Source organism: Capsicum annuum, chromosome 5, assembly GCF_002878395.1.
Source record: "Capsicum annuum cultivar UCD-10X-F1 chromosome 5, UCD10Xv1.1, whole genome shotgun sequence".
NCBI lineage: Eukaryota > Viridiplantae > Streptophyta > Magnoliopsida > Solanales > Solanaceae > Capsicum > Capsicum annuum.
Genome location: NC_061115.1, coordinates 88,643,956 through 88,716,044, shown reverse-complemented (window position 1 = coordinate 88,716,044; position 72,089 = coordinate 88,643,956). Strand labels below are relative to the sequence as shown.

The window sequence follows — 72,089 nt, the reverse complement described above, 5'->3', positions numbered from 1 at the left end:
ATGTACTCTTACATAAATATAGATAACTTTACTTATATTTTTTCAATCAAAATTGCAAATACTAAAAAGGTAACTGTAATGTGTTTTAATATATGAAACATAATTGTCATTGAAGAATTATTCAAATCACGACAAATATTTTGAAATATATTATTTACAATATTTCCTACATGAATGTCTATTATTACCCTTAAACCCACATGGACTACATGAATTGCTAATTTTATTTTCGAACATATTTTTATACAAATATAAAATATTTGTTGAAAAATACAAGTGTATCAATGAAAAAAATAAAAATAAAAATACTAACAAAAAAATCACAAAATAAAAATACAATATACAGTCCATAATAAAATACAAATATAAAATAATGCTTTCAAATACAAGTGTGAATTATATAAAATATAAATGATAGTCCGAACTATAAAATACAATTACAAGCGTGACCTATAAAATATAAGTACAAGTGCAAACTATAAAATATAAGTGCAGACTATAAATACAAGTATGAACTATAAAATACGAATACAATTGTATCAACGAATATAGAATATATATATAATGGTGCGTATATAAATATAACAAATGATTGTGGTGTTTTCATTATCATCCATAATTTGTGCTCAACGTAGCCATATTTTTAAAATCTTAAAGAAAATATAAAATAGAACCCAAAAGAAAAGGAGAAAGAAGAAAATTCAAAAAAAATATAAAAAAGAAAGAAAAATAAAATCTAGAGGTGGAAGAGTAAAAAATTAGAAAAAACAAAAATAGAAAAAGTAAAAAATGAAAGAACAAAAATCTAAAAAAAGCAGTGAAAAAAGAAATAAAAAGAAGAACGAAAAATAAAAGAGTCAAAATAAAAGCAAAAAAAAAAGAAACAAAAAAATAAAAAGAGAAAAAGAGAAGAAGAAAATAAAAATAGGAAAAGAAAAAGAAAAATATGAGAAAGGAAAAAAGAAGAAAACAGAAAAGCAAAAAACAATAAAGAAAATGGAAAAAAAAAGAGAAAAAAAAAAGAGAGAGAAAAGGTGAAAAGAAATTAATACAGACAAAATAAAACGATAAAAAAAAAGATGAAAAAATTAATAAGAAAAAAAAACTTAAAGATATAAGAGAGAGAAAGAGAGAAAAAAAAATGAGGCTTTATTTTGAAATTTTGAAGATCATGAAGATGATAATCTTCAGACTTGAGTTTGATTTGAAAAAAGAATCTACTACTTTAAACAAGAGTAATTTATGAAAAATGAATCTACTACTTTAAATGAAAGTAATTGATGGAAAAAAATTTACTGCATGAAATACATAGGGTAATTATTCCTTATTTAACTTAACTGATTTGAGTTAAAGGACAGTAAATCTCGTTAGATATGTATTTTAGTAGGAAAAAGTGTCTAAAATACAAAATACAAGTTACTATATCAGGTAATTATGAAACAGTTGCTATGAAGCTCCTAATTATGTGCTTAAGTTTGCTACTTATGAAATTTTTCCATTTCAGTATCCCAAGTTTGTGTTCCAATCTATCAGGTAGGACTCTCAAAATGGCCTAGCCCAACCCCATTCAATCCTAGCGGGCGAGAGTTAAGCAGGTTAGAATGGGCAAGCCCTTTTCGTTAAAGAGCCTTTAAAATAGTAGTTCAATTCAGCCCTAAGCAACCACGGTTGAGATGAATTGACCCTTCAAGAAAATAAAAATAAGTGTCCACGATTGGGATGAATTGACCCTTCAAAAAAATAAAAATAACGTGAAACAAGATAAATGAAAATATTGTAACTATCGACAATCACCAGCTTTTATGTTTTCATTTTGATATGTCACCTACTAGTTTTCATCATGTTATAGACATCTTACTAATACCTTTAGTTGTAATTAGCTTGTGGAAGTTAATGTAATAAGCAAAGAAGAATGATTAGCTACAAATTTCATGGGAAAATTCTAATATGATTAAGATAATAAATAGAGGTATACACAAAGTATCTACATAAAAGCAATATGATCATAACAGAACAAAGCCTAAATTTAAAGAACAAAATGTTGAATTAAGTAAAGGCAACAAATATTAAAACATCATGAATAAAAGGAACTTTTTCAAGTTCACAACTAAAAGAAACTTACCAGCCATATCAAATGTACACTAAGAACTTTCGAAAAGTTAGTATGAACCAAAGAAAGGATAAAAAACAAGTAACTACTTAGAAAAGGTAGACAAAATTCTAATTCCTAACAATAAATGACCTTAAAATATTTAATAATTATTTTTAATGTCCCAACCCACATGCTGACTTTTGAGGTTGGCGGGTTAGGCTTTTGAGATTGATGGGTCAAGTGAGGCTAGGCTTATAAACCTTGTTCCTAAATGAGCTGAAAAAACTTAGTCCAACCCTTCTTAACAAAAGGGTTAGGTTGGACCTGCTTCATATACCAAGTCTATTTTAACAACTCTAACAAAGGGTAGGCAGGTAAAGCAATGTAACCGAACAATACAAATCAATGACTCCATAAAGAAGAATTTACAAATAATTTACATTAGAAGATTATTTGGTATATGTATGTATGTATGTATAAATATATGTATGTATATATTTGTATGTATGTCTATATCTATATGTATGTATGTATATATGTATATATATATATGTATGTATGTATGTATGTATGTATGTATGTATATATGTATGTGTGTGTGTGTATTGAGGTGCCCGTGCTATATGTTATTACTTTTTTGTCTCAATTTATGTGACGCAAATAGAATTAAAATAACCAATCATATTTTTATATATATAGTTTTAGATATTTTAAGTTGTTAACTATTGTTATTTATAATACCTTTTATGTAATTTTTAAATAATATATGTTACCATCCTTGTACAAATTTTTGTGACATTGATAGTAATTACATTTTTTAAATAAATTAAGTTTTTAATTACTGTGATTTCTAATACTTTTTTTCTATTCCAATTTAAGTGACACTGATATAATTTTGAGCCAACTATTTTATATTTTTTAAATTTTTAGTAGTTAATTATTGTTATTTATAGTACTTTTTACGTATTTTTTTTTTGAAATATATAACAAATTAAAAAAAGTAAGACAAAAAATTTAAAATGGAGAAAAAATAAAATTGAGGCAAGGAAAAGGACCAATAAAATTTTGATTACTCTCCTTGTCCAGACATTTGTGGCAGTGAAAGTCAATTATATATTTTGACGCCCCCTTCAGAGCAATGCAATGGTGCCCACAGTGCCCCCTCTACTCCCGAGCTCAATTTTAACTTTAAATCCAACTCCTATACAGATAAGGCTTGGATAACTAGATATACACATGTTGTGTCACATTTTTTCACACTTTTGGATGTCATTGGACAATTGGAGGCTGCTCTACAAATTCTTTAGGGTTTTATTATCTTAATTTTAGTTTCTTTCATGTTTTGTATCATCAATCCAAGAAATTGGATGATGAATATTTCTATTAAAGGCTAAACTCCCTTTCTAGGGGTTAAGTTCGATAACATGAATACTTTCTTTTTGAATTAAGTTTGTTTAATTTTGCTTATCATTATTGGTTATGGGTTTATCTTTGATTTAACTATTTGATGGATTGATCACCCGAAAAAATATCAATTGTCGACCTTTTAAACTTGGGAGAGGGAATAGAGAGATAGAACATGGGGACAAAAAAAGTATGGTTCATATTCTTTTATGAAATGAGGAATTCGAATTAGCATCTAGGACAGGCATGTACTTAGAAACATTACTTGATTCACACGTAGGATGATAGCTTAATACACTTAATTAGATTATTATATCCCCGCTCAATGATATAGTTGTAATGTCCAAGTTAGGTAAACGGTTAAAGGTCGGGAGACCACGATCATGCGATTAACCCTATGAATCAACAACCAAGATAAGCAATCTAACGAATGAAGTTCAATAACACAGTATGATTGTTCATAAGCCTTAACCCTGGGCTTCTACCCGTTGATTATCCCAAGTCAATACTTTTCTGCATTAGCTTAGTTTCTTTTTAGTTTACAATTCTAAAACCTTCTTGTTTACTTTTTCTTAATCGTTAAACTAAAATTGGATAATTGTTTAATACAAGTCCCTGTGGGGTAAAGATTTGGCTTTCTTGAAGGCCACTTTACTATTTGGTAGACCACATAAACTTGTGTGTCCACTTGGTCACAATCAGTTGCCTTGTTGGTACTACCTTGGCTATGACTCATTGTGACAAGTCTTAAGGAGTGGTTACGAGTCAAGGGTTTACTTGTAGTCAAGGACGACCCTTTTTCAACTTTTAAGTTAAGGGCATTCTTAACATTTCCCCTCTTACCCAACTTGAAACCCACATCTTATAACCCCTTTAGGGTATCATTAGCCCTAAAAAATACATCAAAGTAACTTCATAACACTCTCAAATTCCTCAAGGTCAAGAAAACTTAAGGTTTTCAAGAGGTTGATCAATTAGGACTATCAAGGGTGATTATCTTACTATTTCAGGCATGTGACTTTTCTCTCATTGTTAATTTGTTAAAAAGAATATGTACACATAAAATTGTTTTGGTTTTTAAAACAAGGGTTATGGGTTTTGAATGCTTATTGTTGAATAATGTTTTTCCATAATTTAATTATGATTGTTTATGCTTTAAATATGGATTTGAACTTATGGGTGCATGGGTATAGTGGATGAATTAGGAAATTGTAATTTTTTAAAACTTTCAAATTTTGAAATGATTGGGACCTTAACCCATTATGTGAAATTGGTTTTGAGTAATGATAAAGGTGGAAATTTGTAAAATTGAACTATTCTTGAACTATAACATGATATAAAGATGTATTGGAAACACAATTGTCTGATTTAATGAATAAAAAGAGTTGGTGTAATACCCCAAAAGTTAAGACATTTTAGGATCATGCTTCAAACTCATAATTAATAAATTTTTAGTGCTTTGGTAGTTTTTTGATCAATATTGATTCATATTAAGGCCTCAAAAGTGTCCTAGCTAATAGACGAATCAAAACATTTCCTTACCGATTGAATTCTTAAGAAGGATATTGGTATAGTCAACTTCAAACTAACATATCTCTCATTATGCTATGAATTTCTGAGATCATAACCCACCAAAATATAGATAATTGAATTATCTTTCAAACGATACTAATTTTGATTAAATTTGATATCGGAGCAATAAGTTATGCCCATTTTACTCCAGCATGTCAAGCTGGGAAACTAAGTGACGACATTCGTGATAAGCTGTCACAAGCGTGATGACTTATCACCAATGTCGTCAGCGCTGGTTAGATTTCCATCCGCAGTGATGATATTTTGTGATAATTCATCACGCCCGTGATGGCCTATCACCAATGTCGTCAACCTTAACCAGAAAATCAAGATTTCATCTTTTTGTGACGACATTTCGTAACGACTTATCACCAGCTTGACGACTTGTCACGAATGTCAGCAGCTATTTTTACCAGCAATTGAGGGACATTTTTGGAAGGGTATTTTGATCTTTTTCTTCACTTTTCATGACTTATAACCCTCAAGGAGCATATTATCTTCCATTCTGTTTAGTTAAACATCTCAAAAAGCTCTCTCATACACTCTTAACCACAAGATTAGGGTTTCCTCTCAAGATCATCTCTTCAAGAACAAGAACATTCTCTCTCCCAAAGGGGTTAAACCCTAGTCAAGAAAAACAATCAAGAGCAAGCCTAAGGATTTCTTCAAGAACCTTCAGAAACATTAGATCTCTTTTAAGATTCAATCACTAAGGTATGCGTAGTGTTCATCCATGGGTCCCTTTCATCCATGGAGCTCAAGAATCATGTTTTAAATTATAAATTACGATTTCCTTGTGGTGTTATAACTATAATCATGTTGATAATTGTTGTTTGGATTCAAAGTTGTATGTTGATGTGTTTTTTCAGGAAGAATGTGAGTAGGTTAGTTGAAACCCATGAATTTTAGATGGATTAAGATTATCAAATTGATAAGTACACCTATGCCCAAAGTTGTGCATGTAAGGTGTTTGATAAAATGCCAAGAATGATAGAATCTATGTTTTTATAACTTAATAGTGCTTAAATGGCAATCCCATATTCTATTCTTTATGACTCCACATGAACTCCACGTTATTATTGTGTGTTATTATTGTGATACGGAATGAGCATGATATTAAAGAAACACAAGTATATACATGTTGTACACATCCCCTTCCATGTATAAGATATTGAGAACCAAGTGTAGTATGAAATCCCCTACTTATGATATTGTGAATTGTGGACTCTATTCTTATGATAAATTTAGTCATATGTGTCAGTTTCCTTCCATCGAGTCTTATGGGGTACTTGTACCCAAAAAATATAGCTGTGTTCCTAGAGCCATGTCATGTTATCACGACACTCTCAGTTAAGCCATGATCTATAGAACTCTGACAGTTATGTAACTCAGAAAATCTCAGAAATTTTATGATCTCAGTTAATTCTCAGATAATAGTACTATTTTGTCAGTCAACAGAAGTCAGTTAATCAGTCCATATACAGTTAGTTAATCATGTTCAATCTCTTCAGATGAGAGTAGAAGTTAGCATCGAGTGAACCCAAGGATGAGAACTAACCTACCATATAAGAGTGTGATTCTTAGCAGTCATCCTTTTATTCCAGAACTACGTATCCACCGTAGGTTGAGACATCTTAACCTGTCAGATTAGGGATGATGAGGTGATTTGAACTGTCAGACCAGGGTCACATCATTCTTATTAAAGTAACCTTCAAGATAAGGGTCACTCACAGCTTGTCCTTACCAGTGGCACGGTATTGGCATCCTTCCAATCAGGGTATAGATTGGACCCCGCTCAGATATTATAGTGCATTTGGGGCATGTAGGTTAAACAACTACCTCCGACAGTTTTAGTCTTAGTCTTGGTAAAAGAACTTAGATAGTTCTTCAGATTTTAATATACTGGGACTGTCAGATATAGTCAATTCAATTATAGTATGGACCTCAGGTAGTTCCATCAGATTCAGGACTGTCAGACATAGTCATCCATGTTATCAGAAATAATAGTATTATTCATATTAGATATCAATAAACCATGTATTAGGGTACAAATCTAGATATCACGTATTCACAATCTCAGTTACTATGTATGCATGTTTGCACACTCATGTTCATATTAGTCATTCAGTTAGCGCTGCTCATGCATGTAAGCCCTTTTGCATATAGCCTACCTCACTCGTATACTTAGTACTTTCAGTTGTACTAGTACTTTCAGTTGTACTGACGTATTTTCTCTATGGTGCATTATTTTATGTTACACCGTAGGTTCAGAGCCATGAGTTCCAAATCTGCAGTAGCAGTTGTATTTTAGTATACAGAGTTTCAGTGAGTCCTTTTTATTTGGGGATGATATAATTTGACTTCATTTATTTTCTTCAGTTACTTTTCAGTTTACGGAGTTAGTTGGAGACATGTTCCTTCAACTCCTTACTCAGACAATTTTTGGAGGCTTTTATATTTAGTTCAGATTTGTTTCAAACTTCAATTGTTTTGGGTATTTGTTACCCCATATGGATGTTATGATTTTTCAGATATTTTATTCAGTTGAACCTTGTATATTATGTAGTGTACAGGTACAAATATCATTCATGGGTTAACTTGTGGTCGTTCGGGGTCATAAGCACCGTGTAGAATTATGGTTCAAAAAATCGGGGTGTTACAAACTTGGTTTCAGAGACTAAGGTTCAATAGAGTCCTAGGAAGTTTGAAAGCCGCATCTAGTAGAGTCTTATACATGGGTGTATTACACACCACATTTATGTACAAGAGCCTATGAGATGTTTTAAGAATAGTTTCCTTCCTTTCAGTATTCATGTCGTGCTAGTGAGCATAATCATAAGTTAGTCTCTCAGTCTAATCTGCTTCTTCTCTTTATTATAGAACATGCCTCCTAAGAGAAGAAATCAGTCAGCCCCTCAACCCCTAAGAAACTTTGGGTGATCATGTTTCTCGTGTAGAGTTTAGGACCGCATTTACCACTCTTGTTCAGTCTGTGGCTGCTCAAAATGAATGGCCACCTGCTATTTTGGCCAATCCAGTGGCCAACTCAGCCGCAGATAGTATTCGGGACTACACCCGAATGAACCCTCTATCTTTCTTCGGGTGTAAGTCTGATGAAGACCACCAGGAATTCATTGACCAAGTCCAGAAGGTCATGGACTTCATGGGAGTTAATTGTTGTTAGAGTTTTGAGTTATCCATATACCAATTATAGGATGTTACTCATACTTGGTACAAATAGTGAAAGTCTGAAGGTTAGAGGATGCAGGTCCTATAAAGTGAGAGGAATTTGTCACGACTTTCTTAGACAGATTCTTTCCCTAAGAGCTGAGGGAGGAAAAAGTTCTAGAGTTCATCAACCTCAAGCAGGGAATATGATGGTTAAAGAGTACTCTCTCAGATTTACTTAGTTAGCCAGATATGCCCTTCATGTGGTTGCAAACAACAAGGCTAAGATGAGCAAGTTCATGTCAGGGGTGAATGATAGCGTAGTAAATGAGTGTAGGTCTACGATGCTGAATAATGATATGACTTTAGCCAAGCTCATAACCCATGATCAGCAAATAGAGGAGTAGAAGATTAGGACTAGAGAAAGGCAGAACAAGAGAGCAAGGTCAGGCAGTTTTAGTTTTGCTCAACATAAATTAGAAGGAGCAAATAGTTCACAGTTTCATCCTAAGCCAGCAGTTCTAGATCCTTCTTTTGCCAGTGCCCTGGTGCCAAAATTCAAAGACGGAAACCAAGATTGAGCGCCAGGCTCTAAGTCTCATGGCAGTGTCAGCAGTGCCCGAATGTTCCCCTTGTGTCAGACTTGTGGTAAGAACCACAAGGGTACCTGTAGAGCTGGTAGCGATGTTTGTTTCAGTTATGGCAAGCCAGGCCACATGGTTAGAGAGTGTCTGCAGTCAGGTCTTCAGGGTCAGCAAAATTATTCCACAGCCCAGTCTGGTCGCCCAAATCAGCAGGGTGCCACTCCCAGTGCTACTAGTGGGCAATGCCCAAACAGACTTTATGCTCTTCAAACCTAACAGGACCAGGAGAATTCTCTTGATGTCATTACTGGTACATTGCAGATTTTCCATATTCATGTTTATTCTTTAATAGATCCAGTACATCCTTGTCTTTTGTTACTCCTTATATAGCAGGCGATTTCAGAATCAGTCCTGAAATTTTAGCAGAGCCCTTTTCAGTCTCAACCCCAGTAGGTAAAACAATCATAGCTCAGCGGATATACATGAACTTCCTGATTATGATATTTAAGAAATCCATATCAGCAGATTTAGTCAAGTTAGAGATGACTGATTTTGATGTCATTCTCAGCATGGATTGGCTTCATTCCTGTTATGCCACAGTCGACTACAAAAATAGGATAGTTCAGTTTTAGTTCCCAAATGAGTCTACCCTAGAGTGGAAGGGTAATACTTCATCTTTCATAGGTCAGCGTGTTTCCTACCTTCAGGCAAGGAAATTGATATCTAAGGGATGTGTTTATCATCTCGTTCATGTTAAAGACTCTGGTTTCAAATCTCCCAGTCTCGAATCAGTCCCAATTGTAAATGAGCATTCCAATATTTTTCCCGAAGAACTTCCAGGCATTCCTCCCAAAAAGAAAATGGACTTTGACATTGACCTTATTTTAGATACTCAACCTATTTCTATTCTGCCATACAGAATGGCACCATCAGAACTCAGAAAACTAAAAGAATAGTTGAAGAATCTCTTAGATAAGGGATTCATTAGACCCATCATTTCCCCATGGGGCGAACCAGTCTTATTCGTGCGTAAGAAAGACGGTTCTCTCAAGATGTGCATTGATTACCGCTAGCTTAATAAAGTCACGGTCAAGAACAAGTATCCTCTTTCTAGGATAGATGAATTATTTGACCAACTTCAGGGTGCCAGTTATTTCTCTAAGATAGACCTCAGATCAGGCTATCATCAGCTTAGAGTTAAAGAATATGACATCCCAAAGACAACTTTCCATACTTAGTATGGTCACTTTGAGTTTCTAGTCATGTATTTTGGTCTTACCAATGCCCCAGCAACTTTTATGGACTTGATGAACCGTGTGTTCAAGCAGTACTTGGATATGTTCATCATAGTCTTTATAGATGATATGCTGGTCTATTCCTGCACAGAGCACGATTATGCAGACCATCTCAGAATTGTTCTTCAGACCCTCAGAGATCACCAGCTATTCACCAAATTCAATAAGAGAAAGTTTTAGCTAAGGTCAGTAGCATTCCTTGTCCATATTATTTCTGGCAATGGCATTAGAGTATATCCTCAAAAGATTGAAGTGGTAAAAAATTAGCCTCGCCCTCTCTCTCCATCAGAAATAAAAATTTTCTTTGGTTTGGCTGGCTATTACAGATGGTTTGTTGAGGGATTTTCTTCTATTGTATCCCCTATGTCCATATTGACTCAAAAAAAGGTCAAGTTTCAGTGGTTAGATTCTTACGAGAAGAGTTTTAAGGATTTGAAGACTCGACTCATCTCAACTTCAGTTCTAGCTCTTTCAGATGGTTCAGATGGGTTCATAGCGTATTGTGATGCATCCAGAGTGGGTCTAGGTTGTGTCCTCATGCAGCATGGTAAGGTCATAGCCTATGCATCCAGACAGTTAAAACCTCATGAGAAGAATTACCCTAGTCATGATCTTGAGCTAGTAGCCGTATTATTTTCCTTACAAATTTGGAGGCATTATCTATATGAAGTTCATGTAGATGTCTTCACAGATCATAAGAGTCTTCAGTATGTCCTTTCCTAGAAAGATCTCAATCTTCATTAGAGAAGGTGGTTATAAATCTTGAAGGATTATGATATGAGTGTTATTTACCATCCAAACAAGGCCAACATTATGGCCGACACTCTCAGTAGACTCTCCATGGGTAGTTTTTCTCATATTGAGGATGGCAAAAAGAAGATAGGTCTGGAAATCCATCATCATACCAGACTAGGTATTTGGTTAGTCGGTTCTTCAAAGGGTGGTGTATGTGTTCAAAGTAGTTTAGAATTATCTCTAGTTTTCAAGGTGAAAGGAAAGCAAGACAGGGATCCTAGCCTTGTCAAGCCAAAAGAGTCAATCAGAGATTAGTATGTTGAGGTTTTCTACCCAGGGGGAGATGGTGTCCTTCGTTGTCAGGGTCGTCTCTGTATTCCAGATGTGGATGACTTGAGGTAGCGGGTTCTTGCAGAGGCACATAGTGCATGATACTATATTCATCCATGGGCCACTAAGATGTATCGTAACTTGTGGGAGATCTATTGGTGGATTGGGATGAAGAGAGATATTGCAGCTTTTGTGGCTAAGTGCTCTATATGTCAGTAGGATAAGATAGAGCATTAGAAGCCTAGCGGTTCTATGCAAAAGTTCACTATTCCTACTTTGAAGTGGGAAGAAGTGAACATGGACTTTGTGATGGGTTTTCCTTAAACTCATTATCATCACGATTTAGTTTGGGTCATTGTAGATAGGATGACCAAGTCAGCTCATTTCCTTCCAGTCCATATCTCTTATTCAGTCGAGGATTACGTCAAACTTTACATCAGGGAGTTAGTCAAATTATACGGTGTTCCACTATCTATTATCTCATACAGAGGTACCCAGTTTATCTCAGTACAACTTTTCATCCTCAGATAGATGGTCAAGCAGAAAGGACCATTTAGACTCTAGAAGATATGATAAGGGCGTGTTCTATTGATTTCAAGGGAAGTTGGGATAATCACTTGCCTTTGATTGCGTTTGCATACAATAATAGCTATCATTCTAGTATTCAGATGGCTCCATTCAAAGCACTCTTTGGTAGGAGGTGCAGATCTCTAATCATTTGGTTTGAAGTTAGTGAGGCCTCAGTCATAGGGCCTGACTTAGTGTTTGATGCCTCAAAGAAGGTTCAGCTAATCAGAGAAAGACTATAGGCTGCTCAGAGCCGACAGAATTCTTATGTAGATATTCTTAGAAGGTATATAGAAATTGAGGTTGATGATTTTGTCTATTTCAAGATCTCTTCTATGAAGGGGTGAAGAGATTTGGCAAAAAGAGAAAGCTCAGTCCCTGATATATCGGTCTTTTAAAAATTCTCAATCGCTTGGGCAAGGTAGCTTATGAGCTAGAATTGCCTCTAGATCTAGCTTCTGTTCATCCAGTCTTCCATGTCTCTTTGCTCAAGAAGTACATAGGTGACCCTTCAGTTGTAGTCCCTACTCAGAGCATGGATATCCAGAAAAGCCTCTCTTATGAAGAGATTCTGGTCAAAATTCTAGACTATTAGACTCATAGACTGAGGAATAAAGAAGTCCCTCTAGTCAAAGTTTTTTGGCAAAACCAGTCCGTTGAGGGAGCTACTTGGAAAGCAAAAATAGATATGCGTACCAAGTATCCTCACCTCTTCTTCGCCAATTTAGATAAAGTTCAAGGTAATAGTTCTCCTTAAGCTTATTTACTTTCATGTTTAGAATTCCATTTATGAAATTGGTACTAAATATCATTGTATTCGGTCATGCATACATGTAACAGTTCCGTCATGTAATCATGCATCAGATATACATGAGTTTAGCTTGTCAGTTATGCATCAGATATACATGTTCAGTATGTTTAGATATATTCAACTTATCATTCAGGTGATTCATATCATCATGTTTCAGATGTTGCATCCCTTAAGTAAGGCCAGTACATTAGTAATCTTAGCTTAGTCAGTCCCATTCGAGGACGAATGTTCCTAAGGGGGAGATGTCATAATACCCCAAAAGTTCTGACATTTTAGGATCATTCTTCGAACTCATGAGTAACAAATTTTTAGTTATTTGGTAGTGTTATGGTCAAGGTTGATTCATATTAAGTCCTCAACAGTGTCCTAGCTAATAGACGAATCAAAACATTTCCTTACCGATTGAATTCTTGAGAAACATATTGGTATAGTCAACTTCCAACGAGCATATCTTTTATTATAATATGAATTTCTAAGCTCATTACCACCAAAATATATATATAATTGAATTATCTTTCCAACGATACCAATTTCTCCTAAATCCGATATCGGAGCAAGGAGTTATGCCCATTTTACTCCAGCATGTCAGGCTGGGAAACTGAGTGATGATATTCATGATAAGTTGTCATAAGTGTGATGACTTATCACCAATGTAGTCAGCCCTGGGCAGATTTTCATCCCCAGTGATGATATTTTGTGATAATTTGTCACGCTCATAATGGCCTATCACCAATGTCGTCAACCTTAACCAGAAAATCAAAATTGTACCTTTTTGTGATGACATTTTGTGATGACTTATCACCAGCTTGATGACTTGTCACGAATTTCATCAGCTATTTTTTTCAGCAATTGAGGTACTTTTTTGCAAAGGTATTTTGGTCTTTTCCTTGACTTCCCATAACTATAACCCTCAACGAGCATATTATCTTCCATTCTCTTTAGTTAAACATCTCAAAAGCTCTCTTATACACTTTCAACCACAAGATTAGGGTTTTCTCTCTAGATCATCTCCTCAAGAACAAGAACATTCTCTCCCAAAAGGGTTAAACCCTAGTCAAGAAAAAAAATCAAGAGCAATCCTAAGGATTTCTTCAAGAACATTCAGAAACATTAGATCTCTTTCAAGATTCAATCACTAAGGTATGCGTAGTGTTCATCCATGGGTCCCTTTCATCCATGGAGCTCAAGAATTATGTTTTAAATTATAAATTGTGATTTCCTTGTTGTGTTATGACTATAATCATGTTGATGATTGTTTTTTGGATTCAAGGTTGTTTCTTGATGTATTTTTCATGAAGCATGCGAGTAAGTTAGTTGAAACCCATGAATTTTGGATGGATTAAGATTATCAAATTGATAAGTACACCTATGCCCAAAGTTGTGCATGTAAGATATTTGATAAAATGCCAAGAATGATAGAATCCATATATTTATAACTTAATAGTGCTTAAATGACAAGCCCATAATCTATTCTTTATGACTCCATATGAACTCCACGTTATTATTGTATGTTATTATTGTGATATGGAATGAGCATGATATTGAAGCAACACGAGTATATACATGTTGTACGCATCCCCTTCCATGTATAAGATGTTGAGAACCAAGTGTAGTATGAAATCCCCTACTTATGATATTGTGAATTGTGGACTCTATTTTTATGATCAAGTTAGTCATGTGTGTTAGTTTTCTTCCATTGAGTCATGATCTATAAAACATCTTCTTCCATGTATAAGATGTTGAGATCCATGTCATGTTATCACGATACTCTCGTAGCAGTCATCCTTATGTTCCAAAACTACGTAGCCAATGTAGGTTAAGACATCTTAACTTGTTAGATTAGGGTTGATGAGGTGATTCGACCTATCAGTCCAGGGTCCCACTATTCTCATTAGAGTAACCTGCCAGATAAGGGTCACTCACAACTTATCCTTACCAGTGGTGCGGTATTGACACCCTTCTAATTAGGGCATAGATTGGACCCCAGCTCAGCTATTATTGTGCATTTGGGGTATGTCAGTTAAACAACTACCTCCCACAGTTTCAGTAAACGAACTTAGATAGTTCTTCAGATTTTAGTATACTAGGACAGTCAGATATAGTCAATTCAATTACAGTACGGAACTCAGGTAGTTCTATCAAATTCAGGACTGTCAGACACAGTCATCCATGTTATTAGAAATCCCATTATTAGTCATGTTAGATATCAACAAACCATGTATTAGCGTACAAATCTAGAAATTACGTATTCATGATCTCAGTTACTATGTATACATATTTGCACTCTCTCATTCATTTTAGCCATTCAGTTAGCACTGCTCATGCTTGTAATCCCTTTTGCATGTAGCCTACCTCACTCACATACTCAGTACTTTTAATTGTACTGACATATTTGCGCTATGGTGCTTTTTTTTATGTTACACCATAGGTCAGAGCCACGAGTTCCAGATCAGCAGTAGCAGTCGCATTTTAGTAAACAGTGTTACAGTGAATCCTCTTCATTCGAAGACGATATGATTTGACTTCATTTATTTTCTTCGGTTATCTTTCAGTTTACGGTGTTAGTTGGAGACATATTCCTTCAACTCCTTACTCAAAAAGTATTTAGAGGCTTTCAGATTTAGTTTAGATTTATTCAAGACTTTAGTTGTTTTGGGTATTTGTTACCCCATATGGATGTTATGATTTGTCAGATATTTTATTCAGTTGAACCTTATGGCATATTGTTTATGTTTGCCGCATTTTACATGTATATTATGCAGTGTACAGATATCAGTCATGGGTTAGCTTATGGTCCTTTACGGTCATAAGCACCGTGTAGCATTTCGGTTTAGAAAATTAGGGTATTACAGTTGGTGTCCCTTACTATGTATTAATGAACAACGGGAGCTATCTTCTCCAAGTTAATGGAAATTATTTTTACATATTGTTGTTACTTTGCAAGTGTAGTTGGTATGACGATACCAAAAATGTATACCTTAATGTGGAATGTGGTTCATGAATGGGAATATATAATAAATGTTTTAACTGGGCTATAAATAGGGTTGTGTAGCTGAGTTGTAATAGTAGATGTTCGGGTGACCAATACTGGAAATCACATTTGCCAACACAGAGGTCAAAGTGATCAGGGAGGTTTGAGTCCTCCTTATTATTATTTTATTAATAGGGAGGTTTGAGTTCTCTGTAAATTATTATATGATCAGGTGCTTAAGTCACCTTAGTATATGTTGGGAAGTGTGCATATATATGAGATTATTCTCTGGTTAGTGTGGCCACACAAACTGGGGCCTGACTAGAGGGTAAGAGCTGGGTCCCATATACCCATGGGTACTATTATATGATGGTTGAACTATACAATTCAGGTTAAGGTTTTAAAGTGCATATCAAACCTTATTTCCTATCCCAGTATGATATGTATTTTTATATGGTTATGGTGCATTGGTTGGCTTGATTTGAATTGATGGTATTATTTTATCTTTATCTCAGAGTTACATGCTAGATTTCACCCCACTATCCATCTTTTGATGTTGTATCCCTATGCGATACAAGAATTATCCATATGTCTACTTCTCCTGCTCATTGATTGTGGATTGATCGAGAGCTGACTTGAAGTGGTGAACTTTCATGCTTTGAAAGGCTCCATTTCTGTCTTATGTTTCTAATTTTGTGTTATAGACTATCGGATACTATTTTTGACTATAGTCAAGGGCATGTACCGACACTTTTATCGATATTTAGTTTGGTTCACTATTTAGAAGTCTTTGTCTGTTCTACTATGGTTATTTAGCAATGTCCGTTGGTCGTTTGTCCGTTGGTGGTGGTCTTCGCACCTTGTTGGGCTTGAGATACCAGTCACAACAAAGCCCTAGTTCAGGTTGTGTCAAGGTGGTATCAGATCCTAGGTTTAGTGTTATTGGGGTTCCAATTAAGCCATGTCAAGTAGAGTCTTATTTATGGGTATATAGCGTGCCACACTTATAAGGGAGAGGCTATGAGTCATTTAAGAATGTTTTCCTTTCTTGCTGTCTTATTTTAGGCTGTAGAGTCTAAGGTCTTCAAATTTCCTCTAACTTCTATTTGTTTGCTTTTTGGATCATTCCTCATAGATGATCTGAAGCTCATGCAAACTTCCTTATCCCACTTGGGGACACGCTAATGGGACATGCCCTGCTTATAGGGTACAGACCCAGTCTAGGGATTTAGTTCTTGATTTCCCTTTTAGAGTTTCATTGGTCCCCTTTAGTCCTCCCCGATCTTCTCAAGCTGATGTTTCAAATATAGAATTTCTTCAGTCTATTCATATATTGTATTGGCTGGTAGATTCTCACTCTGAGCATGTAGCTTCTGTTACTCTATCTTATAAGGCTACAAGGGTTGGCCATTTTATGAGGTAAAGTTCTCTGGTGTTCAATGGTTCTAAAGTTGAGGAAGATCCTCTCAACTTTATCGATGGGATAAAGAAGATCTTTTATGTGATGCATGCTTCTAATATAGAGGGTGTTGAATTCACTTTCTACCAACTAAAAGATATAACATATCAATGGTATGAGGAATGAGAATAATTTAGGAGAGACAATATTGAATCCGTACTGCGGGATGATTTCTCTAGCCTTTTCTAGTCCTCTTCTTTACTCAAGAGTTGAGAGAGGAAAAAGCGAAAGAGTTTGTTAATTTAAAGCAAAGTAGGATGAAGGTTAAGGAGTATTTTTTAAAATTCCATGAGTTTTCCCAGTATGCTCCCATATTAGTGACTAGCATGAGGGCCAGAATGAGGAAATTTTCTTCTTGATTGTCCTATGATTTGATTTTAGAGAGTAAGGCTACTTTGTTGAACAAAGATATAGATATCTCCAGGTTGGTTGTGTATATACAGTAGGTTAAGAAGAAAAAGAAGAAGCAGGAAGAGATAGGGGAAAAGTAGAGTAAGAAGTTTAGATTTTTTAATTTGGGTAGAGGTCAAAAGAAGAGTATTAGAGAGGGTGGAAAGTGGTCTAAGAAGAAGTGAGAGAGTTTTGGTTCCTACTTAACAGCTAGTGCTCCCTATCCAAAGCCGTTGGGTTATTGTCGTTCTCAACATAATAGTGGGTTTGGGCATAGGGTGTCTAATCTTAATCTTGCGAGGCTTTGTTCGCTCTATCATATCCTCCTTGTAGATTCTGCGGGAAAGTGCGCCATGAGTTTTTATGAAGAGGGAAGGAACAAGTGTTTTAAATATGGTCAAATAGGTTACTTTCAGAGGGATTGTCCTTCTAGAGTTGCTTCAGGGGTAATAAGATTTCTGTTGCCACCTTATCAGCTCCTGCACCAAAGGTTGATGCTTCTAATTTTGGCAGTAGCACTAGCCGAAATCGTTTGTATGATCTTGCTACCTAGAAAGACTCTAAAGCATCTCCCGATGGCGTCACTGGTATGTTATGAATCTTTTCTTGCTTTGTGTATTGCTTGCATTATGTAGGGTCTAATCTTTCTTATGTGACCCCATTTTTGGATGCATATTTTGGTTTTGTTCTCGAGTGTATCCCTGATCCCTTTTTCTATTTATATCCAGGTGGGTGACTCTGTGGTTACTAGAAAAGTCTATAGGGGTTGTGTGGTATCTGTTAGTGGCAGAGAAATGTTGGTAGATTAGATAGAGTTAGACATGGTTGATTTCGATGTCATATTTGGGATGGATTGGTTGCACTCGTGCTATACCTCCTCAAATTGTCCAATCCATGAGGTCATATTTAAATTCCCTAATGTGTTGCTTACTAAGTGGGAAGGGGGTTCTTTAGTTCCTTAAGGAAGATTCATATTGTATCTTAGAGCCCAGAAGTTAATTTCTAAGGAATGCCTTATTATTTGATCCGGGTTAAAGACTTAAACTTGGAGGGTCCTTCTTTATAATCTATTCCCATGGTTAATGAATTCCCTAAGGTTTCTCCTGATGATCTTCCTAATATCTCTCCGATAGGGAGATTGATTTTGGGATTGACCTTGTTGTGGACACTTATCCTATTTTCATCCTTTCTTATAGAATGGCTCCGACTGAGTTGAAAGAGCGTAAAGAACAGTTTAAAGACCTCCTTAACAAGGGGTTTATCCATCCTAGTATGTCTCTATGGGGTGCTCCTATTTTGCTTGTGCGTAAGAAGGATGGTTTCCTTCAGATGCACATCGATTATAACCAGTTGAATAAGGTTATGGTAAGAAATAAGTATCCTCTTTCTCAGATTGATGATTTATTCGACCAACTTCAGGGTGATAGACATTTCTTTAAAATTGATCTTAGGTCTGGTTATCATCGTTTAAAGATTAGAGAGATGGATATCCCTAAGACTACCTTCGAAACCCTGTATGGTCACTATAAGTTCTTAGCCATTTGTTTTTGTTTGACAAATGCCCTGGCAACATTGATGGACTTGATAAATAGGGTTTTTCATAAGTTTCTAGTTTTGTTTGTCATCATGTTTAAAGATGATATTCTGGTGTACTCTAAGAGTGAGGTAGATCATGCCTACCATCTTTGTACTGTGTTGCAAACCTTGAAAGATCCACATTTGTATGCTAAGTTTTTGAAGTAAGAGTCCTGGTTTAAAGTTGTTACTTATTTGGGTCATGTCATTACTAGTGAAGGGATCATAGTGGATCTGAGTTAGAGTGATTAAGAAGTATCCTGAGCCTATGACTCTGAAATACCCTAGATTTTGGCCCTTGAAAATTTCTAGAGCTTTGAGCTCACTGCCTTGGTTATGACTTGACCCCACGATTTGTAAGGTGTCTTTATAAGTCAGGTGACCCTACTCTTAAGTTGACCAGTGAGGGGTGTTGAAGTTTACTTCTTGGGTATGACTTAAGGGCACGAGTATTAAAGATGTGTGATGAGTTGTTAGGATGAGTCATAACCAAATCATGTAAGTTTGTAGCATGATTCTAATCTAAGTGCGAGTGGCTCACTAAGAGCGGTTAGGATATGTTATGAGTTATTAGTTCAATCATTGGGTGTCCAGTGTATAACCCAATTTGGTTTCTGTGTTGATTACAATTGGGCCCTACGAGTCATAGAGTCTCATTATAAAATGATTGGTCGAGTCGTAAGGTCGAATGTGTATGGGGTCCTAGTCACTGTATTGCTTACGACCTAAGAAGATGAGTCATAAGGTGTGGTAATAAGTCACTGGTTGACTTGTAGTCAAGAAGACACTTTTTTAGTTTTTAAGTTGAGGGCACTCTGTATATTTCCCACTTTAACCCTTTGGACCCCACAACTTAAAGCATTTCTTAGGACTTCATTATTACACCATTCCCAATAAAATACTCCCAAATTCTCTCTCAAACTCACTATACAAGTTTAGGCCTTTATAGAAAAAGCTCATCTAGGTTCCAAGGGTGCTATCTCTTCTAAATTTCTTAGTATTTCAGGCATGTTACTCTTCCCTCATTGTTAATTTTGTAAAAGCATGTTATTTAAAGTATTGTTCATGAGATATTGATGTTGGGTTTTGAACTATGGGTTGAGGGTTTTTAATATAAATTGCATAAATATTTTTTCCATGATAATTATGAAACTATTGTGCTGAAATTGATGGTTATTAAATGCATTAAGGGTGTATGGGAATGGTGGATGGAAATAGGGGTATAAAGAAATCCCCAAATTAATTGGTTTGGTATGGAAATTGGTAATAATATCAACCCACTAGCATAATTGATTTTTGTTTATACCTTATCACTTAGCCTGACTTGTTTGTTGAAACTAAGGCATGGTATAATTGGTTAAATGGGTAAGGATGGTTTTAAAAATCTTATAGGGTACATGGGAATCCCCCAACTGACTTTAATAATATAGTCTGCGGGGTACATAGGAATTATCTAAGTGTTGGATAATTTAATTGCTTGCCAGCTATGGTTGATATGACGATACCACTTAATAATGCCTTAATATTTTCCTTCTGAAATTGGTGGTTTGATTATGTGTTAAATGTTTTAATTGGTCAATAATGGGAGTTGTATTGGCTAGCCGTGAAGGTGTGAGTCCGAAGGACTGATACTGGAAACTTATGTTTGTCGATATAAGAGTTGGTTTTTATAACCATGTACTTGTGGGGTATAAGGGAATCTGGAAAGTGTATATTCGTATATATGTATTACGAAGGGCGAAGGGTAGAAGGTAATCCCCGGCCATCTATGATATCTCCGGTTCATGCAGCTAATATGTGCTGGGGCATGTTCAGGGGGCAATACTGGGATCATAGCCCGTGGGTGGATTTGTGATGTTAAAGCTACACAAACATAGGTTAAGGTTTTAAAGTTCATGTTAAACCCATTCCCTATCCCAATATTATATATATATATATATATATGTATATATATAGATATGCATGGATGTGTATATGTGCTTTGGTTTGACTTGGTTTTGAATCAATGGCATTATTTTATACTTCTCCCTAAGTTATATTCTAGTGTAAACCAATGACATTATTTTATACTTCTCCCTAAGTTATATTCTAGTGTTCACCCTACTAACCATCTTCAAATGCTATATCCCCATGCGATACAGGAACTATCCATACTTCTACTTCTCCTACACATTGATTAGGATTCAAGATCAGCTTGTGAGTCAGACTGAAGTGGTGAGCTTCTATACTTTGAAAGGCCCCATTTCATGCTTTGGTTCATTTTATGTTTTGATTGTTTCTTTGGACTTTGTTTTGGCTATGGTCATGGGCATATCCCAATGGGATATTCTTCAATTTTGGTTAGAGGCTTTGTTGCACATTATTGTTGATTTAGGCGCGGATATTTGTAGTTGTTTAAATTCTTGTATTAGAATCCTTGAGTTTTATTCTCTTATCTTGTTATATGTTTGAAATTCATACAATATAGGATATAAGGTGCTTGGTGTGGTCTCTAGTCCTCAGTGGACTTGAGAGACCCGTCATGGCCAAGCCCTAGTTTGGGTCATGGAAAAGATGGTATCAGAGCCTAGGTTCATGGTCAGTTGAGTGTCCATAAAGTCATGTCAAGTAGAGTCACTTTTATGGGTGTGTAGCATGCCATACTTAAAAGGGAGAGGCTTTGAGGAATTTAGGAATGTTTTTCTTTTTGTTGATCTAATTTGAGATGTAGAGTCTAAGGTCTTAAATTCTTCCGATTATCAATTGTTCTCCTTATAGATCATGCCTCCAAGAGGATTCAATGTTCATGGGAACTCTTCTGTCTAGTCTGAGGATAATATAGACGAAGCTCGTCGTACTCTAGGAGTTCAAACCCAGTCTAAGATCACTACTTTTGATTGCCCTTATAGAGCTCCACCAGTTCCTCATTAGGAACCTCGAGCGAATCTGTCTAATACATAGTTTTACCAGTCAATTCACTTGCTTACCTACTTGGTAGCTTCCTAGATTGAGCGGGTTACTTCAGTTACTCCTACCTCCAAGGCCACTAGAGTTGGCCAATTTATAAGATTAAGTTCTCCTACTTTTAATGGTCATAAAGTTGAGGAATATACTTAATACTTCATTGATGAGATGGAAAAGATCTTTGATGTGATGCATGCCACTAATGTGGAAGGCGTGGGGTTCACTACTTACAAACTGAAAGATATGGTATACCAATGGTATGAGGAATGGGACTAGTCTAGGGGGGATGATTCTGAGTCCACTTTATGGGATGATTTATCTAGTGCTTTTCTAGACCACTCTTTTCTCAAGAGTGCAGGGAGGTGACGGTAAAAAAGTTCATTAACCTGAAGCAAGGCGAGATGTCAGTCAAAGAGCATGCCTTGAAGTTTCATCAATTATCTTGGTATGCTTTGAATTTGGTGTCCCGTGTGAGGGATAGAATGAGAAAGTTTTCTTTGGGTGGTCCTAAGACTTTATTCTAGAGAGTAAGGCTACTTTACTAAACAAGAATATAAATATTTCTTGGCTGGTGGTTTATATGCAGCAAGTTGAAGAAGAGGAAAAGAAGCAGGCTAAATTTGGGGAGAAGTAGAGTATAATGTTTCGCTATATGGATTAGGGTGAAGGTCAGCAACAAAGTAGTAGAGAAGGTGGAAAGTGGTCTTTAAGAAGAAGTCAGGCAATTCTGCGTCTAATTTGACAACTAATGCTCCTTATCCAAAGCGTTTGATGATCGATGATTGCAGGGTGGCAATGGTTCTAGGGCATAGGTTGCCTAATCTTAGGCTAGTAGGGCTCAGTCAGCTCTATCTTATCCTCTCTGAGGGTTTTATGGTCGGTTGCATCATGGATTTTGTGATGAGGGGAGGGATCAATGTTTCCTCTTCTTCTCTATCAGCTCTATCATCAGCTCCTACACCATAGGGTGCCCCTTCTAGCTTCGACACTGGTCAAAACCATCTCTATTCTCTCATCACCCATTAGGAGTCCAAGGTATCTCTAGATGTCATTACCGGTATGTTTAAATTCTTTTCCCATGATGTGTACTGTTACTTGATCTGGGATCCACTCTTTCTTATGTGACCCCATTTGTGGCTGTACATTTTAGTTTCGATCCCAAATATATTTCAAACCCCTTTTCTATTTCTACCCTGGTAGGCAACTCTGTGGTGATTAAAAAAGTCTATAAGGGTTGTATGGTGTCTATTGGTGGTAGAGAAACTCTAGTAGATATGATAGAGTTTGACATGGTTGATTTTGTTAACATATTAGGGATGGATTAGTTGAACTTACGCTATGGTTCTTTGGACAGTCAGACCCGTAAGGTCATTTTAAAATTCCCTAATGACTCTATAATCGAATGGAATGGGATTTCCCTGGTAACTAAGGGAAGGTTCATATCATATCTTAGAGTTTGTAAATTAATTTTAAAAGGTGTCTGTATTATTTGGTCTGGGTTAAAGATTCTAACTCAGAGGGTCCTTCTTTATATTCCATCCTCGTGGTAAATGAATTCTCTGAGGTCTTTCTTGATGTTCTTCTTGGTGTCTCCCCGATAGGAAGGTTGATTTTTGAATTGATCTTGTTTTGCACACTCGTCCGATCTTTATTCCCTTGATAGAATAGCTCCAATGAAGTTATCGGAGCTTAAGAAGCAGTTAAAGGACCTTTTACCCAAGGGATTCATATTTCCTAGCGTGTCCCCATGAGGAAAACTGATATTGTTCATACGTAAAAAGGATGGTTCCCTTAGGATGTGTATTGACTACCGGTAATTAAATAAGGTGACGAGAAAGAATAAGTATCGTCTTCCAAGGATAGATGATTGGTTTCACAATTTGCAGGGTGATAATTTTTTTTCCAAAATTGATCTTTGGTTTGGGTGTCATCAGTTAAATATTAGGGAGGTGGATATCCCTAAGACCGCCTTTAGAACCTGTTATGGTTATTTTGTATTTTTTGTGATGCCATTTGGCTTGACCAATGCCCCATCGGCATTTATGGGCTTGATGAATAGGGTCTTCTATCAGTTTTTGGATTTGTTCTTTATTATATTCTTAGATTATATTTTAGTTTACTCTAAGAGTGAGGCGACTAATGCCAATCACCTTCATATTGTGTTGTAGACCTTAAAAGATCAGCAGTTGTATGCTAAGTTCTCTAAGTATAAGTTCTGCTTGAATACTGTGATTTATTTGGGTCATGTTGTATCTAGTGAAGGGGATCATGGTGGATCCGCAAAAAGTTTTGATGGTTAATAAGTGGCCTAGACCAACAACTCCAATCGATGTTCAGAGCTTCTTGGGTTTAGCCGATTACTATAGGAGGTTTTTTGAAAGCTTCTCTTCTATCACTGCTCCATTGACTAAGTTTACTTAAAAGAAGGTAAAGTTCTTATGGTCTGATTCTTGTGAAGGTAGTTTCAAAAAGCTGAAGGATAAGTTGACCTCAGCTCTGGTCTTGACTTTGCCTGAAGGCATTGATGGTTTCATGGTCTATTGTAATGCATCCTGGGTGGGACTGGGTTTTATTTTGATGCAACATGGTAAGGTGGTTGATATGCTTCTAGGCAGTTAAAGATTCATGAGAAGAATTATCCAACTCATGATTTAGAATTGCTAGCTGTGGTATTTGTATTAAAGATCTGGCGTCACTATTTATATGGGGTTCATATGGATATATTTTCTGATCACATAAGCCTGCAATGTATGTTCACCCAGAAAGAGCTTAATCTCAGGCTAATGAGGTGGCTTGAGTTGCTAAAAGACTATGCATAAGTCTTCACTACCACCCAGGTAGAACTTATATAGTTGCCGATGTTATTAGCAGGTATCCATGGGGAGTCTAGCTTATGTGGATGAGGAAAGTCCAAAATTAGTTAAAGATATTCACCATTTGGCTAAGCTTAGGGTTCGTCTCTTTGACTCAGAGGATGTTTGTATATTTGTGCAAAAAGTGGCACAGTCATCTCTTGGTACTGAAATAAAAGAGAAGCAAGTATTAGATCCTATCTTGATGAAGATTAAGGGAGATGTAGGATAACAAAAGGTAGTACCTTTTGAGCTTAGTGGCGGTGGTATCTTGATGTACTAAGGTAGATTATGTGTTCCCGACATAGATGGATTGCGAGAGAGGATCTTGGCTGAGGCTCATGAGTCACATTATACTATTTATCCTAGTTCGATGAAAATTCATCATGATCTTAAGAAAATATATTGATGGAATAACATGAAGTGGGATGTAGCCAACTTTATAGCTAAGTGTATGGTGTGTCAACAAGTGAAAGTGGAGAACATAAGGCCTGGTGGGTTGTTTCAAGAAATCGAGTTGCCGTTGTGGAAATAAGAAGTGAGAAATATGGATTTCATTTTCAGTCTTCCATGATTGTGGAACCAGTTTGATTCGATCTTTGTCATTGTGGATAGGATGACCAAGTCAGCTCTTTTCTTGCCGGTGAGGACCAATTATTTTATCGAGGATTATGCGATATTGTTCCTTCAGGAGGCCATAAAGTTGCATGGGTTCCTGTGTCTATCATGTTAGGTTATGGTACTTAGTTCTTATAACACTTTTGGCATTCGCTTAGAGAGATTTGGGAACTAAGGTGAGCCTTAGTACTGCTTTCCACCCACAGTCGGATGGGCAAGCAAAAAGGACCATGACATTGGAAGACATGCTCTGAGCTTGTGTGATTGATTTTGGTGTTAGATGGGTTGACCATTTGCATCTTATTGAATTTTCTTATTACAACCGTTACCATTCTAGCATTAGTATGGCTCCATTTGAGGCATTAAATAATAGGAGGTGCAGATTTTCTGTCAGATGGTTTGAGGTTGGTGAGGCTGGGATGTTTGGCCCAAATTTGGTTCACCAAGCTTTTTAAAGGTAAAGGTTACTCAGGATAGGCTTAAGACCACCTAAAGTTTCTAAAAGTCTTATGCGGATATAAGGTGAAGAGAATTAGAATTTAATGTACAACATTGGATGTTCTTGAAAGTATCTCCCATGAAGGGAGTAATATGGTTCGGGAAGAAGGGGAAGCTCATTACCTGATATATTGGACTGTATTTGGTACTGATAAGGATGGGTAATGTTACATATGAGTTGGATTTTCCCTCTAGTATGGGTTCTATTAATTCGATGTTTTGTGTGTCCATGTTACGAAAATGCTTGGGTGATCCTTCATTGGTTGTTCCAATGAAGAGCATTGGTGTATCAGATTCCCTATCCCAATGAGAATCTTGGATCGGCAAGTCCATTGGTTGCGAATGAAGGACGTGGCCTCGATAAAGGTTCTATGGTGGAACCAAAAGTTTGAGGAAGCTACTTGGGAAGCAAAAAAGGACATGAAGTCCAAGTATCCGTTCCTATTATGGAAAATTGAGCTTAAGTTATGTGTTGTTCCAAACATCTTTGTTTTCTAACTTTGTTCAAGGAAGATTGTAAATTCCTTGGTGTTTTGTTTGCTATATTAAAGATAAAAGTAGAGGAGTTTGAGGTATAATCGTGCGAGTAAATGCCTTGCCCCATCATTCGAGGATGAATGATCCAAGTGAGGGAGAATTAAAACACCTCAAATTTTGGCCCTTGAAATTTCTTGAGTGCCTTGGTTACGATTGGACCCCATGAGTTTTAGAGTGTCCTTATGGGTCCAGTGACCCTAGTCATAATGTAACCAGTGAGGGGTGCTGAAGTTTCTATTCTGGGTACGAATTGAATGAACGAGTCATTAGGATGAGTCATAGCTAAATCATGTAAGTTGTTGGTATGATTCTTCTCTAAGTATGAGTGGCTAACTATGAGCCGTAAGGATATGTTACGAGTCATTAGGTTCAATTGTAGGGTGCCTAGTGTATAACCTAATTTGCATTCTGTGTTGATTACGACTGGACCCTAGGAGCCATAGGGTCTCATTATAATGGGTTGGTCAAGTTGTAAGGTTGATAGTGTATGGGGTCCTAGTCACTGTCTTGGTTACGACTCAAGGTGATGAGTCATAAGGTGTGGTAATGAGTTGATTAGTTGCCTCGTAGTCAAAGGCGGCACTTTTTTTCCAGTTTTTAAGTTGAGGGAACTTTGGACATTTCCAACTTTAACCCCTTGAACCCCACGACTTAAATCCCTCTTTGGGACTTCATTATCACATCATTCCTAATAAAATACTCCTAAATTCTCTGTCAAACTCTCTATTCTAGTTTAGGCCTTCAAGGAAAGTGGTCATCTAGGGTTCTAAGGGTGCTATATCTTCCAAATTTCTTGGTCTTTTAGGCATGTTACTCTTCCCTCATTGTCAATTTTGTAAATACATATGATTTAAAGTATTGTTCATGAGATATCGATGTTGGTTTTTGAACTATGGGTTGAGGGTTTTTAATTTAAATTGTTTAAATGCTTTTTCCTTGATAATTATGAAACTATTGTGCTAAAATTAATGGTTGGTAAATGCATTGGGGTGCATGGGAATGGTGGATAGAAATAGGGGTAGAAAGGTTCTCTAAATTAATTGGTTTGGTCTGGAAATTGGTAATAATCTCAACCCACTTGCATAATTGATTTTGGTTTATGCCTTGTCACTTCGCCTGACTTGTTTCTTGAACCAATGTACGGTTTAAATGGTTAAATGGATAAAGATGGTTTTAAAAACCTTGTGCGGTACACGGCAATTCCCCAAGTGATTTTAATAATGGAATCTGCGGGATACACAAGAATCCTATAAATGTTGGCTAATGAAATTGCTTGTAAGCTATGGTCTGTTTGACTATACCACTTAATAATTCCTTAATATTTGACTCCTGAAATTGGTGGTTGGATTATACGTTAAATGTTTTAATGGGAAATAATAGGATTTATGTTATCTAGACGTGAAGGTGTGAGTCCGAAGGACTGATACTGGAAAGTCGTGTTTGCAGATATAGGGGTTGGTCTTGATAACCATGCACTTGTGAGGTACAATGGAATACCCTAAGTGTGTATTCATTATATGTATCATAGAAGGTAAAGGTTACAAGGGAACCTCTGATTATCTATGATATCTCTAGCTCATGCGGCTAACATGTTCTGGGGCCCGTTCAGGGGTAACACTAGATCCATATATGCTGTAGGTGGATTTGTGAAGTTAAAGCTACACAAACTCAGGTTGAGGTCTTATATTTCATGCTAATCCCATTCCCTATCCCAGTATTATATATATGTATGTACATGGATATGTAGGGATGTGTACATGTTTTTCGATTTGACTTAGTGTTGAATTGATGGCATTATTTTTTCCTTATCCCTAAGTTGCATGCTAGTGGTCACCCCGCTAACTGTCTTTGAACGTTGTATGCCCACATGATGTAGGAATTGGCCATACTTCTACTTCTCTTGCACATTGACTAGGATTCGGGATTAGCTCGTGAGTTAGACTGAAGTGGTGAGCTTTCATACTTTGAAAGGCCGCATTTTATGCTTTGGTTTATTTTATGTTTTGACTATTTCTTTGGACTTGGTTTTGGATATGGTCGGGGGCATATCACCACTGGATGTTTTTTATTTTAATTAGAGGCTTTGTTAGACACTATTGTGTACTTATGTGCGTATGTTGGTGGTTGTTTAAATTGTTATATTAGAATCTTTGAGTTTTATTCTTTTATCTTATTATATGTTTATAATTCATCCGACAATAGATGAAGGTTCTTGGTGGTTATGGAAATGGGGGTGGTCTCCGATCCTTGGTAGACTTGAGATACCCGTCACGATTAGGCCCTGGTTTAGGTCGTTACAGACTCCAACCGAGCTTCTTAGGTTTAGATGGTTACTATAGGAGATTTATGGAGAGTTTTTCAACTGTAGTTTCCCCTCTAACTAAGTTGACCCAGAAGAAGGTAAAGTTCTTATGGTCTGAAGGTTGTGAGGGTAGTTTTGAAAAGCTGAAAGATAAGTTAACTTCAACTCTAGTTTTGACCCTGCCCAAAGTTAATGATATATTCATGGTTTATTGCGATGTGTCCCTTATGGGACTTGGTTATATGTTAATGCATGATTGTTAGGTGGTGGCCTATCCTTCTAGGTAGTTGAAAGCTCATGAGATGAATCATCCGATGCATGACTTAGAGTTGTTGGCTGTGGTATTCGCATTTAAGCTTTGGCATCACTATTTGTATGGGGTCCATGTAGATATCTCTTCGGATCATAAGCGCTTGCAATATGTGTCCCACCAGAAGGAGTCTTAGGCAAAAGAGATGGCTTGAGTTGCTGAAAGACTATGACATGAAGACGGCTTGAGTTGCTGAAAGACTATGACATGAGTCTTCATTATCACCCAGGTAAAGTTAATATAGTTGTTGATGATCTTAGCAGGCTATCCTTGCGAGTCTAGCTTATGCGGATGAGGATAAGAGGGAATTGGTGAAATATACTCACCGTTTAGCTAACCTTGGAGTTTGTCTGTTGGACTCTGAGAACTAGGGGTGTGTTAATGCAAAAGGTGGCGTAGTCCTCTCTTGGTATAGAAATAAAGGAGTAGCAGGTGTCAGATCCTATTTTAAATAAAGATTAAGGGAGATATGGGATAGAAAAAGGTTATCGCTTGTGAAATTGGTGGCAATGGTATCTTAAGGTACCAAGACAGATTATATGTTCTCGATATAGATGGGTTGTGAGAAAGGATCTTAGATGGAGTTCATGAATCACGTTATGCTATTCATCCTGGTTTGACATAGATGTATCATGATCATAAGGAGATTTATTGGTTGAAAACTATGAAGTGAAATGTGGCCAGTTTTTTGGCTAAATTCTTGGTGTGTCAACAAATGAAGGTTGAGCACTTTTGGTCCGAAGGGTTATATCAAGAAATTGAGTTGCCTGCGTAGAAGTGGAAAGTGATTAACATGGATTTCATTATTGGTCTTCCCCAGGCTCAAAATTAGTTTGAATCAATCTTTGTCATCGTGGATAGGATTAGTTAGTCTGCTCGCTTCTTGTCAGTGTGGACTAACTATTCGGTAGAGGATTATGTGAAGTTGTTCATCTTGAAGATTATGAAGTTTCATAGGGCTCCTGTTTCTATCATGTGAGATTGAGGCACTCTATTCTCATTGTAGTTTTGGCATTAATTTCATAGAGGTTAGGGAACTAAGGTGAGCCTTAGTACCGCTTTCTACCCACAGTCGAATGGGCAAGCGGAAAGGACTATTCAGGCACCGAAAGACATGCTTAGAGCGTGTGTTATTGATTATGGTGGTAGTTAGGTTGAGCATTTGCCTCTTCGAGAGTTTGCGTATAATAATAGCTACCACTCAAGTATTGGTATGAATCCTTTTGAGGTGTAGGTTTCCCATTAGGTGGTTTGAAGTTGGTGAGGCTGAGATATTGGGCCTGAAGTTGGTTCACCAAGTGATGGAGAAGGTGAAGGTGATTCAGGAAAGGCTTAAACCTGTCCAAAGTCGACAAAATTTCTATACGGATGTAATGTGAAGGGAGTTGGAGTTTAGTGTTGGTGATTGGGTGTTCTTAAAGGTATCCCCCATGAAGGGAGTTTTTGTTCCCAAGCACACACACAAGTGTACGTGGTCTCACCAAATAATACAGTGGCCTTTTACAAAGATGAATATCGATCACTCAGAGACTTGTGTTAAATAACTATTCAATTCTACTGTGACTATTGACATTAAAGTAGTGCAAACGTAACCTGAAGAGTTTTGAAATTTTATAATTGTAACGACTTAAGACTACCCCCTAGACATTACTCGGTGCTTACAGTCCCGAGAGATCATAAGCAAACCCATAAGCTGGTATTTGCTGTGAGCACTGAATAATATAATCATGAATGCGGAAGAATAACTGAAGTGCCATAAGGTTTTAAATATCTGAATTCAAAATGAAATATAAATCTAGGAAAACGACTGTATGGAATTGATGAAGTACTGATAAACTAAACAACTAACTGACTGTAATATCTGAAAAGCCTCTAATATTGACTGACTGAGAATTGATGGGACAAGCCCCCAACAAACTCTACTGACTACTGAAATAAAGACATAAAGTAAGATAGCCTGTCCTCGGGTGATGATGAATCACCACTGCTACTGTACTGCAGAGAATTTGAGGGACTAAGAGCGATCCGGGAACTGAGCGACAACACCTATGATATAAGACATCATAATACAAAAGAAAGGTATGCAATCAGTACTTTGAATGTACTGGTATGCTAAATGAGGTAGGTTAACATGCAAGGTTTCATGAATAAGAGTAATGATCTATCTGAATATACATGTAAAGCATGGAATACTGACTAGAGAATATAAAATCTGTAGATACTGAGCATAGATAAAAGTCTGTAAAATACTAAATATACATGAAATCTGTAGCTATTGAGGAAGCATGACAAAGCATATGACATGAACTGGATAAAATCTGTAAACTATAATACTGAATATTGCTGAAATCTGTATGCTTTGGTCAAACAACACTAAGACTGAATAACTGAGCTGGGACTGTAACTGAGACTATATCGAAGACTGTAGGAGGTATTATCTAATCGATATTCCCTAATTTGAGCTATTCGTGGTCCAACCTGTAACCTCAGTTGAAATGGTGTTAATACTGTTCCATGGGTACTAACGCTTGTTGTGTGGATCCACTAAACTGATATCATGTCCAAATGACTAAGGGTGTCAAGCCTGTCTGATAGGTGACCCCTGCGAGATAGTCAAGCCTAATCTGACGGGTGACTACTTATATCCTACGTTGGCTACGTAGTTCTGGACTATAGGGACTGCTACTAACGACTCTGCCTACCTGACGGGGAAGCTGCCATCCCTATACTCGCTCGGTGCTAAATCCTATTCCCAACTGAATGACACTGAAATGCTAGACTATTCTGAGTTTATCTGACTGTTCTGATAATACTCATGATATAATCTGAAGTCATTCTGAAGATACTGAGACAACATTAAGTAAACAGATATGGTTTGAGGTACTCAATACCCCCAGGACTCAAAATAATAGTAGCAGCATGACACTAAAACATTAAAGGACATAGCATGAAGACTCTTATTAAATCAATTGGACTTATAAGCATTTTATCAAACACTTATAGTTCATGGTTTAAAATAATCATAGAATTACTAAAGGTCCGGCATAATTGACATGAAATTATCATGGAAAACACTAAGTTATGATTTAATTTAACAAATGATAACACTAAAACTTGAGGAATGGAATAACAACAATAACTTCATTAAAACATGGTATTAAATCAAAGTCCATGGAGATTAATGGATGAAATGACGATTTAAAATTAAATAACATAAAAAGATCATAACTTTATAATTAAAAAGGTTACTTGAGCTCCATGGATGAACATTTAACATACCTGGGATAATGAATATGGGAGGATTGATGGAGAGTTCTTGAGAAATTGCCTTGAGTTTGAGAGCTCGGGTTCTTGTTTTTGAAAAGGGGATCTTCAATTTTGAAGAAAATTTGAATAATGAATGACTATTTAGGTCAATTGAGGATAAATTTTGTGTTTTATGCTAATTTGGACTGTGGAAGAAGACCTAATTACCCATGGACAAATTTAAAACCGGAAGCTGAAAATTGAAAATTGAAAAACCCAATTTTTGGCCTTGGTGCGACACGCCACTATCATGCCAAGCTACTGGAAAATGGACAAATGGGACCTAGACAATCATCGTGATGCAGTACCATCGCGGTAAAGCTTTGGATGCCATTTTTGCCACCTCCGCAACGTGCCAACATCGTGGAAACCCACTAAAAATTGACAAACAGGAATTTGGCCTGCTCTGCGATATGCCATGATCATGGATTCACACTGGAAATTGACAATTGTCATTTGGGCTCTCTATGCGATGCGCTGAGGGTTAAAATGATGGTGTTTAACGACTAAAACTTAAAATCACCATATCTTCTTACCCGGTTATCGGATTTGGGCAAATTTTATAATGTTGGAAAGCTAATTGAATTTCCTGTGCAATGGTATGCTCTAAACTGAAAAATAATGAGAGTTTCAGAAATTTTATATATGAATACTAATGCTCTGGGACTTAGATTATGCTAGGGAAATATGGAGTGTTACAACTGAACCTTTTCTAATGCATCAAACACCAAGTCAGGCCCTACTACTGTAGCCTCACCTACTTCAAACCAACCAATTGGAGTTCGACATCTCCTACCATAGAGAGCCTCAAATGGAGCCATACGGATACTGGAATGATAGCTTTTATTGTATGAAAATTTAATCAAAATTAAATGGCCATCCCAACTACCCTTAAAATCAACAACGCTTTCTCTCAGCATATACTCAAGAGTTTGAATGGTCCTTACAGCTTGACCGTTTGTCGGAGGGTGAAAGGTTGTATTGAGGTGAACTTGGGTACCAAGAACCTTTTGTAATGTTTTTTAGAAGTAAGGTAAACTGAGTACCTCTATCTGAGATGATAGATAAGGGAACATCATGCAACCTAACCAACTCTTTAAGATAGAGATTGGCATAGTCCTTAGCTTAGTAAGAGGTATGGACTGGCAAAAATGAGCTGATTTGGTTATCCTATCGACGATAACCCAAATAGAGTCAATGTGACGGTGGGTATGAGGTAAACCTATCACAAATTCCATGTTTACTTCCTCCCATTTCCACATGGGAATACTAAACTGCTGCATGGACCCACTAAGCTTCTGGTGCTCAATCTTAACTTGCTGGCATGTAGAGCACTTAGCTATAAACTCTGTAATATCTCTCTTCATCCCACTCTACCAATAGATCTCCCACAAATTGTGGTACATCTTTGTTTCCCCTAGATGAATAGAGTAACGCGCACCATGTACTTCTGTAAGAATTCATTCCCTCAACTCATCTACCCCAGGCACACACAATCTACCCTGACAATGCAAAACACCATCTCTCCTTTGGGAGAAAACCTCCACTTTCTGATCTTTGACTGAATCTTTATACTTAACTAGACTGGGATCTCTATCCTGCTTTTCCTTCACCTCAAAATCTAGAGATGACTTTGAGCTACTCTGCACCCATACACTACCTTCTACTGAATTAAGTAAACGGACACCTAGTTGGGAAAGCTGATGGACTTCCAAAGATAACTTCTTCTTACCATCCTCAACATGAGCTATACTACCCATTGACATTCTAATGAGAGCATCAACCACTATATTGGCCTTGATCGGATGATACAACATACTCATGTCATAACCTTTTAATAACTCTAACCATCTTCTCTACATGCACCCCATACAAGTAATGCCTCTAAATCTTTAAGGCAAATACTGCTACTGCTAGCTTAAGATCACGAGTTAGATAATTCTTCTCATGAGGCTTAAGCTGTCTGGAGGCGTAGGCTATGACCTTACCTCTCTGCATGAGAAAACAATCCAAACCTACTCGAGATGCATTGCAGTACATGATAAAACCATCTGAATCGTCTGGTAGAGTAAGAACTGAGGCTGAGGTAAGTCAAGTCTTCAACTCCTAAAAATTCTTCTCGTATGAATCTAACCATTGAAACTTAACTTTTTTCTGATTCCATCTAGACATGGGGTATGCAATAAAAGAAAACCCTTCAACAAACCGATGGTAATAGCCAGCTAAACCCAAGAAACTCCTGATATTTGATGGAGAGATGGTTTAGGCCAGATTTTCACCACTTCGGTCTTTTGAAAATCAACTCTAACGCCATTACTAGAAATAATATGGCCAAGAAAAGTTACTGATCTTAGCCAGAATTCACACTTACTGGTCTGCATGCTCGTTTTTCTATGGGAGTAAACAAGGATTTCATTAATGAACACTATGATGAACATGTCCAAGTACTGCTTGAACAATCGGTTTATCAAGTCCATGAAGGATTTTACATCATTCATAAAACCAAATGACTTGACTAGAAATTCGAAGTGACCATACCAAGTTTGGAAAGCTATTTTCTGAATATCATATTCTCTAACTCTACGTTGATGATAGCCTGATCTGAGGTCTATCTTGAAAAAGTAACTGGCACCCTGAAGTTCGTCAAACAAGTCATTGATTCTAGGAAGTGGATATTTATTCTTGACAGTGACCTTGTTCAATTGACGGTAGTCAATGTACATTTTGAGAGAAGCATTTTTCTTACTCACGAAAATAATAGGTGCACCCCACGGGGAGATGCTAGGTCTGATAAATACCTTCTCACGGTAACTGTTTATTTAGTTCTTTGAGTTCAACTGGAGCCATTCTATATGACGGAATAGATATAGGTTGAGTCTTTAGGAGAAGGTCTATTCCGAAGTTGATTTTTCTTTCGGGAGAAAATCCTGGAAGATCTTTAGGAAATACATCTAAGAATTCATTTAATACTGGAACTAACTCAAGATTTGGAGTTTCTGAGTTAGAATCTTTGACTTGTACAAGATGGTAGAAACACCCCTTGGATATCATCTTTCTGGCTCTAAGGTACGAAATCAACTGACCCCTAAGAGCTGTAGTGCTACCCCTCCATTCAAGGACTAGTTTATTTAGAAACAGAAAATAAACTATTCTATTTCTACAATCAACTGAGGCATAGCCTGAGTGAAGCCAATCCATGCCAAGAATGACATCAAAATCCATCATCTCTAACTCCACAAGATCAACTGAGATAACATTTTGAGATATTATGATCGGATAGTTCCTGTATACCTTCCTGGCTATAATGGAAACACCTACTATGGTAGACACTGAAAAGGGCTCTGCTAGAGTTTCAGGACTGACTCTGCAATTGAAAGCTATATATGGAGTTACAAAAGAAAGAGAAGCTCCAGGGTCTAGTAAAGCATAAACATGTAAGTGAAAAACCTGCAATGTACCAGTAACTACGTCAGAAGAATTTTCTTGATCTTGGCAGGACTGAAGAGAATCTAATCTGTTTAGATGCTGACCACTAGTAGCACTAGAACTGACACCCTACTAAGTTGGGCGACTGGATGGAACTAACGACTGATGAGACTGGCCCTATTGGCGCACATCCCTACCCTTCTGAGCAACTACCCAACATATTCAAATCTGATAGCCTGGCTTGCCATACCCGAAGCACATATCACTACCCACTCTACACTCACTCTGATGGTCTCTACCACATTTCTAAAATAAAGGATTGGTACGAGCATTGCTAACACTGACCTGAGACTTATAGCCTAGTGCCCTATCCCTATTGTCGTTTCTAAATTTAGGTACTAGGGCACTGGCTGAAGAAGGTACTGGGGTTGAAGACCTCTGATGAAACTAAGGACGGTTACCACCTTCTAACTTTGGTTGATTGAAATTAAAACTACCCACCCTAGCTCTCTTGTTTATTCTCTCTTTTCTTAATCTTTTGCTCCTCTATCTATTGAGCATGGATCACCAGTCTAGACAAGTCCATCTCACTTATCACCATTGTGGTCCTACACTACTTGACCACACTATCAGATATGCCAGACACAAACTTACTCATCTTATACCTATTGTCATCTACCACATGAGGACCATATCTTGTGAACTGAGTGAAATTAAGAGAATACTCCCTCCCACGCATGCTTCCTTGCCTCAAATTAATAAACTTTAACACTTTGGCCTCTCTTAATTCCAATGGAAAGAATTTGTCCAAGAAAGTTGTGGCAAACTCTTCCCATTCTATAGGCCCTGCATCAATATCTCTATCAACTTTCTACTACTTAAACTAAGTATGGGCTACATCCTGCAATTGATATACAACCAACTCAGCACTCTGACTAGATGTTACCCTTATAGCATCTGTGACCTTCTAAACTATATGTAAGAATTCTTGCGGATCCTCTTCATACTTGGATTCCATGAAAGAAAAAGGATTAATTCGGGTGAAATCCCAAATTCTAGTTGCAACAGTACGTGCCACTGGTTACCTAGAATAGTAGCTGGCTATTCATTCTGTGCTGCTACGAAGTTTGCTAGAGTAGTGAACGCAACCCTGAATTCCGCGTGAGAGACATGCTCGTCCAGAGGATCTTCTTGGACGGGCTGAAGGGCTGAATGAGTTCCTATTCTTCTTTCGTTCTTCTTGGGAGTCATGTTCTATAAGTGGAAAGAAGAAATGGATTAGACTAAGAGTTTAACTTGAGATCATGGTCAATCGCATGACATAAATACTTAAAAGAAGGGGAACTTTTTCCTAAATGCCTTATAAACTCTCATCCATAAGTGTGGTGTGCTACACACCCATGCACAAGACTCTACTTGATGCAGCTTTTAGACTTTCTAGGACACTTTAAAACCTTAGGCTCTGATACCATGTTTGTAATAACTTGAGACTACCCCCTAGTCATTACACTGTGCTTATAGTCTCGGGAGACCACAAACCAACCCATGAGTGATAACGCTCAACTTACACCTCAAATAAGTGCAAGATGGTCGCCGTCAATATATTTACCCAACTTCAAAGTCGGGGTCGAATCTACGAGGAACAATGTGACTGGCGATCTAACTAATTTGAAACTACAACTACAAGTTGAATTTAAATAAATGATCGAAAAAGATAAATTTGGGGGTTTTAAATGGTTAAACAAAAGTTGATAAACACTTCGATTTAACAATGTTATGGGACACTAGAGTTATGGTTACCAAGATGCTTACATAGGTTGTGTTGTAAATCACTTTAGAGTTATAATTGGCACTTCAATTGCAAGAAGAGTTGAATCCTATTATTTACCCATTCATCTCTCGACCTCAGTAGGTAGTGTATCCGTTAATTCTCGAGCTTAAAGGATGTGTTTGCTATTCAACTATGTTCTCATGTAGGCAAATCCGATTACGGAATTTGCCATTAAACTAAAGATTAAAATCTTTCGAGTCCATGTAAACTCTTTATTTTCCCACATAAACTTTCCTCTCGGACAAGTGATATTCTTGGGCTCACCTTTCAAATTGCAACTAAGAGAGATCGTTACATTGCGCCACAAGCTCATTTTTCTCGGACAAGTGATTGTTTCATTAAAGTAACCTAAAAAACACTTTCCTCTCAGACAAGTGATGTTTATAGTGCTGACTCTATTAAGTTGCAGCCAAGAAAGATCATTAAAATAAAGAAAGGTTTATACAACATTAATTTATTATGGACATACATTAGATTCACAACCCAAATTAGTATTCACATCAAGGTTCCCATAACTCAAGTAAGGAATATTAGCTATTCATGATACAAAGATAAAAAATATGTATTGAATTCATAATCAAGAATAAGTAATAAATCATACCCACAATCAATCTTCAAATGGAAGATGTTTACAAGAATGTTAGGAACCCTCAATGAGAGGTTTCTCTGCTTTTTCGCCCCCCCCCCCCCCCCCAATAAAATTGTTCAGATAGATGAATTTTGAATAAATCAAAAACCCTAAAAGATACTATCTACACTACAACCTAATTAATGAAATAAAATAACAAAATTAATAAAATTGTTCAGAATAAGTGATGCCCAGGCTGACGCCGCACTTAGAAGTTGATGCCCTATAACAGATGGTGTCAGAGAGGCTTCAGTTGCCTTTAGGTTCTGTCTTAGGCTAATGATGTAGCTGATGCCGTGTCAAGGATCTGATGGTTTATCACCAATGTCGCCAGATATCTTCTTCCTATGCTAACAACTGTGCATATCCATGAAGATTAACAATGTGACACAAAGGAATCAAGATATGGTATTAATTCAGCAACAATAACCATGCATATGTACAAGTTACATTACCCAAACAGGTAAACAACTAGCAATGCAACTGATGTTCCCTTACAATAAAGAAGTCCATCCTCACTCATATATGAACTCAAGCATGTCAATGCGGGGACGGTCAAGAGACACTCACTATCAGAAAGAAATTCCAATCAATGCATGTCAAATATCGCATGCTTGCTCTTATTTTCATTACCAAGGTGTCCAGACAAATAAGTTAGGAGCACTATAGGTTTTTTCTTTGGCTTGTAATGTAGGCTAAGGGCCGGTATGATATTCAATGGAATTTATAGTGACTAAGCCTCCTTGGCACTACCTTAACTTTTGGGGTTCACATATTAACCTTTTTCTTTTTTTCTCTCCTTTTCTTGATCACACATTATTCAGGATGGATGTGGCTTTTTTGTTTTTCATTCTTTTTTCCTTTCTCATTCTTCTTCCACACCACCCAACTTTTTATTATTTTGCACTTGTTCTTTTCCTTTTATTCTACCTTTCTTCATACCTAGTTTATATCACGCACCTCTATGAAAGCCACCCTCAACTTAGGTTGTTTACCTAAGTCAAGGTGCATAGTATCCAAGGAGGACTAGGGCCAAAGCTGGTTCATTATAATCTAAACGGAAAGGTGATAGGTGTCATAGAAAGAAATGGTCAATTCAGGCTCAAAATAGGGATCAAGAGATATCATGCATACAGGGAAGGTCATTTAGGCAAAAAAGAATGACATAAAAATCAAAACAGCCTATGATCCTTTCCTAACCCCTATCTTTTAACCAAGGTAAGACTAACCAGGCAAGTTCTATATTCAACATACACAGTGAACTGAGTAAGACCTCACACACATATGGCACAATGGTACATCTTAAGCTACTACCCATTCGGTTCATGAAATTGTTAGCAGTGATTATCATGTCCCTAGTACTAATGCCATAAAAAGATTCACAATAGCCACATATAAATGCATATCACATAGTTATAAAATAGACCAACGGAGAGGTGTTTATCAGTCTTAAAAATCAACAAAAATATGTCAACTACTCTAGATAGTTATTTTTCTCCAGTTAACCACAACACATCACAAAACAAACATAATATGCCTAAATATGCCGGCTCTACTAGGAACAAGACTCCGGGGAAAAGAGGCACGACAAAAAAAACCCCAAGAGAACATCAACACCCACAAGTAGCCTCACCCTCAACATAAAATCATGCAATATCCCTAATGCATCAACCAAACTGACAGAGTTAGAAATATACCTATGATACCATGGGTGCCGAGATCTGATGTCAATTAGATAATACGAATACAAACAACAAAATACCTTGGGTTGCCTTCCAAGAAGCGCCTAATTTTGTGTCACAGCACGACTCAGTTATTTTGACTACTCAGTATTCATCAAGATACTTTGTTGATAATTATTTATGTCTCCACTTGGAGTATTTAAAAAGTCGACCCAACTTTTGATCAATACATCTTCGAGGCGCATTGGGCAAATGTACGGATACAATGACACTTCCTTTATCTCGCCACTTTGATGACTTGAATCTCTTACCCAACTTCATATCAAATTTTTGGATAAGCTCTTTAGGTATTGATGAGAATATCAATAATCCACTTGATACACATTGAATTTATTCTTTACTGACCTTCAAGTGGGGGGGGGGGGGTTCATTTTGCTCTTTTTGAATGCCAAACTCTAAAATCAAAGGATTATGTCTCTCATCCTCTAAACACCTTATTTTCTTGGGTAGGTAGACTTCCATCTCATCCACCAAGCACAATGTTGAAAAATGGTTTGAATGAGGACATCTCCTTAATTTCGGAGATGCTTCCTTCTGGGCATCCTCACCTCGAATTGGGATAGAGTCTTCAGAAGAGATTTGTTTGGTTTCTTTTTTTTACTCTTGCACTATTTCCTCAATCTTGGCATCATCCCTCATGGTTGGTTTGGTTGATTGGGAAATCATCGAGGGTTGCTCAACATCAAGCACAACATCGATATAGGATTCTTATTCCTCATCTTCACACTTGTCTATTATGTTAAATGATTTCACAGACAAGATATCATCTAAACATAATGTGGAAAAGTGTTTTGAATGCTTGACCGCTATATCCATATCCTTAATTATTCTTCTTTTCTCATTAATTTCCCTTATATCTTGATGTAAATCATATATGTTACCATTCGTTGTGTCCATACGATCCAACATTAGTTGGAGAATAGCTTTAATTCCACTCTTTCTGGTGCTTCATTCTTTTTGTGCTTGACTATAAGACCTGTCATACTCATAAGAAGAACTATAATATGGACATGGATTATCCAGATAAGATTTCCAACCATCAAACTTACATTCATGATGCCATAGTAAGAAATAAACAAAAATAAAGAAAATCTACATAACACAAGAAACAAAGAAAATCACAAACAAATATTTACAAGTTTAAATTCAAGCAAGTAAGCTAAAATTCCAAACTAACTCAATACGCCAAATTATTACCCGACAACGACGCTATTTTTGATAATGCTCAACTTACACCTCCATAAGTGCAAGGCGTTTGTCGTCAATATATTTACCCAACTTTGAGTCAGGGTTGAATCCACAAGAAATAATATGACTGGCAATCAAACTAATTTGAAACTACAGCTATAAGTTCAATTTAAACAAATGATAGAAAAAGATAAAATTTGAGTTTTTTAAATGGTTAAACAAAAGTTGATAAACACTTCGATTTAACAATGTTATGTGACACTAGAGTTATGGTTACCAAGATGCTTTCATAGGTTGTGTTGCAAATCACTTTAGAGTTATAATTGGCACTTTAATTGCAAGAAGAGTTGAATCCTATTATTTACCCATTCGTCTCTCGACCTCAGTAGGTAGTGTATCTGTTAATTCTCGAGCTTAAAGGATGTGTTTGCTATTCAACTATGTCCTCATGTAGGCAAATCCGGTTAAGGAATTTGCCATTAAACTAAAGATTAAAATCTTTTGAGTCCATGTAAACTCTTTATTTTCCCACATAAAATTTCCTCTCGAACAAGTAATGTTCTTGGGTTCACCTTTCAAGTTGCAACTAAGGGAGACCGTTACATTGCTCGACAAGCTATTTTCTCTTGGAAAAGTGATTGTTTCATTGAAGTAACCTAACAAACACTTTCCTCTCAGACAAGTGATTTTATAGTGTTGACTCTATTAAGTTGCAGCCAAGAAAGATCATTAAAATAAAGAAAGGTTTATACAACATCAATTTCTTATAGACATACATTAGATTCATAACCCAAATTAGTATTCACATCAAGGTTCCCATAACTCAAGTGAAGAAAATTAGCAATTCATGATACAAAATCAACAATATGTATTGAATTCATAATCAAGAATAAGTAATAAATCATACCCACAATCAATCATTATATGGAAGATGTTTACAAGAATGTTAGGAACCCACAATAAGAGGTTTCTCTCCTATTCTGCCCCCAGCAAAATTTTTAGATAGATGAATTTTGAATGAAGTAAAAACCCTAAAAGATACTATTTATACTACAACCTAATTAAGGAAATAAAATAACAAAATTAATAAAATTGTTTGGAATAGGTGGCACCCAGGCTGACGCTGCATCAAAAAGTTGATGCCCTATCACAGATAGCGTCAGAGAGGCTTTAGTTGCTTGTAGGTTCTGTCTTACACTGACGATATAGCTGATGCCGCATCAGGGATTTGATGACTTTTCACCAACATCGTCAGATATCCTCTTCCCATGCTAACTTTCTGCTTAAGTCTGACGCCATTCTTGATGCCTTATCACGACATTGACGCCATATCACCAACGTTATCAAAACTACTTCTCAGAATGCAACTCCCTGGTTAAGGCTGACTCCAATGCTGATAGCCTATCACAAAGATGATGACTTCTCACGGTTTTATCAGCCATGTTTTCAGCTCTTTTTGCTCAGATTTCAGCTCTTTCGATCCATTGTTATTTATTTCTATGCATCTTGACTTTCCTACAAAATCTTACGAAATAACATCAAAAATACCAATAATTACTTAAGAACTTATAATTATTTCAAGTTAAAAAGTCCTAAATGTTCTACAAAAATCTAGAACATCAATGAGATGGTACCCGCTATGAGCGCTAAATAATATCATCATGAATGCGGCAGAATAACTCAAGTTCCATAAGGTTTTAAATATCTAAATTCAAACTTAAATATAAATCTAGGAAAAAGACTGTATGAATCTGATAAAGTACTGATAAACTGAACAACTAACTAACTGTAATATCTGAAAATCCTCTATGACTGACTGACTGAGAGTTGATGGGACAAACCCCTAACTAACTCTACTAACTACTGAAATAAAGACATGATGTAAGATAGCCTATCCTCAGGTGATGAGGACTCACCACTGCTACTGTACTATCGAGAATCTAAGGGACTAAGTGTAATCCGAGAACTGAGCATCAACACCTATGATATGGGACATCACAGTGCAAAAGAAAGGTATGCGATCAGTACTTTGAATTTACTGGTATGCTAAATGAGGTAGGTTAACATGCAAGGTTTCATAAATAAGAGTAATGATCTATCTGAATATACAGGTAAATTATGGAACACTGAATAGAGAACATGAAATCTATAGATATTGAACATACATAAAAGTCTGTAATGAATAATTGATCTAGGACTGTAACTGAGACTATATCTGAGAATGTGGGAGGTATCATCTTACCGACATTCCCCAATCTGAGCTAATCAGGGTCTAACCTGTAACCCCAGTTGGAAGGGTGTTAATACTATGCCACGAGTACTAACACTGGCTGTGTGGGTCCACTGAACTGATATAATGTCCAAAGGACTAAGGGTGTTATGCCTGAACTGACGAGTGACCCCTGCGTCATAGTTAATCTAATGGGTGACTACTCATATCCTATGATGGCTATGTAGTTTTGGAGTATAGGGACTGCTACTAATGACTCTGTTTATCTGATGGGGAAGTTGTATCCCTACATTTGCGTAGTGCTAGATCCTACTCCCAACTGAATGACACTATAATGTTAGACTATTCTAAGTTTAACTGACTGTTCTGATAATGCTCATGATATAATCTAAAGTTATTCTGAATATACTGAGACAACATTAAGTAAACAACTACATTTTTGGGTATTCAATAGCCCAGGACTCAAAACAATAGTAGCAACATGACACTAAAACATTGAAGCACATAGCATGAAGACTCTTATTAAATCAACTGCTCTTGTAGGCATTTTATCAAACACTTATAGTTCATAGTTTAAAATAATCATAGAATTACTAAAGGACCGACATAATTAACATAAAATTATCATGGACATACTATGTCTTGATTTAATTTAACAAATGATAACACTAAAACATGAGGAATCGAGTAATAACAATAACTTCATTAAACCATGGTATTAAATCAAAGTTCATGGAGATTAATGGATGAAATCATAATTTAAAACTAAATCACTTAAAAAGATCATAACTTTATAATTAAAAAGGTTAATTGAGCTCCATGGATGATAGGAATCCATGGATGAACATCTAACATTCCTGGGATAATGAATTTTGGAGGATTGATGGAGAGTTCTTGAGAAATTGCCTTTAATTTGAGAGCTAAGGTTCTTGTTTTTGATAAGGGGATCTTTAATTTTGAAAAAGAGTTGAATAATAAATGACCATTTAGGTCAATTGAGTATAACTTTTGCATTTTAGGTTAATTAGGGCCATGGAAAAAGACCCAATTACCCTTGGATGAATTTAAAAACGGAAGCTGAAAAGTGAAAAACCCGATTTTTGTCCTTTGCATGATGCGCCACTATCGAGCCAAGCCACTGAAAAATGGACAATTGGGACCTGGACAATCATCGCGATGCGGTGACATCGCGGTAATACCTTGAATGCCATTTTGTCCAACTCCGTGATGCGCCAACATCGTGGAAACCCACTGGAAATTGACTAATAGGAATTAGTCCTGCTCCGTGATGCGCCATGATTGCAGAGTCACACTAAAAATTGACAATTGTCATTTGGGATGCCTACATAAAGTGGTGAGGGTTAAAATGATGGTTTTTAATGACCGAAACTTAAAATCGCCATAACTTCTTACTCGGTTATCAAATTTGGGTAAATTCATATCGTTGGAAAGCTAATTGAATTTGCTACGAAATGGCAAGCTCTAAAATGAAAAATAAGAGCATTTAAGAAATTTTATATACTAATACTCATGTACTAGGACTTAGATTATGCTAGGGAAATACGGAGTGTTGCAGTAATCAAAAGTAAACTAAAGTAATGCGAAAAAATAAAGACATTGGAGAGTCAATGGATGAAAACCCACGGTTAAATCTCTATGAACAATAATACAATGCTATTTAACTTCATTCCTTTGATTTCTTATCTTGGTTGTTGATTTGTAGGGTTTATCGTATGATTATGGTCTCCCGACTTCTAACGTTCTACTAAATGGGACATTACAAATACATCATTGAACGAGGATGTAATAATCCATTTAGATGCACCAAGATACCATCCTACACGTGACCCAAGCAAGGATTATAGGTATATCACTATCCTAGATGCTAATTTAAATTCCTTATTTCATAAAACAATAAGAACCTAACTGTATTCATCCCCACGTTCTATCTTCCTATTCCCCCTCCTGAGTTCACAAGGTCGACAATATATATATTCTAAGGGTCGTGAATCCTTAAAATAATTATAAAAAGGATAAAAAACCAACTAATTATAATAATAAATCCAAAAAACCTGAATTCAATGTAAAAGTAAATATGTTCTTTGCCTTAACCCCAGAAAAAGGATTTTAGCCACTCATGGACATAACCGTAATCAAGATAAATAAATACATGATAAAATCCATTCAAAAGCAAAATTAAAAGAACAAAAAACCCTAATGGAAGTTTTTTCCAGCCTCCCTCAATGTTTCCAAGTCATCCAAGGTGTTCAGCATTATGTTCAAGTGTCCTATTTGTAGAAGGAAAAAACTGTCGATTTTTGCACTAGGCCGTGTCGTGGGGTTAATTTTTTACGTCTGCCTCCTCCACGTGGCCTTATCATATATAAACACTATTTATGGTCCATTAGGAATATCCCTGTGTATTTCACGCACCTTAGGTCCTTTTATTCGGTCCTCGATGCACCATGGGCTTCCAAGAGGTCCATTTAACGTCAAATTGTGTTCTGTGCTTTCAATTATCCATTCCAAACCTTTTTGTATTCCTTCCACCTGATTTGAAGCTTTTATATCCTTCATATATCATAAAAATCAACTAAAAAAGCATCCTATAGAATTAAACACAACAAATTAGAGCTCAAAACAATACAACATCCAAGATGACGAACTAGAAACTTAAGCTAAAAATACTACTTTTGCCTCTTTTGATCTTTCACTTAGTTTTAACTCTTGGCTTAATTCAGTTGAAATTTTAACACTATAAATAAGTTTTTACACACATAATTAAATAATCATACCATTAGGAACTCATTATACACATTATAATCCATCACGATCAACTAAACACCACTTAGCTCTAGCTTGTAACACTAGTTTTCTCATATGAACTCTAAATGATCAATTTGATTCAAAACTTGTTTGAAATGAACCTTTAACATTGTTATCAAGTAATTAAACACTTAGATGATAATTTATATCATCATTTACTCATTAATCACACAATAAGTCCACTAAAAAAAGCTAAATAATCTCGGATAACAACACTAAGGCGCATAAATCCACCTCAGATCACCACCCCGCACTTAAAGCCTTATACATCCTCGAACAACTCTTTACTATAAGAATCATAAGCTAAGGTGACTCTACACTTCTACTACATGCAATACACTCAATCTTGTGCTACCATGACTGCATAAAATGCAAGTTTCTTCGCTAATCATGTTACACACAATTGAAAGTTCAAGAACACTACTCCAAGGAATCCTGGCCTCAAGAATTAAGTCACCTAGTTAGAAAACTTATGCACATTGTTCAATCAAAGACATCATATAATTAACCTAACATTCATCAAACATGTGCCCTCATAATAAGAATTTTACCCGTAATTACTCACATAAATGCTACTTTTGACCAATTGGGTAGCTTACTCTTACAAGGAATTCACAAGTTACACATAATGAACCATAGGCTTTCCCTTAGTGCAATACTTCACTAATATCATAATGATGAAGCTTAGGATCATATAGTTATTTAATGGTTGTTATGTATGCTAAGGGATAGGTAGGAACTATTTTGGCCAGAAATAAGGACTATCTTCCCTAAGTGCTTTAATACATCACATTATACAATTAAGATCAATCTCTAACAACCAACTTTCACCACTACTACCTTTACACATCTTTTGTTTTACCCCATATTATTAAGCTCATTCACATACAATATGGTGGGATTATTTTATATTAATTCATGATTCAATTATGAGCATAAGTTTTCTTTTTCACTCCCAACCACAACACATCAACTTTACACACCAATAATCACTAATTTGGGGCTTCACTTTCACCTCTTCTCCTCTTATTTTTTCACAATCCTTACTCAATTAGTTTTACACTAAAGTGATTAGGATATTTGGATCAAATTATGGTCTATCAAAGAAGGGAATAGGCTATATATGATTCTACCAAAGAATAAGCAAAAGGGTCAATGGGGTTGGCTAAGATTATGCACAATGGTAGGTCAAAAGAGGGTATGAAACATGGATATCAAAAAAATGTCGATATCATATCCTAAACCGATACTTTTTTTGTTTTGTACACATACCAGACAAGTCCCAGCATCAAACTCAATAAGAAATATACAAACAACCTCACACACACATAGCATATGCTCGATTTAAATAGGATCCTCATCGACTCCCAACAAAATAATAGTATAAATTGTAATTAATCCAACAAGTACAAGAGTCATAATCATGAGTCTAGGAGTCTAGAAAGTAGAAATTCACATAATCAACATGTTTTTTACAATCAAAATACTTGTATCACACAATCAAATATAGAACCAACAAGAACATCCCACATTTATTCTTGACATTTTGTTAGAACTTACCTTAAAAATGGGAATTTCCCCACCCTACACTTAAAAATCTACTTTGTCCCCAAAGTATACTCTAAAGTACAGATAGAAATACTTCTTAAGGCCTCTGGTCCTAGCTAGTAGCATCTTTATACATCAAGAGGGACCGGGGGACCTCACACTTAGTCTTTGCCATACTTAGCTTAGGTTTTCCGATACTCAGACTTCCCATCAACTTGTGACTTAACAAAAATAAAACTCATGAAGTAAAAACTAAAATACTAAAAATAAAATATACCTTAACTTAGGTTACCTTCCAAGCAACGCCTAATTTAGTGTCGCGGAATGACCTAATCTATAATTTATCCATTCTTCTTCATCCTTTTCCCACACTCGAATGCCATTTTCTTAGTCATTTTTGACTTCTTGAGTGTGAACTCTTAAGTTCAACAACTCTCTCAAACAACAAACTTTTCAGGCTCATCTATTTGCATCATTTTAGGCTTGGGTATTGGTGGCTTATGCTGCTCAATGGGGAAGTCTGAAGAGATTTCTGTGGAATAGACTCCACCACCCCATACTTATCCCCATCAATCACTATAATCATACACAGATCTTTGTAGTGGGATAGTGTGTTGAGTGATTTGTACACTTTGAAAATTGCCTCTTTATCTTCCATCCTCATTATAAGCATGCCCTCTCTTACACCTATCAATGCTCCTTCCGTTGCCAAGAATGGATGTCCCAAGATGACTGATACTTTTTTTTCTACCTAAAAATCTAAAACAATAAAGTAAATAGGAATAATAAACTTACCAACCATGATGAGAATATCCTCTACAACTCTTTCAGGATGAGCTATGGTCCTATTTGTCTGTTGCAGTAATACAAAGCTCAGTCTTGGCTTTCTCAAGCCCAAGGTGTTGAAAAAAGAAAGGGCCATTGAATTGATATTTGCCCCTAAGTCAATAAGTCTGTGAACCACCTCACTTTTCCCAATTTGAATGGAGAAAGTGAACTTTCCAGGGATTTTTATCTTCTTGGGCATCTTTTGTGACACGACAGAGCTATACTCATCAGTGAGTGATACTGTCTCTACATCCTGCAGCTTAACTTTCTTTGTGACCACATCTTTCAAGTACTTAGAGTACTTGGGCATTTCCTACAAAACATCTAAAAGAGGAAGTTTAATATAAACCTCCCTAAACATATCAAAGAACTTCTTGAAGCATGCATCCTCCTTTGCCTTTATATGATACTATAGGAAAGGTAGTAGTGGTCTCTCCTACATCTGTTCAACAACTTTTGTTTTTGAGTACTCAGACTTTCTCAAATTTTCAAATAATCTATCATCTACCTATTTAGGAGCCAAATCAGTATGTACCTCATTATTTTTCTTTGGAGGTTCTTTATTGAGCTCCTTACCACTCCTTAAATTAATTGTCATAACTTGTTTAGGATTTTCAGTATCACTTGGCAAACCACCTTGAGGCCTGGTATTCTGTGCTGCTACTATTTGACTTATCTATAACTCAAAGTTCCTTGTAGCTACTTACTGGATTTTAATATCTGCTACAAATTATGCTTGAGCATCTAAGATTTGTTTTAGCATCTCTTCCATATTACTAGTGGCATGATTTACTTGAGCCTGTGGTTGCTGAAACTGTATCAGTTAGGCATTTCATTGCTAGTTTGGTGACTGAGTTTGCTACTTTATATTGTAGGCATTCCCATAATTTAGCCTTTGAACATTTCCCACAAACATCACTGACATTGGATTTGCAGCACACATATCTATAGAATGGCCTCTACTGCCACAAACCATGTACCAAGTACTTGTCTGCTGGATTACATTTACTATTATTATAGACTGTGTAACCCCTAACTTCATATTGTTGAATTGAGTTGTTCACTAATTTTGAATGCAAAAATATAAGTGGATATAGCAGTTAACTGATCCACTTCCAACACTCGTGCAACCTTCTTTGTAGAATTTCTTGAGTCAGAATTCCATTTAGGATTTCCTTGCACAATATGGTTCAATAAATTATATAGCTCATCATACATTAATTCCAATGTCTGACCACCTACAGCTGAATCTAGTTAAATTTTTGTGTTGTGATCAAGTGCTTCAATAAAAGTGTGAGCAAATACCTCATTGGACTGCTGTTGATGTGGACAATCCTGAAGAAGAACTTTTAATCTCTCCCAAGCATGATATAAGTTCTTATTTTCCCTTTGTTTGAAGCTCGCAATCTCACTACGCAGTTTCGTATTCTTTCCAGATGGAAAGAATCAGATGAGAAATTTCGGGGAAAAGTTATCCCAGGTTGTCATTGAACTTTCTGACTCAGCATTTAACCACTTATTCGGTTTCCCCAATAGTAAAAAGGGGAAAAGTGTCATCCTAACATAGTCAGTTGACATACCCATAGAGATGTATGTGTCACTAATCTCCAAAATATTCTGCAGCTGGGCTTATAAATCTTCATATGAAAGTCCGACAAATTATTCACTGCTAATCAAAAGTTGCACCATGTTCTATTTTAGCGCAAAGTTACCTCTAACAGCTGGTTTTTAAAAAGGGGAGGTCAAATTTGTTGGAAGTGGGATTGCCACTGCACGAACTATCCTGCAGGCTAGTTGATTTTTAGCCATTATAGCAGGATTGTGTTGTTCATATGAAAATTATGGGGTATCATGGAGAAGGATTGCTTCTCTTCTTCATTAATGGAAACATTGCTCGGGTTTGGGGCTTGGTTAAACCAATTCCCTATCCCTTGCCAGTTTACTAGCATATAAACCTATTTTCTGAAAAATCAATCCCAAGACCAAGATTAAAGAACCAAAGAAATCTAAAATGTAAAAATAAATAAAATAGTTGCCAATTTACAATTTTCCGACAACGACGTCAAAAACTTGTTCCGCCCATGCGTACAAGCAAGTATTTGTGGTCTCACCAAATAATACGGTGGCCTTTTAAAAAGCTAAATATTGATCCCTTAGAAACTTGTGTTAAACAACTATTCAATTCTAATTTGACTATTGAGATTAAACTAGTGCAAACGTAACCAAAAGAGTTTTGAAAGTTTGTAATTAAAAGTAAACTAAAGTAATATGGAAAAGTAAAGACATTGGACAATTAATGGATAAAAACACGGGTTAAAGCACTATGAACAATAATACCATGCTATTGAACTTCATTCATTCGATTTCTTATCTTGGTTGTTGATTCATAGGATTTATCATATGATCATGGTTTCCCAACCTCTAACCTTCTACCTAACTGGACATTACAACTACATCATTGGATGGGAATGCAATAATCCATTTAGATACATTAAGATATCATACTAACTATGAACTAAGAAAATATTCTTGGTTTATCCATATCCTAGATGCTAGTTCAAATTTCTTATTTCATAAAAGAATAAAAACCTTACTCTATTATTCCCCACTTCTATCTTTCTATTCCCCCTCCTGAGTTTACAGGGTTGACAATATATGTATTATAAGGGTAGAGAAAACTTAAAATAGTGATAAAAAGTATAATAAAAATCAATTATGATAATCAATCCAAGAAAATCAATTAAAAGTGAAAGTAAACATATTCTTGGCCTTAACCCCGAAAAAAGGCTTTTAGCCACTCATGTACATAACCGCAATCAAGATAAATGAATACATGATAAAATCCATTCAAAACTAAAGTAAAAGAATAAAAACCCTAATTTAAGTATTTTACAGCGTCCCTTAATTTTTCGAAGTCGTCCAAGGTGTTTAGCCTTATGTTCAAGTGTCCTATTTATAGAAGGAAAAAACTACCAATTTTTGGACTAGGCTGTGTCGCGGGGTTAATTTTCTGCGTATACCTCCTCCACGCACACTTATCACATATACACACTTTTTATGGTCCATTAGGAAGCTCAATATGTATGTAAAATGCCCTAGGGCCTTTTATTTGGACGCAATGCGCCATAGACTTCCAAGAGGTCCATTTCACCTCAAATTGTGTCTTGTGCTTTTGTTGATACATTCCAAGACTTTTTGTGTTGTTTACACCCAATTTGAAGCTTTTATATCCTTCATATATCATCATAATAAACTCAAAAAGATTATAATAGCATTAAACACAACAAATTAGAGCTCAAAACAATACAACATCCAAGAGGACAAACTAGAAAGTTAATCTAAGAATACTACTTTTGCCCCTTTTGATCTTTCACTTAGTTTTCACTCTTGTCTTGATTCAATTGCACTTTTAAAACTATAAACAAGTTTTTCCATACATAATTACATAATCATACAATTAGGAACTCATTTACACATTTGAATTCATCACGATGAACTGGAACAACACCTAGCTTAAGCTAGTAACACTAGTTTTCTCGTATGAACTCTAAATGATCAATTTGATTCCTAAATTGTTTGAAATTCATGCTCAAAATTGTTATAAAGTACTTAAACTATTAGATTCTTATTCATATCATCTTTTACTCATTAAGCACACAAGAAATCCTCAGGACAAAGCTAAATAAGCCTGAATAACAATAGTAAGGCGCATAAATCCACCTCAGATAAAAAGTGATGTGGTTTGGTAAGAAGGGGAAGCTCAACCACTGATATTTTGGTTTGTACTTGGTGTTTAAAAGGGTTAGTAATGTTACGTATGAATTGGATTTGCCCTCTATTTTGAGCTCCATTCATCTGATGTTTTATGTTTTCAAATTAAAAAAGTGCATGGGTGTTTCTTCAATGGTTTTTCATTTTTAGGAGGTAGGTATTTTAGATTCCTTATCTTATGATGAAGTCTTGGCTGAATGTTTGGATCATCAAGTTTGTTGGTTGCAGATGAATAACTTAGCTTTGGTAAAGGTTCTATGGAGGAACCACAAGGTTGAAGAGGCTACTTGGGAAGGAGAAGAGGACATAAAGTCCAAGTATCAATTCTTGTTTTCCAATCAATATAATCATGCTTAAGGTATGTGTATTCCTTTACATATTTGTTTTCCTTTGTCTTTGTTAAAATAAAGAGTGATTTCCTTAACATCTTTGTTTTCTATCTTTGTTAAAGGTAAGAATAGAGGTATGTGGAGTTAATTCATGCTAATAAATTCCTTGTACCATCATTTGAGGGCAAATGATCCAAGTGGGGGATAATTGAAATAGAGCTTTAAGATTAATAGCCTGGTTAGGCCTCACGCTATAAGTCGTAGGGTGTCCTGATGAGTCATTGGGATGAGTTGTAACCAAACTAGTAAGTTTGTGGCTATATTCTTCTCTACATATGAGTATCTCACTAAGAGCGCAAGGGTATGTTACGAGTCATTAGGTGCAATCTTATAATGTCCAGTGTAAGTCATAATTTGGGTTCTGTATTGACTACGACTAGACCCTATGAGTCCTAACATCCTATTATTATTCCTGTAGTTGAATCATAAGGTCAACAGTGTATGTTGCCTTGGTGATACTTCCTTGGTTAAGACTCATGGCGATGAGTTGTAAGGAGTGGCTACGAGTCAAGGATTGACTTGTAGTCAAAGATGACCCTTTTTTAGATTTTAAGTTAACGGCATTCTAGATATTTTCCCTCTTACCCAACTTGAAATTAACTTCTTGTTTAGGGTATCATTAGCCCTTAAATACACTTCAAAGTAACTTCTTAACACTCTCAAATTCCTCAAGGTCAAGAACACTTAGGGTTTTTGAGATAGTGATCAAATAGGGAATTTAAGGGTGATTTATCTCTGTACATGTTACTATTTCAGGCATGTGACACTTACCTCAATGTTAATTTGTTATAAAGCATATGCACTAAAGTGTTATTCACATGGAATTATTTTGGTTTTGAAAAAAAAGAGTTGTGGGTTTTGAATGCTTATTGTTGAACAATGTATTCTTATTTAACTATGATTATTCATGATTTAGATATTGATTTGAACTTATGGGTGCATGGGTATGGTAGATGAATTAGGGAATTGTGATTTTCCCAAACTTGTGACTTTTGAAATGGTTATGACCCCAACCCATAATGTGAAATTTAATATTGAGTTATGAGAAAGGTGGGTATTTGTAAAATTGAACAAGTCTTGAACTATTACATGATATAAGGAGGTATTTGAAACACAATGGTTTGATTTAATGAACAAAGAGAGTCGGTGTCCCCCACCTTGTATTAATGAACAAAGGGAGTTGTTTTCTCTATGTTAATGGGAATTGTTTTGGCATGTTTTTATTACCTTGCAAGTGTAGTTAGTATGAGGATACAATAATGTATGCCTTAATGTGGACTGTGGTTCATGAATAGGATTATGTGATAAATGTTTTAATTGTGATATAAATAGGGTTGTGCAGCTGAGTCATTAAAGTGGAGGTTCGGGTGACCGATACTGGAGGTTCAGGTGACCGATACTAATGTGGGGATCAAAGGGACTAGGGAGGTTCAAGTCCCCCTTATTACTATTTCATGATTTGGGAGGTTCGAGTCCCTCGTAAATCTTTATATCATCAGGTTCTTAAGTCACCTTAGTATATGTTGGGCAGTTTGAGTCCCCATATGCATATATATGAGATTATTATACGGTTCATGTGTCTACATGCATTGAGGCCCGACTAGGGGGTGAGAGCTGGGGCCTATATATCCCGTGGGTACTATTATATGACAATTGATATACACAATCCAGGTTAAGATTTCAAAGTGCAGGTTAAACCTTGTTCCATATCCCAGCATGATACGTATATATGTATTTGCATATGGTTATTATACATTGGCTGTCTTGATTTGAATTGATGGCATTATTTTATCTTTATCCTTGAGTTACATGCTAGTGTTCACCTTGCTAACCATCTTTGGATTCTGTATCTGCATGCGATGCAAGAATTGGCCATACATCTACTTCTCCTGCTTAGTAATCATAGATTAACCGAGAGTTGACATGAAGGGGTGAGCTTTCATGTTTTGGATGGATCCATTTTAGGCTTATGTTTCTCTTTTATTTTTGTTATAGACTATCAAAAATTATTTTTGGCTATAGTTGGGGGCATGTACCGATACTTTATTAATATTCAGTTTAGTTTACTATTTGGAAGAATTTGTCTAGACTACTGTGATTATTGGGTTGTGTCGGTCAGTTGTTTGGCTAGTCGTCGGTAGTTGGTTATGGATATGCATTAAATTTTCTTTAGCAATTGCACGCTATCTTTTTATATGTTTGTAACTTAGTCGAATGTGTGTAAGGTAGTCTACGATTTGGGGTGTTGGGGGTGGTCTTTGGCCTTTGTTCGACTTAAGAAACCCATCACGACAAGGCCCTGGTTTGGGTCGTGTCAACTTAACACCGATAGGACAGGGGTTCATATAACCTAAGTCCCAAACAACGTGTCATCATAGGTAAAGCAATCCTCATTAGTTTAGATTCTCTCTCTTCAGATAAAGTCTTCAATAGTTGAGAGTGACTTCCTTCTCATGAGTGAATTTCTGCCAATCATGGTTCATAGACTTGGCAAGGTACAGAATACCATCCCTACTCTATGTCAGTTATGGAAACCTCCCGTAATTTCAAACTCAATATTTATACATGACCCTTAATTTAGTTTTTCTTACTTTTAAACTATGAATTTCCAGATTATCATTGTATCTTCGTGTATTCCACATCGGGGCATTGTTCTTCAGTTCATGTCCTTTGCAATCAATTAGCATATTATTTTACAGCATGTTCAACACAAACATTAACTCATTTGAAATATTTATGCTTCTACAACTTTCCAATTTTTACAAATGTTCTAGATCAGGATTCAGAGATTTCACTGTGACTAATAACTTTTATGTACAAACATAATTCAAATACACATTATAGTAAATGATTAATATCCCCAATTTTAAAGCATGTTGTAAGTATTCTTATCACTAGTGCATATCTTATATACTCATTACATTAAAAAGTACTGAGAGCATACCTCTTTTGCCTATGTTTTCTATGTGATGTCGATTCAAGTGCTTAATATCAAGATCATAGTCAGGAAGATCATAACATTTGGGTAGCAGATGATGAATATTCTTACTTTGAGGACTTAAATCCGTTGCAGTTCCAGTATTTTATTTTCTTATTCGTATATATTGATTAGGGATAGTTAGGGTCATCTACCTGCTGCTTATAATTAGTATTAATAGGCTTCATAGTTAGTCAGTTATAGGTATTATATGTAGTTTCTTTTTATCTTTCTTCTAGATTAAATGCTTTTAACATTTAAAGTAACAGATTGAAATAACTTATCTCATGATTATGCTTCTGCTCAATTGGTTTAGCTTTTATATAGGTTTTAATTAGTTTCTCAAGCATTATGTCTGTACCATGGGTTAGTTTGGAATTACTTGTGGTTATAAGAATCATTTTTTAGTTAGGGGGTAGTCTCTGATCGTAACATGACTATTATAAATATATCATTTTGATCGATTCTCTCGCCAATTGTATTCTCATATTACTAATGTAATGACCCTTAAGGCCATTTTTAATATTTCCACTTATTTTTCCATTTTAAGCTTTCCCATAGCTGCCCCAAGTTATTTATTACTTGCTGAAACTAACAATTTGATTATCAGGTAGTTCATTTGTTTTTAGATCCTATTTTATATTTTGAAGTCTTCGTTGGTTGAAATTGGCTAACGGGAAAAAATTTTAGTTAAACAACCTTGTATGCCAATTTTGACTATTTCAACAGCTCTGGAATGTTAATTTGAGGCTAGGTGGATCCTTGGTTTGGGTCTCAAGCTCATTTTGAGCCATTGGTTGAAAGTTTTAAAAAATGACAATTAGGCGTGGACCCACTTTTTATTGAAATGACCTCAGATTGAAATTTCAATTGTGCCATTAAGTTTGAAATATCAAATTTGATAGGGTAGCATAGTTCATTTGCGTATACGGGATTTTGAATAAATCCCGAGTGTTTTTCAAGGACTTGGAAAAAATTCCTAGTCTCTGCTGGTACTGGTGCACTCACACTGTGAGCCTTTGATCACTTATGCGATCTGGAAGGCACCAACAAGTGTCGCATAAGAAATATTTTTAGTTGCATAATTGACACCCTGGGTAGCATAGAAAGTATCATATACGTGATACAGATGTCGTATAAGCAACTTCTACCTCTTTGGACTGGTATCGCTAATGTGATTGACAAGTCATGGATGCGATACCCGTGTACCTTGGAAGGGTATAAATACCCCCTTTAGCCTATTTTTCACTATTTATCACCCATCTCCAAGCTTTCTAAACCCTACAAAGTGGGAGAGCTTGGGAATAACATTGGTGGATGATTTTGGAGCTTGGAAAAGGATTAATTATTATTTATCCTTTAAATACATGATAAGATTTCATTATTTCTTAGTTGATTTCTCTATTCTCATCTAAAAATCTCAAATCTTGGTGGCTTGATTGTAGCACCAATATCACACCTAATTCACCCATTTTGAGGGTAAATATTCCTAGAGAATAGAGGGACGTTGAGTTGAGTTGGTTTGGGAAATACGATTTCTATAAATAGGCCCATGCAAGATTTTTATGTAATTTTGGACCCTAAGCACAATAGTTCAATATGGGTATGATTGTTCTCATTTTGATGAGTAGGCCGTGATTTTAATAGCGTGGCACCTCGCGAAAGCTTCTTGAATGGGAAAATCAGTGATTTAGCGAATTCTTTGGGCTTTCTTTGGCACCCAGGTAGGCTAGGCTTATCTTCTTCATAGATTTAGATATCTCATAGTTGATTATTATATTATGCTAGATATGGAGTGGGATTTAGTTGTTGGAAGTATGAATAAGGATATTTGGCTCAATTGGACTGTTAGGCTACCTTGGAACCTTAGACTTGGAGTAGTTAGTATAGTTAGTCATGGCTTAGGTGAATTGGTCCTTAAGGTATACATATAGAGTTGAAATACCTTAAAGTACTCAAGGTAGGTGAAATTGCTCTAGTCTTTCATGTTAAATCAAAATTGCCCTTAGTTGCTTAAGTTAAGAGGATTGCCTTAGTTGCCACCATTTGGGATGGGATTGCCTTAGATGTTCATCTGTGGGAAGGATGTTCATCTTAGGACTAATTAAGGTTTACTTAAGATCTGAGAATAAACTTAGATACCTTAGCCTAGTTTGGAGTACAAGTTGCCTAAATGAATCTTAGGGATTAGAAGTGGGCCCCTCTGAACCACCTTAGGCCAAGACTTGTGATAACTTCAAAGACTCATTCACATATGTAATACTCTTATTAATGAAAGGTTTGACTTGAAGAGATTGAATATAATTATTGAGTATGTAGTTGGATATTGGAGGATGGATACAAATTCTAAGTATTGCTAATGATACTGCCCTTGTGTGTGACTAATGGCATAATTTAAAAGTGTGATTTATGACTTATGCATGTGATTATGGGTATGGATTCCAAATATGATTAATAAAATGGTTGATATGATTAATGTTATAAATATCAGTATGGTTAAAGGTTAATGGCTTGTGAGTATGATATGACTTATGTAGATATGTAATATGACTCATGGGTATAATATGACTTATGTTGGTAGATAATAGAACTCATGGGTATGATGTCTTATATAGATAAAATGTGGCTTATAGATATGATATGTTTCTCTCTATATATATAATATGGCTCATGAATGTTATATGGATCATAATTATGATTTAGCTCATTGATAGAATAAGGCTTATAGATAAGATGGGTGGCCTATAGATACATTTATTAATATGAATTTTGAATATGTTTAGTAATATTGCTTGTGAATATTAGTATTTATATGGTTTGTGGATATGACTAATGATATGGCTTATAGACATAATTACAGATGAGACATACATATATGATTCCTTGTCTTCTTTATAATTATGAGTAAAGGATGGTCTACAACTATAAACTATTGGTATAATTTATTGCGTTTAGCTTATTGAAATGACTCACTAATATGGCTCATTAAAACAGTTTATAATTTTGAGTTTTAGTTCAAGTTTGGCAGTTGCCGATAATATTGATGATATAAGTTTTGGTTCAAGTCCATAAAATCTAATGATAATATTGATAATACCATTGATTTTCGATTTGAGTTGACACTGAGGATTGTTCAAGATGTAATATGAGATGGATATTTTCTTGATTATGGCATAATGATTGGTAAACTTTGGAAGTTTGGTAGTTAGTTTCCTTGATTATATCCTCCAGGTTTATGGGGTCCTGCATTGGGTTAATTACTTTTATGCACTAATTGACTTATGGGGGCCAATCTTTTAGTTGTAATGGTATGATCCTTACATTATTATCTCGTATGTATTTGCTTATTTATGTACAACATTGTCAACAATTAATTCCAGGTTTTCCCTTTTATCTTGACATAACTTATGTTTTCTAGTATCTTATTATACTTATATCATGATTTAGCTCAGTTAGTTGATGATGCCTACTAAGTACCCGTGGTTTTGGTGCTCATATTACACTTTTGCACCTTTTTAGTGCAGATCTGATTACTAATTATCACCACTGATTCACTATTAGTGTAGAGTTAATTTCAGAGATTGAGTGAGCGCTTGGAGTTGGCGTTACCATTTTCTCTTCTACTTATTGATCTTAGGTGAATTTATGCACCTAACACTTGTTATCCGACCTTAATTCATCTTGTTTTGAGGACTTCTTGTGTGCTTAACACTGGGATTTTCCTATTGATTGTTCAAACCTTTACTTAATCGTATTGTTTAGTATATGGTTACTTCTTACTTGCAAACTCTTGTGGTTATGTTCAAAAACAACAAATCCAATGTATTCCTATATAATGGGGTCTGGGGAGGGTAAGATGTATGAAGTCCATACCACTACCTTCGGAGAAGATGTATATACTAAATTAATCTTATTAGTGAACTAGTCTTGGATAGTTGATAACACAAGTCTCTAAGGAATCGATACTTGGCTTGTAAAAGGTCATTAAAATACTTGGTGAGACCACACACACTTGCATATGCTTTTGGGTGCAACAAGTTTTTGGTGCCGTTGCCGGGGACTAGTAATTTGGCAATTATCGTAATTTCAGTTTTACTTTTTCATTTCCTTGGTGCTTTTTATTTAATCTTGGCTTCTGAATTTGCAGGCACAGGTAGTAGAATAGTAAGTTGGCAAGGGATAGGGAGTTGGTTGAACCATACCCTGAGCCTGAACAATGCTTTCACCAAAAAAGGAGAGAAGCAGTACTTGTGTACTATATCCTGCAGATTCTAGAAAAACAAGATCTTCCTACTCCTATGGCTGAGGACCCACCGGCCCATAGGACTTTTCGCAAAGTGGCAATCTCACTTTCAACTAATATGACCTCCATAATTTGTAGACTGGCACCTAGAGGTAGATTTGAATTAAAGCAGAACATGGTGCAACTCTTGCAAAACTGTGGAAAATTGATCAGGCTATCAAATGAAGATCCACAAGTCCACCTACAAAACTTTCTAGAGATAAGTGACATATTCTTCCCTACGAGTATGTAAACTGATTATATGAGGCTAACACTTTTTCCCTTTTCACTCTTGGGGGAATCAAAGAAGTAGTTGAACACTGAGATGAAAGGTTCAATCACAACTTGGGATGACTTAGTCTGGAAGTTCCTTATTCATATCTTCCTATCTGGAAAGACTGTGAGACTTTGCAGTCAGATTTTGAGCTTCATGCTTAGGAGAGGTTAAAAGCTATTTTTTGGGACTATCCACATCACCAGCAGACTAATGAGGTACTAGCTCACAATTTTTTTGAGGCACCTGAGCATAACATAAAAATTTTTCTAGATTTAGCTGCAGGTGGTCATGTTTTGGAAGACTTATGATGAGCTATACTCCTTATTGAACTTGGTTGCATATAGAAATTTGGATTGACATGATGATACCTTAAGTATCTCAGTGTAAAAGGCTGTGGGTATGATAGAAGTTGATAGAATAACAACTATAGACACCAACTTTAGCTATGCATAGTCAAATAATGAATCAATTCAGGAAGTTAGGTGAGCAACAGCCTCAGGCTCAGGTTAATATGGTGCAGTAGAATCCAATTTGGTGTGAGATTTATGGCAATAATAGACACTCTATAGACTTTTGTGGTGCATATCTGGAGTTGTAAATTTTACGGCCAATGCACAAAATCTTGTGGAAGTTCCTTAGGAAATACATCCTCAAAATTCTGCAAAACAAAAGAAATAGAAAGGGGAATAGAAGAAGTAGAGGGGTTAGTATTAAAAACATGGGATAGGAGAAGCATGGGTATGGTTTCATCATGCTCCAAGAAGACATCCCTCTTCCTAGCCAGCATTAGCATAGTATTCTTACCCTTTGATGTTGTCATCCCCTCGGTTTCTTCACCCTTTCCACTCTCAGGTTCCCTTCCCCCCCCCCCCCCCCCTTTTCCTTTAACTCCCTCAATTATTGATTACTTCATTCACTTGAGATGGTGAGAGAGAACAAAGTGTAAATTTTTGGCCATTGAGTTCAAGAGACTGCCTATTATTTCTTACATCATCCTTAGTAGACCTATCATATTGCCATAACCTACCCATAATAAGTGACAAGCTTACATAGGAATCACGTTACAAAGCACTTCATCTTGGTAGTCTCCTACCTTGATCTGAATCGCCACTTGCCTATTAACCTTCAATTATCCATGATCATTCAACTTTTGGAGTTTGTAAGGACTAGTATGTGTAGTAGGGGGTAGTTACAAGAAATCAACCATGGTGGCAGTAGCAACATTAGTACAACTACCACTATCAATAACAATTATGCACATACCTCCTTTGATAAGAGACTTAGTATGGAATAGATTCTTCCTTTGATTTGGATCATCTAAAGCCTTACTAACCAGGAATCATCTTACCATAAAGTTTGGAACTTGACACTCACCATCTTATGGCAAAGTGTCCTCTTCATCATATTCTTCTTACACCCCATTCTCTACTTACTCTCCATCTTGAGGCTCGACCTCATTCTCTCTTGTTTCAATTCCCACCTTTTCTCCTAGATAGTATAATTTCCCTTCCCTAAGGATCACCTTACTTTGGTTTGGACATTTATTTACCTTATGTCCCCACCCTTAACACTTAAAGCATTGGAACCCGTCAGGATTAGGAGTAGGATACTTGTCACCTTCGTTTCTTAGAGGATACTTTTGGATAGCCATGGTCTTAGGTTGCTTAGCATTGGATGGTTGATCTTTGTTCTTCGGCTAACTTGAGGTAGCTTGAGCCACATACTTTCTCTTAGTCCAACCCGACGATTATTGAAGAGTCTTAGACTTGTAATCTGATCTATCTTTGATCTACCTTTCAATATCTAATGCCGCTTGGAACATACCATTTATAGTGTCAAAGTTGCAAAGAATCATATGTGTTGAGATGTATTTGTTCAATCCGGCCTTGAAACGTATGATTTCATGACTCACTTGATCTGCTTGATGATTAAGCTTCAACATCAATTGTTGGAACTCATCATAGGAAGCCATTCCACTGTTGCTATCTTGCCTCAAATTGTACAACTTGGCAAGGAGTTCATATATATAGCTATTGGGTAAGTACCTTTTCCTTATAAGGTACTTCAACCTATAAAACAGAGAGGGTTTCCCCTCATTCAAATCATTCCCAAACCTTTTGACATACTCCCACCATGTGTTGGCATATCCTTCAAAGTGAGCTATAGAATAGCAACACTTCTTTTCTTTAAAAAAATCATTAACTTGGAAGATCTTGTCACAAGAGGACTCCCATGCAAGATAGACTTTGGGATCACTCTCACCTTTGAAGATTGGAAGGCTCAATTTGATGGAATTGATACCTACATCCCAATCTTAGTGGCGGTTCCCTTGTTTTTTCCATTGACCAAATCTTCCTCCATGCCCTCGATATCCTCTTTGATCCATACGTCTATATTTTATCTTTTCTTCCATTATGTAGGCAAAATCATAGGCTCCACATCCCTAGTATTGTTCCTCTCTACCATATTCCTCTACATAGACAGGTTGGTTTTGGTTAAGTGGACCTTGGAATAGTCGAATTAGATTTCATGGGGGATGAGGCCTTTGGTTAAGTAGAGTTTGGGTTGGAGGATCTGGGTTTAGTGGTGTCATTTCGCTCCTAATTTATTTTATTATCTTGATGGATTTTGAATGAAATGGTCTATTGAGATCTTAATTTTGGGGTTAAAGGGTAGCTTTATTTGTGACATTTTATGGTGATCTTGGTGGATTGAAAATTAGATGTAAGGTTTCGACGGTAGTGGTACCAGAACTGTTTTGATCATTTCCACTTGAATAAACATGGTAGTGTTGACGAGTAGAAGGGAGGGATTTTCTTTGACTCTCCATATGTTCCAACCTCCCACTCATTGTTGACACTTCCCCTCTAAATGATGTTATATCCCCTTTCACCGAAGCCACATCCATTTGTATATTTTCCATGCTTCGGTTGAGGGCTTTAATAGAAGACAAGATAAAAATAATATCATTATTTCCTATGGGTTGATGAGATGTTCCCTCGGTTTTCATTATACCTAAGAAGACACCTGTAAAACAACAAACAATTTAGTTGTAAAAGAAAGAACCTCACACTCTCCTCTCTTTGGATACCTCACACTCGGTTTCACAAGTGTTGAAAGTTGGATTGTATTTCATGGGAAGTTGAGGGATGATTTCTACTCTTATTCAAAATGGATTTTTGTTTGAAAGACTCAAAGAAATGTTGTTTGAACTTGAGCTAAGAAACTACAATGATTCAAAATGGTAAAAGGCATACAAGGAATGCAAACACGAAGAAAAAGATTCAAACAACTAATTCTCAACTAAGTAGGTGATTAACTAGTTGGTAATAAGTACTAGAATCAAGAAATGAAACTAAAGAAACAAAAGATAAGAAACCAGAATCCAAAATTTGAGGCTAAGGTAATCTTTGAGTGTTGATGATGTGGCAACCTCCTATTGGACATTAAAATTTTGTTAAAATTTGAAAAATTTTCTTGTCTCTAGTTTGAAATTGTTCAATCCCCACTAAGATGAGTGAGAATAAACTTTGAAAGGGAAACAACAAGACTTGAAGTCTTTTTCTAATTCAAAAAGGTTTAACTTTCCTTGTATCTTTTTGGTAAGACACCTTTTTGAAAGCCCTTACACCTCTTTCATCTTTTGTATGTCTCGGGATATGCATTTTCTCCCTTTTGGTAAACAAAACTTTTGAAAACCTCTTGTCCCCTTTATTTTTGTCGATGTCTTGGGACTATGTCTTTCAAGACAAACAAGGGACCACACTCTTTTCCACTTTGTTTTAGATCAAACAACTACTTTTAAAGGTTCTTCTTCAACATGATATGAAGATTGTTAAAAACACCAAGAACATTCAAAACTACACCCTAAGCATATGAACTTGGAAATGAGTAAAGTTTTAAGACCAAGGTTCATGTTGAACCCTCAAACAACAACAATACATGTTCAACTTCAAATCCTCAACAAAGACATTAACAAGAAACGTTCAAGCTTCGACTTCTCAACATCAAAAATCAACAACACACGTTCAAGCTCAAACTCCAATCTAAACTCTATTAGTGTTACTGAATAAAGGTTTAACACTAGAAATAAAATAAAAATACAAAAATCTCCTAGATCTGCGTTCAAAGTTTCGGCCAAGGTACAAAACAAAAACAACTTTTTTTTGTGAGATTTTGTAAGACAATCCCGAGATTGATTTTGTTAGAACAAAATCAAACCTTGATCTTGATACCAAGAGATATAAGACTATCTATGAAAAACAAAAACAAGATGAAAACAACATTAAGGAAACAAACACAAGCTGATTTCAAGATAACGATAAGCACAACACCAAGCTAAATGCAAGAAAGGACAAATATAGGTAATTTGATATACGACATTACAAAACCTAAGAACCTAAGCGTGTATCAAAATATAAGACCCTTAATATCCATAATAATAATACCAAACTCTTTCATGAACCTAAGAGGAAAATCTATCACCTCAAGATCAACATAAGTGAATAACCACACTTACCCTATTTCGATTTTGATACTAATCTCACACGAGAGAAATGTTCTTTCAATATCAATAATAATAATAAGCTAAGGAAAGAATAACATGATAGAAGACTAATTATAGCATATTACATAATGAAATAAAAATGACCAAAACACCCTTAATGAAAAGAAACAACCTTGGAGTGTGAAGAAGGGACGGTCTTGGAGTGTTTAAGTCTTTTCTTCACTCTTCAACATATTCAATCCCTTGGATGGACTCAAAATACACTCACACACGTCCATTTTTATAAACATGCCTTATAGTTTTGACAACTCCTGAGTTTGGCTTCTTGTGAATGGTCTTGAGCTCTTTAAAATGTATCAAAAATAAGGTTTCTAATAATTTGGGGTTACTAAATAAGTAAATAATAGCTCACCACCAGCATTCCCACAGAGATTTAACAAAGCCATAGAGGATGCCTGTTTTACCAAGTTTATTGATACATTTAGAGAATATTACATTAATTTGCCATTATTAGATATTTTATATGGATTTCCTATGTACACCAAGTGCATAAAGGATGTGGTGACTAATAATGTGAAGCTATAGGAAATTAAGATGGTGTTATTGATGGATGAGTGCAACTATGTGGTAGTGAAAAAAATGCTTTAGAAGCTTAAGGACCTAAGGAGTTTCACTCTTCCTATACAGATTGGTTATGGTGAAGTAGTCCCTGCCCTAAGTGATTTAGGGGAAAGTATAAATTTTATGTCTCTATCCATATTCAAAACTCTTGGGTTGGGTGAGCCCAGTCCATGCCTTTTGATGGTGCAATTGGAGAACAAGACCATTGTAAAGCCTGATGGAATAATGAAGAATATCCTCATAAAGATTGGTAAGTTTGTAATTCCTTCTGATTTTATTGTTTAGATTATGATGTATATTATAGGGTACCGACCATTATAGGATGTCCATTCTTATCCATGGGAAGAGCGTTGATAGATGTGAGAGAGGGCACTCTCACAATGAGATTTGATGATGAAGAGGTGTTTTTTTAGAGTTTATAATCAACTAAATCCACCTTTCCACTACAAATATTTGTGTATTATGATAGTGATGGTAGTGGATAAGTGTGTGGTGGTAGAAAGTGTACCACTAAAGACCTATTCATATAGTCTTACTGAGTTGCCTGAGCCACCACCTAAGCCCAAACTAATGATGATTGATGAGACTGAAAAGGCTATTGTTGAGAAAGCTATTGACCTTGAGATTACACACTCAAAAGACTAGAAACGAATAAGAAGATAGCCTCTTAGTAAGAGGAAGAGAACGAAGGAATTCGACTAAGTAGTGATATTGATTCGTGTCGCAACACTAAATCAGGCACTGCTTTAGAGGCTACCCAAGTTAAGGTAGGTATTTTTATTTTTGTATTTTAGTTTTTACTTAACATAGTGTTTGTTTTTGTGAGTCACAGGTTGATGAAAACTTTGAGTACCAGAAACCTAAGCTACGGAGCATGATAAAGACTAAGTGTGGGGTCTTCGAATCCTTTTGATAATAAAAGTGTTGCACTAGGCCTATAGGACTCAAGGAGTATTTGTATCTCTGCTTTTAAATTTAACTTTATCAATGAAGTAGATTTTTAAGTGTGGGGTGGGGAACTTCCTATGATTAGAGTGAAGTGATGCTATAGGATCTTAATTTCTTATGGTTTTTCTAGTTTTTGCCTAATTTTAAAAAATTACAAAGAGATTTTATTTTTTGATTTTATTTAGCTAGGTGTCAGTTGAGTAGGTGCATACTTCACCTACCCCATGGTTATTCTTTTTGGTTCTTTTCAATAGGGGAGCCCCTTAAACCTAGTATCCTTTTTCTTTTTAGGAGTAAATTTTAAATTTCTGTGATTAGGTAAATGAGATGTCCATGTTGATGCTATGTGTTATTGCATAATAAAAATAGGTTTTATGTGTAAAATCATGCAGTCTATGTGAATTACTACTTTTGATACTCCTGGGCTCTAGTTTATGACTCTTATGTATTGTTCGCTTAATTATAAATTCATGTGATATTGTGGTTAAGGAATCTATGGTGATCCTACTAGAGTTGAGCATGTTCCATGTGTGGTGTAAAGTTTTTGTGTATTCCTTTTTACATTTGATAACTATAACTTGCCTAGTACATATGCAAAGTGAAATAAAGAAGGTGGGTTTAGGAGATGATAAAGGCATTTCTTTGATATCCATGTTTCATACCCTTTGTTGCCTACCCTTGTGCATAATCCTAGTTATCACCATTGAGCCATTATCCTACTCTTTGATAGTCTCATATGTAGCCTATTCCATTTTTTATCTAAATTTAATCCAAAGATCCTAAGTTCTTTAAGTGAAAATTAATAAAGTAAAGGAAAGTGAAAAATAATAAGAAAAAAAGGTTAAATTGAGGCCTCAAAATTAACTATTGGTTTTGTGAAATTGATATGTGTTGTGGTTCGTAGTTATGTATTGAAAAGATTTTCTAGTTTTTGCAAAAATTTAATCCTGAGTTGCTGAATAATCCTACCACTACATTATCTATGAATGAGCTTAATGAGATAGGTCAAAAGAAAACATGGGTATAGAAAGAAGTGGTGAGTTGGTTGTTAATAGACATATCTTAATGTTCATGGATATGTTAAACCACTTAGGGAAGTTAGTTACTACTTTTAGCTAAAAAGTTCCTACCCGTTCGTTATTCTACATTACAACCATTAAAGAGCTGATTGATCCTAAGTCCAAACATTATGATATTAGTGGAGTACTACACTAAGCACAAGCCTATGGTTCATCATGTGTAACCTGTTAATTCTTTGTGAGGGTAAGCATAATTTTATTCTTATACCTGTCCTTGTGATAATTTCATCTATGTGAGTGAATATGGGTATATAGTGAGGGTACATATTTGATGATAGTTAGATGACTTGTATGATCTCCATAATTGAGTAATATACATGAGTTTGCCAACTTGGTGAGATAATTATTGAGTTTAGGATATTTTAATGTTGTGTTCTTGAGCTTTTACTTGTTTATATGAAACACCCTAGTTTCTGGAACTTAGAAAATTTCCTTTATTTCTAGTCTCTTGACCCAATACAACTCATGGGTACGATCCATATTTTGAGGTATGAATGGTATGATCCAGTCGTATGCTGACCAGTGTTGGTTGGTGGGATAGATTTTGGTCACTAGAATGGATACGACTTGAATGGTATGAATCATATGGTTGGATATGGATAATTTAGTAGGATTTTTCCTTAGGTTAAACAAATACTTGGTATCCTAAGTTTGATTTGAGCATGAGTGCCTCACCATGAGCCGTAAGACAGGGTATGAGTGGTACCCAGGACTCATATGGTGGTCAGTGTTCAAACCTTCTGGATTCTATTCTGCCAGGGGTATGGTTTATGGGTACTAGTCGCACACTTGAATATGAATTAGGCTTAGGTGTTTTGTACCTTCGACAGTGTTGGGTCCAAAAGGAAGGCTAAGGGCACAAGTGGTTGGTACCACTCGTATAGGGAGGATACAACTCATGAGGGTCAATTGTATCTCTGTGATAGGATTTTGTGCAACTTAAGTGGGAGTATTCTGGATATTTTCCCACTTACCAAAATAAGGTCCCATGATTTATATTGCACTTGGGAGGTTATTTTCCCTATTATTCTATCCTTAGACACTTGGAAAACACTCTTGAATCCTCTAGAGTTCTTGGGCAAAAGAAGCTAGGGTTTCATCTTAATGAGTAAATTGGGGCTTCTCTTGGTGATTTTTCTCTATCATCATCTTGGTTTAAGGTATGTTCTCCTCCCTAATTGTTAGTTCCAACAAAAGGCATGATTTTATACAATGTTTTTATGATTGTAATGTTGTATCATTTTGGAGTTTTGGTTATAAATGCTTGGTTATGGTTTTCTGATGTTTTTTTGATACTTTTTACACATATTAATGGTGGTTATGGATAATTGGTTACATGGGAATAGTTCTTTGGTAATGGACTTTGGTTTTGGAAATACTATGCCCTTAATGTGTTTAATAAAATTCCTATAACAATGTTTTCACTATAATATTGGTTTTTCAATGGAACTTATGCATGGTTTAAACTTGGTAGTGGAACCCTAAATGATATGAATGGTTTAAATAGTTTTTAATGGATTGAAAAGGCCTTGGTGGCCATCTTTTGGTTACTTGGAAATCATGTGGAATATATGGAAATCTCCTAAGGATTGGTTAAGGATAGTACTTGCAAGTTATTGTTGGTATGATGATACCACTAATAATAGCCTTGGTTAATAATAATGGAATAATGGTTTTGATTGAAAAATGGTTTTAATTAGGCTTAAAGGAGGGATGTGTAGAAAAGCCATGGAAGGTGGAGTCCTAGGGGGATCTAAACTTGAAACTAATAATTGCCGATATGAGGTTTGGTCCTAGTAACCTTGTGCATGATGGCACACTATATATTTTGGGGGATTTACTAGTCATCCCAGTTTTTCTTCCCTGGTCGTCCGACTTTACCATTGGGCCCTTTCAGTAAGGAGAGCTAAAATCATATAGTCCGTGGGTGGTTTAGGATTATAATGCTACATAGCCCAGTTAATGGTTTTAATGGCTTGCTAAACCCAATTTCTTTTCTCGACATGTTTATATATATATATGTATGGTTGAGTACATATGGATGATTTTTACTTTGGTAAATAAATGACATTATTTTATCCTTATTCTGAGTTCATGTTAGCGTTCACCCACTAACCTAACTTCGGGAAGAGTATCCCCACACAATGAAAGAACCGACCATTCCACTTTCTCTGCTTAGCAATTAGAACTTCGAGGTCAGCATTTTGATTGAAGTAGTGATCTTCCATCTATTCGAAAGGCTTCATTTCATGTATGTCATTTCATACTTTGACTTAGTTATGGATATTGGTTTTGGCTATATTTGGGGGTATCTCCTATCTGGATTTTGGTATTCTTTTGGTTAGAGGCTTAATAGTACTACTATGGATTCGAATAGGTAGGGTCGATAGTGGTGTCAGCCTTAGCATTGATATTGGTATTGGGGCTAATACCGATTGACGATATAGTAGGTTGTTCTATCATCTTTTGTTTTAGGATTATATATTTAATTATTAATGAAACATATTTTATTATAGTTGTATCTACGGTATCAGTTTGGCTTATTCGTTTGGTATGGTGTGGCAGATGAGATAACTTGGTAGGGCTATTCTAGGAATAGACCTACACCAAAGTTAGTCCTTCTCTAGTTATGCTTTCTTGTTATATGTTCTAAATTTAGCAAAGTCAGGACAGGCAGCTGTAGGTTTGGATGGGTAACGGAGGTGGTCTACGATCTCGGTCTAACTTAGGATTTCCATTACGATAGGGCCACAGGTCGGGCCGTGTCAAGTTAGTATTAGAGCTTTAGGTTCATAGTCAATTGGGAGTCCACAAAGCTATGTTAGGTAGAGTCTCTTTTAAGGGTGTGTAGCGTGCCACACTCATAAGAGAGAGGCTACAAGATATTTAGGAATGTGTAACTTTCTTGGTTTGCTATTTTCAATCTTGGAGTCCAAGTGTTGGAATTCTTTTCTAATCCTTGGTTGTTCAATTTTTTGATCATGCCTTGACGATCTGGAACACAAGGAGACTCTTCAGTCCCATACAGGGATAATATTTATAGGGTACGTCCTACATCTGGAGTTCAACTTCGATCTTAGGGTCTATCCCTGATAGTTCTGGAGTTCCTCTGATTGCTACTAGTCCTCTTCAGGTAAGGTGACTAATGCAAAATTTTATATGTCTACTCATGCTATTGCTTAATTGGTTGATGCTCAAGTAGAGCGAGATATGTCTGGTGGGTTGTTTGTTGAGGGTACAAGGGTTGGTAAGTTTATGAAACTGAATTCTTCTACTTTTACTAGTGTGAAGGTGGAGGAGATCCTTATTGTTTCTTAGATAAAATGAAGAACATATTTAGGGTGATACGGGTCACTAATATGGAAGTTGTAAGCTTTGCATCTTATTAGCTCAAGGATGTTGCATACCAATGGTATGAAGAGTGGGATAGGGACAGAGGTGATATAGAGAAAGTCCTTATGGGATGCTTTTTCTGGTGTTTTTATGGATCGTTTCCTTCCACAAGAACTTAGGGAAGAAAAAATGGTAAAGTTTGTGAACATTAAGCATGGGAGACTGTCTGTCAAGGAATATACCTTGAAGTTTCATAAGTTGTCAAAGTATGCTCCTGATTTAGTGTCTGACATGAAAAAAAAGATGAGAAAGTTAAATTCTGGGCTATCTCGAGATTTGATCTTAGAAAGTAAGATTGTCTTGCTGATTAAGGATATGGACATTTTGAGTTTAGTTGACCACATGCAGTAGGTGAAGGATAAGAAGAGCAAACAGAAGGAGTTTGGAGATAGGTAGTTGGAAGGTTCTCAGTTACAAGGTGGTCGGGATCGAAGTAAATAGCCAAAGAAAAAGTAAGGGAGTTCTGGTTGCTTTTCTTCTGTTAGAGTTCTTTACCCAGGGCAGTCGGGTGATAGGTGTGAGCAAGGTAGTGATATTTTTTTGAGTACAAGGTGCCCAATCTCAGGCGAGTGGATGTCAATTAATTTCTTTATGCCCTCTTTACTGGTTCTGTGCTCATCTTCATCGGGGTTGTTGTGATGAAGGAAGGACAAGTGTTTTAAATGTGGCCAGCCAGGCAATATGCTAAAGAATTATCCAATTAGTAAGGGAGCTTTGGAAGCAGTCAAAGCTTCAATTTCTTCATCTTTTGATCTTGTACCCAGTAGTACGACTTCGGTGTCTGCTCCTACTTCTGGTACTAACACTGGTCGGAATAGGTTGTATGATCTTGCATCTCTATAGGAATTTGAGGCATCACCTGATGTCGTTATTGGTACATTACAACTCTTTTCTCATGATATGTATTATCTTCTTAATCTAGGGTCCAATTTTTTTATGTGACCCTATTTATGGCTATATGTATTGGTTTTGATCTCAAGGTTATTTCATATCCTTTATCTATTTCTATCCAGTAGGTCACTCAGTTATTGCTGAGAGGGTCTATAAGGGTTATGTGGTACCTGTTGATGGTAGGCAGACTCTGGTGGATTTGTTTAAACTTGATATGGTGGATTTTGATGTTATTTTGGGGATGGATTGGTAAGACTCTTGTTACATGTCCTTGGATTGTCAGACCCATAAGGTTGTCTTTAGGTTCCCTGATGAACCAGTTATAGATTGAGAGGGTGGTTCCCTAGCTCGTAGGGGGAGGTTTATTTCATATCTTATAACTCAAAGG

At 36.1% G+C, this 72,089-nt stretch overlaps 1 non-coding gene across 1 annotated transcript; it reads left to right on the top strand.

Moving 5' to 3' along the window:
• Positions 1–49,881: 49,881 nt before the first annotated feature.
• Positions 49,882–49,988, top strand: LOC124899097. The gene has a single exon (XR_007056235.1). It is a non-coding gene; the product is annotated as a small nucleolar RNA R71 (small nucleolar RNA).
• Positions 49,989–72,089: the final 22,101 nt, after the last annotated feature.